Source organism: Phragmites australis, chromosome 18, assembly GCF_958298935.1.
Source record: "Phragmites australis chromosome 18, lpPhrAust1.1, whole genome shotgun sequence".
NCBI lineage: Eukaryota > Viridiplantae > Streptophyta > Magnoliopsida > Poales > Poaceae > Phragmites > Phragmites australis.
Genome location: NC_084938.1, coordinates 19,606,084 through 19,676,416, shown reverse-complemented (window position 1 = coordinate 19,676,416; position 70,333 = coordinate 19,606,084). Strand labels below are relative to the sequence as shown.

At 46.1% G+C, this 70,333-nt stretch overlaps 5 protein-coding genes and 2 pseudogenes across 8 annotated transcripts; 4 read left to right on the top strand and 3 right to left on the bottom strand.

The window, feature by feature from the left end:
* Nucleotides 1-13,061: 13,061 nt before the first annotated feature.
* Nucleotides 13,062-13,888, top strand: LOC133898808 (peroxisome biogenesis protein 7-like; annotated as a pseudogene).
* A 484-nt stretch (nt 13,889-14,372) lies between these two features.
* On the top strand, nt 14,373-18,729 carry LOC133898599 (lipid phosphate phosphatase delta-like; annotated as a pseudogene).
* A 13,444-nt stretch (nt 18,730-32,173) lies between these two features.
* Nucleotides 32,174-35,529, bottom strand: LOC133898852 (uncharacterized). Of its 2 annotated transcripts, none has more exons than XM_062339640.1 (5): nt 35,180-35,529; nt 34,773-35,061; nt 34,426-34,664; nt 33,889-34,037; nt 32,174-32,689 (listed from the first exon to the last, which is right to left on the bottom strand). In XM_062339640.1, exons 2-5 carry the CDS (start codon nt 34,958-34,960, stop codon nt 32,450-32,452), a joined length of 816 nt encoding a protein of 271 aa, XP_062195624.1. In that variant the 5' UTR covers nt 34,961-35,061; nt 35,180-35,529; the 3' UTR covers nt 32,174-32,449. The 2 variants fall into 2 exon arrangements, with proteins under 2 accessions (XP_062195624.1, XP_062195625.1); XM_062339641.1 differs by having other exon boundaries at nt 35,264-35,529.
* Nucleotides 35,530-36,971: 1,442 nt separating this feature from the next.
* LOC133898853 (chlorophyll a-b binding protein 4, chloroplastic-like) lies at nt 36,972-38,245 on the bottom strand. The gene is made up of 3 exons (XM_062339642.1): nt 37,979-38,245; nt 37,470-37,885; nt 36,972-37,362 (listed from the first exon to the last, which is right to left on the bottom strand). The coding sequence occupies exons 1-3, from the start codon at nt 38,164-38,166 to the stop codon at nt 37,229-37,231; spliced, it is 738 nt and encodes a 245-aa protein (XP_062195626.1). The 5' UTR covers nt 38,167-38,245; the 3' UTR covers nt 36,972-37,228.
* A 773-nt stretch (nt 38,246-39,018) lies between these two features.
* On the bottom strand, nt 39,019-44,944 carry LOC133898851 (polypyrimidine tract-binding protein homolog 1-like). 3 transcript variants are annotated; one of them, XM_062339638.1, is made up of 10 exons: nt 44,547-44,942; nt 43,006-43,215; nt 42,342-42,404; nt 42,191-42,264; nt 42,015-42,110; nt 41,604-41,661; nt 41,415-41,519; nt 41,242-41,323; nt 39,943-40,055; nt 39,019-39,726 (listed from the first exon to the last, which is right to left on the bottom strand). In XM_062339638.1, exons 1-10 carry the CDS (start codon nt 44,727-44,729, stop codon nt 39,328-39,330), a joined length of 1,383 nt encoding a protein of 460 aa, XP_062195622.1. In that variant the 5' UTR covers nt 44,730-44,942; the 3' UTR covers nt 39,019-39,327. The 3 variants fall into 3 exon arrangements, 2 of the variants coding, with proteins under 2 accessions (XP_062195622.1, XP_062195623.1); XM_062339639.1 differs by having other exon boundaries at nt 39,583-39,726; nt 39,990-40,055; nt 44,547-44,944; XR_009906275.1 differs by lacking the exon at nt 39,019-39,726 and adding an exon at nt 40,637-40,707 and having other exon boundaries at nt 44,547-44,944.
* Nucleotides 44,945-63,940: 18,996 nt separating this feature from the next.
* On the top strand, nt 63,941-65,126 carry LOC133899035 (2-hydroxy-palmitic acid dioxygenase MPO1-like). The gene is made up of 3 exons (XM_062339934.1): nt 63,941-64,514; nt 64,646-64,714; nt 64,838-65,126. The coding sequence occupies exons 1-3, from the start codon at nt 64,113-64,115 to the stop codon at nt 64,952-64,954; spliced, it is 588 nt and encodes a 195-aa protein (XP_062195918.1). The 5' UTR covers nt 63,941-64,112; the 3' UTR covers nt 64,955-65,126.
* A 905-nt stretch (nt 65,127-66,031) lies between these two features.
* Nucleotides 66,032-67,388, top strand: LOC133899127 (uncharacterized). The gene has a single exon (XM_062340074.1). The coding sequence runs from the start codon at nt 66,146-66,148 to the stop codon at nt 67,235-67,237; it is 1,092 nt and encodes a 363-aa protein (XP_062196058.1). The 5' UTR covers nt 66,032-66,145; the 3' UTR covers nt 67,238-67,388.
* The last annotated feature ends 2,945 nt before the right edge of the window (nt 67,389-70,333 follow it).

Genomic DNA, 70,333 nt, shown 5'->3' with positions numbered 1-70,333 from the left:
TAAAACTCTTGGCACTCTCCAATCTAGACTCTAGCTTCTTTATGCACTTGGCTTTCACATCAACATCCTTTGAGAGCAAAGGGAAATTCTTGCAAGCGCCTAAGAGAGTAGGTCTAGACTCCTCAAGGAGCTTATTCTCGGCAGTCTCAAACTGACTGGTGACTTGAGCATGCAAAGTGTGAAGCTCAGCAAGCTCACTTATGACCACAAGGTAACTATCACACTTCTCATCATTGGCCCTAGACTTAAGCAACTCAAGCTCAGATTATGAACACTCTAGCCTAGACTTGAGTTCCTTAACCTCATGAACCGATTTCTTAAGCAATTTATACTGGCTAATAAACGGATCATTCAAGGTATCAACCGGAAAAGAAAGCTAGTTATAGGGGGGATACCTTAGAAGAATCAAGCTCGGGGTTACTGTCATTGTTATCGGCCATGAAGCAAAGGCCGGTGAAATCCTTGGCCTTCCTCTTATTCTTCATGGGCTACTCCTCCTCCTCTGAGCTCTCCTCCTCGCTTGAGGAAGTGTCAACGTCATTGAGCGCCGAACCTTCCTTAGCTGGTTTCTTGGCCATCTTGTCACGGTTATTGAAGAAGGGCTTTTTTGACTTCTTCTGCTTGTCGTGGTCGTGGTTGCGGTCTTCCCTATTCTTGAGCTTAGGGCAGTTCCCCTTGAAGTGGGTGATGTCACCACACTCAAAGTAGGCCTGAGAACCACCCCTTCTCCTATGTTGAAAGTTGTTGTAAAAGCAGGTGAATTTCTTTGTAACATAGTAAGTAATGTTTTTTATATGTTGGAAATAATTCTGTTTGGATAGTACGTTAATATAATAAACTTAACATCATATTGATTAGACATAAAGTTCATAAATAGTTCATAACATAGTAAGTTAATATAAGACACTAACCATACATCCATCGAACTGAACTAATGAAAGAGAAAGGTAAACAAAATAAATAGTCATGCCTGGTATTTGCATAGTTCATAGTGCATAGATTTTGAATACCTACATCATCTCAAGATGGCAGAGGAAAGTGGCAACACAAATGAGAGGAAGAATGCCAGTTATGCCAGTCAATGCTATTAGGGTAAGATGGTTGTCATCTCCGAGGTGGTGATGGGAAGCTATAAGAATGGGTACCAGCAAATCCACCATCATTTTCAGGGTCATCAATATTCTCCGGAGATGGAGGCAACGGAGGGAGGGGTCATTGTGGCATGAAATTATCGTCGTCGTCATCATCTTGAGCTATCACAGTAGTACCACATCCTATTTCCTTGTCGGTTGTATGCCATCTCGATGTGGTGCGTGAACGTCCTCTTGCAGTGGTCCTTGAACCTTTTCCTGAGGCATTGGGGCCATGAAATCATCATCCTCATTATCCTCGTCAATTTCTGGATGAGTAGTAGAGGGTTTCCCTGCACCCCTTAAGTTCGATGACCGTCGTCATCTTCTACGCAAACTAGGCACCACACCTCCACCGAAGAGCATATACATCACCAAGAAGTTTGTGATCTCTCTATTGATCAACTGTGCGTCTTCCGAGAATGCCTAACGCAAAAGAGGAGTATTTGAATAAATGAAAAAAAGATAAATAGGGTGACCAAATAGAAAATGACGAACCAGAATATGGAATGCATACTAGTCAGGCAACATCACTATCGTGCTTTGCCTCCTAGAGAAACCAAACATAGAAGGATGGTCGGCTAGTTCGCACACCCTAAGATACATTTGATGCCGCTCGTGCAACAAGGCCCTAAGGTTATCAATGGTTACATGTTGGAGTGGAGCGGTTAACACAGAATGGAAGGGTCTTGCATGCAATTTGGCCATGGCTTCCATTAGGTTGTTCTCCTTAAAGGGATCATCCTTCCGTTCACTCACAACCTACAATAATGCATTAAGCGCTATATCGATCATCGTAGGTGTCTATGGAAAGCCTGTACTCGAAGATCCCGCCATAGATTTATTGATCTCTGACTGTAACGTTATGGCTTTGCAACAAAGCATGACTCCCTGAATATTTATGAAACAATAAACTAGTGGTAAATATCATAATTAATATGTAACAATGATTAATAAATAACTTAAAACAGAGTTATGTGCCATAATTATTTGACAAACATTAAAAAATTAAAAGTAATTAAATTAACAATACAGTGAATAGGACGATGCACAAAAAATTACATAAATGAAAAGTAATTACATAAATAACATTAACAACAAATGAAAAGTAATTACATTCAATAAATGAAAATTGATTACATTAACAAGTACAAGTGCACAAAAAAAATTGCACTCGCTACTCAACGACGACTACGCCACACGCAATCCCCAGGAATGTAGGCGTTTGGCGGGTGTGTGGCCCTCATCCCAGTAACCTGCGCTGGCCCCTGCCTCTTGTGCCCTTGCTACTGATCATCATCGTCCTACCCTGTGAACCCCCAGGTGCATCGGGATATTGGGGGTACTGTCCGCTGAGGAGATCGGTGAAGCTGGTGGCCTGCATTGCAGAAGCCCAGTCGAAAGCATGCATGCCGCTCTAGTCAGGTGTCTGCTGCGAGCAGTCAACGACATCCTCGTGATGAGTCGATGCTACAGGCAAAGGTGTCCTCATAGTCTAAGGAGGTTGTGTCCACTGCGAGGCCTGTGTACCCAGTGTAAAATGCTTGGGCGTAGGTGCCTACGTGCACTCCTCGGTCTCAGTACCGGAACGTGACACATGGTGCTTCGAAGCCAAAGATGTCATGAACGACTGTGCCCGAACAGGTTCCTCACGAGCACTGGACAAGCGCCAGCTGTGGGAGGCACAGGACGGGTCCATGGCCGGTTGGTCATACCCCTTCCATCATGAGGCACAACCATCTAGACCACGTATAACGGATAGGAAGCGGGACCCTCTCATCCTCATGTAGTCATGGAGAGGGTTCGATCCCTCCGCGTTGATGACCCACTTGCTTCCCCACAAGCTTGCTCTTCTTGCATATGTATTTTGTACGCCTCTTCGGTCTGTAGAAGATAAGGGTCATGTCAGTAATAGCAAGGTTTAACCAATGAAAATCATTATAAGGTGGGTACAATCCTCTGGGAAGGGTCTAGGGGCCGGCTCTACACGTTTGCTGAGTAAGGTGGCACGCGTGCACGGACAGTACCACGAAAGGTACTCCCGATAAGTGACGTCATTGTATTGTCTGGCAGGAATGACGACATCCACCACGACTAACTCTATCCAGCTCTGTAGGTGCTCGGCATTCACGGATGCCCAGTCCTGCATGCTTCCGCCCCCCTGTGCTCTCCTCCTGTACGGGACATAAACAGTTATCATTTGTTAACATGGATAGCCAAAAGATACTAATGCTACCTATAATAACACACTTACTCGTGCGCCCATCCGGTATCTCGTGGAGGAGGTACTGGCACCGCCTGTCGGTACCTGAACTACCTCTGTACACGCTCAAGTGAATATACTTCCACGTTGTTCATGTACAGCAGGAAGCATCTAGTCAACCATAAGTCTGTGTCACGCCAACAAAAGGATGCGATGAGCCCTCCATCCACAATTTCGACCACTTATGTCATACGTCATGGATCCCACTCCACGAGATCGGCGCTGAGGATGTCCAAATTACTAATCACCCAAGAGTAGTTACCATGGTCTTGCTACTGACTTCATCTCAGCCTAGCATGAATCCACCGATACCCCATCATAGGCTTCATTTCATCTGCAATACCATCGGATATGGGGACTGGATAGTAGCTCTTAAGCACCCAAGGTCGACAAACTGGGAGGTACTCCCAACTCCATAGTTGTAAGAGGTATCGGTGGCCTGTAATAGTTCCCTTCTTCTTTGATCACTGGGTTGCATCACATAATCCTCTGTAGGTTACAGCCAGCAGAGCAGATGCCCAACTGTAAGATGTCGGCTCATAAGGATGTGACGTGAGCTGACTCGCTAATCATATAATATGGGGGATGATATAATCCCCTATCGTGTTGCAGAACATGATGCCTCCAAGCAGGACGTACAAGTACACCTCATAGTACTGCATAAGTGTAGCCTCGTCCCCATCTGGTGGGTACACACCGAACTGTGACAACCCATGAATCCAAGACATGGAGAGGCCATCATCCTTCCTGTCATATTGCACCCCAAACCTACAAGATTCAGAGGTTCAATAGAGCTTGAATAGCACTACAATATTTGAAGTGCATTGCATAACAAATATTTACCTTCCCTGAACATAACCCTTCTACTGCTCCCTTGCTGGTCGCGAAACTACTAACAGGGTGCCCCTAATTGGCAGCCCGGTCAGCATGGCCACGTCCCTTAATGTTACGGCCATCTCGCCAAAAGGAAAGTGGAACATGTGCATCTCAGGACGCCACCGGTCGATGAGACCTGTGAGTAGTGCCTCCTCAATCGACAGGAGAGGTGTCCTGCCACCTCCCCCCATGGGAGATCCGACCATCATGAGAGCGAAAAGTAGTATTCCTACCCGTGCGAGTGGCTCGTGAAATCGAGGGTCTAACTCCTTAATCTTGTGGACACTCCGGGCTTGCAACGGACCCAACTACAAGAGGTATCCAATACATGAACTGAGTTAGTAGCAAATTATCGTGGCAATGAAATAGCACATATAAACATTGTACCTGCTGCCCTGTGAAAATCATCCTTCCCCTATGGTTCTCGTTGTATCACTGCTGAAGAAGCTCGGGAAGACCACAATGAGCCATGACAATGATTTTAGGCTTAATGGTTCAAGAAATAGGTGACCAACAAATTAGAATATATTACAAGCTTCATGGTTCAAATAAAAATACAACGTCTATGATGGTAGTACCATATGATATATTACAAAATAAGTAGTACAACTAACATGTGAATAACAATTTACAATACAAACCATGTCTGCGAATAGCTTTGAAGAACAAAATAAAATGCAACAACTCTAATACAGTACAGTTCGATAGTGGCCTGATAGTTTACTATCGGATCAGGCAAGTTCTCCTATCATGGCCAAGTTGTTTGCAAAGTTTGCACCTGCGTAGGCCATCAACAACATCTGCTTCATCCACATCACTTTGTAGCCTCGTAGCTCTAGGCCTTTCAAGATCCGCGCGTCGTGCTCGGGGATAAGGAACTCACTTAGGCCCCTCGATCACTTTGTATCTGCTTCCGATGTTGAAGGATCACATCTTTAGAAGTCATGTGCTCCTCAATGCATCGATCGTGAAGTACGGTGATACGTATTGTGATCTATCATTACCACCCATGTCCCTGCAAGCAGCTAAGACATGCGAGCACGGGATATGGTGTAATTTTGGCTTATTGCATGTGAACTTCACCTCGTCAGGCCCAAGTTGATATTGTTGTATGGTGTCCCCTGCGCTATACCCTAATGCATACCTACGGTGGCATATGACCTCAAAGTCATTGTTGGGTAGGTCGTAGATCCTCGTTCGATTAAAGTATGCCTTGCTCCTCCTTCTAGATACAATTTCCTCCACTTTAGGTGCGAACTGCATGCTGCACTTCATAGCATCATTACCACGGTCTCAAAAGTAGTCCACCGTTCTATAGAATATGAGCTCAAAGATGGCACACAATGAGAGGCCCCGTACTCCCTTTAGGATATTGTTGAACGCATCTGCTATGTTCGTTGTCATGATGGTATACCTAACAAGGGATAAAATAATTTTAGAAGACCTATTTGCATAAAAAAGGGTAAAATACGATCATTAAAATTCTATGTGCTAACCTGGCACTGTGAGTGTCATGCATTAGGGCCCAACTCTCCGCCGGCTTCCCCGTTATCCACTGGCTAAATGTAGCACGTGAACGGCTAACGATAGTTTGGTCCCCAACCATTTGCGTCTGCAGATTGTCCTCCTGTGATTGCTGCTCTGCCATCATCTTACGAGTGGTCTCATTTAACTCTTTCCAGATCCCATTAAACTTCGCCTGTTGGTTATGCAGACACAACCTTTTGAATCTCTTTACAAGAGACTTGTTGCGGTACCTTGTGTACAGGTTCGCTCCCAAGTATCGCATACACCATCTTCTCTCCACATATGGCCATGCAATGGAGTAGTTTGTGCTATCGTGCAGCACGTCCAACGCATGCAGAAGGCCCTTGTTGCGGTCTGGGATGATGCAAACTCGTTCCGTGTTACCCACGACATGTGTCCTCACCATGGTGAGGAACCACAAGCAGCTATCATTGTTCTCACTCTCAACCATTGCAAAGGCGTCAGGAATGATCTGATTATTTGCATCCGCTATCATCACTGTCATAAGGGTACCATGGTACTTACCACTTATAAATGTGCCATCCACACTTACAACCGGCTTGCAATGTCTAAAAGCTTTGATGCATTGTCCAAAGGACCAGAATAACCTAATGAGGTATCGGTCAGTGGTGTTATATAACCCATCCTCTAGCTTGATCAGCTAATCTGCCATGGCCCACTGAGTCCTTTAATTCATCATGGCAATCTTCTACAGTAGCCTCGGAGTATAGTTGTAAGACTCTTTGAAGCTTCCAAATAGCATCTTCAACACCTTCTGCTTCACTCGCCACGCGGTGTGGTAATTGATCAGCATACTCGTCTTAGTCTACACCCCCCCCCCCCATAATCGATTTTGAAGATAAACAAATGTTTGTGCTAACAAGGGTGATGAGGAGTTGGGCTATGAACCTCGCATCAACGGCGTGGCTCACATTCCTAATAGCCTCTTTGCTGCATGTATGTGGGGTGTATCTACTGATCACAAAATAGTTCTCATATTTTGGCTTATGTGCTCGTACGAAGTAAGGATAATTTGGGTGCTTGATACACCTAACCTCATACTCCATAGGGTTACACCGAGCGCACTTTTGGTCCCTTCTTGACATGACAAGATAGTTGCTAATAAAGTAGATGACCTCCCAATTTTACGAAATTGTTGCACAACCTAGATGTCGCTATTCTGGTATCCCTAGTTAGATAAGGATTTTACTCAACGACGGCACAATCCAGCAGCCCAGCACCACGAAAGTACTGGATCACCGGCACTGAGTCATTGTTGTCAGCAACTTCTTCACCCTCGCTACCACCGGCTCATCATCCATGCATCCTGCATCTACCTTTGAAGGGTCCACTCTAGCTCCCTCTCTACCGAAACTGTCCTCTCCGACATGCCCTCCATCCTCTTCATACATCACCTACTAGCATGATGCTTTCACGGTAGTCACTGCATCACCTTGCACAAGTCGTGGCACTATTTTTACGTACACCCCCATATCAAATTTCTCCTCTAATGTCTTGTGTGAGTACAAAGCCCATGTGTTGTTTCTACTCATCTCGAACAACGTATGGACAACGACAAAGTTGTTTGGAACAAGCCGTGGCCGCACACCCTCTAGGACAATAGTATGTGACTGCTGGTTCATACACAAAAAGCTCATAACATGTGATTTCATACCATCTAGGTCAATAGATATATCAACCGAACTCTTTATGTGTTGTCAGTTTTGAATTGTTATGAGCCTCCCATTCAAAATAGCGGGACGTTCTCCATAATAAATATATAAAGTCATATTGTATCTGCTAAACAAATGTACATGTAATAAAATAACTACTTAAATATATGTACGATACACAACTAATTACGTCATCGATAAATAATAAGTAACAGTACTCACCATATTTAAGTAATCCAATTAATATGTTACTCTATTTAATCTAAGTGATTAAGCTAATTAATCAAATAAATACAATTACACTAATTAATAAGACTAATCGAATAACTCTAATAATTCTGATTAAATTATGTAAAAAATCTAGTTATACTAGTTAATGACATGCATACAATCATACCATAGGAATAATCTAATTACACTGACCAATGAAATTCATATAAGCAAACTATTCAAATAATCTAAATACTCTATTTTATGAAATTAATATAATTTAACAAATATAATTTAATGGATTAAATAATCTACTTACTCTAATTACTATTACTAATTAAGTATTAATTACATACATAATTTAAGCACTTACTGTAACTAGAGGTAACGTTCTCAAACTGTTCAACAGCGTTGGAGCTCCTCTCCTCACACTGATGCTGCTCCTCTCCTCGCTCCTCGCCTCACACTGATGCTGCTCCTCTTGGTTCTAGCCTCGCGCTGCTGCTTCTCTCCTCGCCTTGCTCTGTTGCAGCTCTCCTCTCTTTGCGTTGTTGTGCTGCTCTCCTCGTTTTATAGTATGCATGGCCACCACGCGATGCACCGAAAGCAAAAAAAAAAAAACAGCAGCACGCGGACGCACAACACCAAAATTGGGCGACGCGATGTGACTCAGTGGTAACAAGACGGCAGTGGCTTTCGGCAGCGACACGGCGGCACACTGGCCTGGTGGCTTTCGGCAGCTGAGATGTCAAATACGGTACTGTTTACCGTATTCGGTAGCTCAGTTGCCAGATACACGAAGATTTCATCAACCGAGATGCCGAATACAGTGATCAGTGCCGTATTTGGCACCTCAGTTGCCGAAAAAGGTAGGGCTGGCCCGTTTTCGGTTTTTGAGATTCTGAAATCTGGTTTTTGATATTTGAGGTGCCGAATACAAGTGCTAGATTTGTAAATACGCCAGTATGTTATCTATTCTGGTAAATACGCCAATATATATTATCTATTTTTCCATTTTTGCCCAGACATGTCAGATTGGGAGAGAGAGAGATAAGACTTAGGTCTTAGTGTTTTATGCCATGCACTCGCGCCATTCCCCTGCCTAGGCCGGAAAGGCCGCTTGGGCCACAGCCTAACTTACTTTGGTCCTCCCATATTCACATTAGTGACTCATGTTTTTAGGGCCGTCTCTAATGATGGCATGATTGGCATGTGGTGTAAGATGGTCCTCATGTCTGGATTTCCAAACTACATGTTGTCTTGTGAACTTTGGTCTGTTTTGCACCTAATACTTCGTTTGAAACGTAGTTTGCACCTAGTACTGCTGCACAAGAGTGACATACCAGCTACCTATAACGGTACAAGATAACATTAGTGCATGGAACAAGCAGCACATGCCTACTCCAAGAATTCAGCGCGTAGGTGGGGGACAAATGGGAACGTAGAGTGCCATGTTCCATAGACCGCAGTGGACATGATCGACCATGCATGTACGTGGCGTATTTGTTCAGATCAGATCGACCTTGTCGTCCTGAACGATCATACAAAAAGAAAACACGTACCGTTGCACACGTTGAGCATTGTTAGAGGCACAGGCGCCAAGTGCGTCTAACATTGAAGCCGTAGCCGTTGAACGTACGTCGGCGTTGGAACAGCCAGAGGCCGAGGCCGTACGTACGTGTGTTGCATCGCGTGCGTCGGCTACGTCGGGGTACGTAGTAGTAGGCTTGTAGCACGTCGCCGTCGGACCGTATGTATCTGCCAGAGGGTGCTAGAAGATCCAGCACGCACACAGAGACGAGAGACGACCACGTACACGGCATGCATGCATGCGTCTGTTTCGCGCGGGTCGGCAAAACTTTCTCCCAGGCGCAGCGCATAGATAACGAATAGCCACGGGTAGCTAGCTCACAAGAGAGGCATGTGAATCTGGGCGGCAAGTGAGATCACAGTTTTGTTCCCTTGTGGGGCTAGCTGTGGCCTGTGGGCGACGGCCAACGCCATCATGGCGGTGCGCGCGACGCTACGGAGATATGGCAGCGCGCGAGAGGCAGCAGCGGCCGCGGCCGTGGTGCCGATTGCCGACGCAGGCAGACAGGTGGTGCAGTGGCGGTCGCGTGGTACGTGCTGTCCCACGATGAGCAGGCCGCGTACGTTTGCAGGTGGCGCCCGCGCGCAACGACATACGGCCTGATCGTCGCGGTCGTCGTCATTGGCGAACGTTGGCCCGCGGGCTCCCCGCCTCGGATTCAGAGCTTTCAAAAGAGGGGAATATCGATCTCTGACGCTGCAGGGGATTTAATCCTTGACGACACAAGAGAGGGCCAGGGCAAAGCAGGCTGCAAGACGCAGGTCGCAGGATATCAGCGGAGTAGCTTGCAGGGGCAGCCGAATTGACACGAGGCCAAGGCAGATGGATGTATGTCAGTGAGACAGTGCCTTTATTCTGGGGTTGCATGCATGAAGGAATGAATGAGGGTAGAAGGGGAAACAGGTGGAGAGTAAAGGTGTGTGTGAGAGGAATAAATTGTGTGGAATATTGTGTATATTGTATTGAGTCTCGAAGACGAAATATATAGAATACAGATGGTTTGTATATCAAGCAATCCTAGAGATAAGGATGGAAACTAATTCTATCTTATCATAACAATTGAATCATTGTGTATCCTATACCATATACTCTAACATCTCCTCACAGTCGCAGACGACGAGACTGGAGAGGAAGACGAATGACATCCCCCGCAGTCGAAACAGTGCGATGCAGATGCTGTGACTAGAGAAACCGACGAGTCACTCATATAGATGGTAGCCCTTTATGCCTGATATCGAGGTAACCGAGAGCGAGGCGAATAGCCGTGGTCGAGGATGCCATGCATGAGATAGTCGTGGTCAACGTAGCCGTAGTTGGAGTTGCCATGGTCGAGGGAGTCACACATGAAGCCATGGGTGCAAGGGGCACCATGGTGACAGGCGCAGGGAGGCCCAAGGGAAGAAGACAGTGATGCGGACGAGGCAATCATAGAAGAAGAGGTCGATGCCGAAGTCAACGCAGTCGAGGCCGTCAAGGACGAGGCGTGCACCAGGTTTGCCAGGCTCCGGAACGCGTCGGGAATGAAAGTATCCACCGGTGTTGCCAATACCGGGCGTGTGAAGGTAGGGAGCCCAACCATGCACTAGTGTCTGAGGGACCAGCAAAGAAGGCATCAACGGTCGCGGTGCGTAGAGCAGCAAGGAGGAGAAGGTGCCGATGCAACTTGCAGTTGCTGGAGTAGACGAAGAGGTCAAGGAGGAGACTGTGACGTTGGCGATGAGGTTATGCTGGACAAAGGCGGTAGAGGGAGGCAGAACCAGCGGCCTAGAACGGCGACGCCAGTGTCCGAGAGCATGGCAGTGGTGCTCGAAGAAGCCAGCAAAGAACACCTGAACATCGTGATGAAGGCCAAGGGCACCGACGACTGAGGCGATGATGTGCCGAGAGAGGCGACATCGGTCAGCTGAAGCATTGTGGTGCTTGGGACAGCGATGAAGGGCGACGATGGGATCCTCCATTTGGCCGAACCACGCCTGGGAGGGTACGGCGGTGTTGTGGAGGCTTGGACCACAAGCGGCAGCACTGGGGCCTGAAGGTGACACAACAGCAGCCCCAATTCTCGAGAGGGAAACGTGCATACTCGAGGAGGATGAGGGTCGTGCCTGATCGGCCGAGAGGTGCACGGTCGGATGATCAGACCGAGGGCGCATGAGGAAGTCGTGGCAAAGGCGATCCGAGTGGTGAAGGCGACAATGAAGCGACGTGGAGCGCCATGTGGACAAAATGACGAGCAGCAACGTGTGAAGGCGTCCCCTAGAGCGACGTGCCTAGCCATGCCGCACGGGTGGAGATGGGGACTGATGTGGTCGGTGTGGGCGCGACGGTCTTTTGGCATGCCACGGTCGAAGGCGGAGCAGCCAGTGGTGGAGTAGTGGCAATGACACATGGGTGGAACCAAGCCACCCGTGCATGTGGAGATGGCGATGGAGATAGGTAGAGCTGGATCCAGGCGCGTGGCAGCCCGTGCGCATTGAGAAGTGGATCGATGTGTGGATCAGGCGTGTGACGGCGGATGGAGATGGAGAGCCAGGCATGTAGACGGGCATCGGTGTAGATCCAGAACATGCATGATGGAGACGGGCGATAACAAATGGATTCGGGCTACCGCGGTGCATGGCGAATGGAGCCGGACGGAGTGGCGAGTGGACGAATGAACAGACCATGTGGTCAGGGTCAATGATGTCCAGCACGTGATTGAGATGGATGAAGGACAAGCATGTCGGTCCAACGTGTTTGGTCGACGTGTGCAGACATGGCGGCCAGTGGAGCAGCTAGCGAACCTGAGACATGTGGAGACGACGAGAGCAATGATGCGTGGAGTCAATCAACCAGAGGCAGCACCGATCAGATCAGGAGCGAGTGGTGTCAAAGCAGGAGACGGATCCAGGCATGACATGAAGTGTTAGAACAGAGTGTGGAGAAGGCGGCCGGTGACGAAGCCGAAGTCGGAGGAGATGCGCGTGAAGATGACGAACGGCGGCGGGAGATGCAAATCGATCTTGGATCGGAAAAATCAAGAAGAAACACCGATCAACAACCGGTGAGAGAGAAATTTCTGATCAATTGATGGGAAAAAGACTCTCTAGGGTGGCTGATCAACATGATCGGTGGCACGAACCCTAGGTACAGGCGGTACTGCCCCCGACGGAGATCATGGAGATCGATCTCCCCAGGGGCGCACAGTGTGGAAACTGGTGGTGGCTAGGGTTTCTAGCCCAGGATTAGAACCTATACTCGTGATACCATGTAAGAGGAGTAGATTGCATGGAATATTGTGTATATTGTATTGAGCCTCGAGGGTGAAATATATAGAGTACAGATGGCTTAGATATCAAGCAACCATAGAGATAAGGATGAAAACTAATTCTATACTACCACAACAACCGGATCCTTATGTATCCAATACCATATACTCTAACAGTGTGGAATGGGTAAAAAACGAAAATCTCTCTTACTAAAGAAGTCTCTAATGAGCCCCATGTCCCCTAAGTCCTTCATCCCCTGAATCCCACTCCCCCTCCCCGTTACCATTTCATACCATGCCTCTCGTTCCCTCACCTTTTCATCCTACGGCCCTCGTCATCCCTTCATGCATCTGCTTCATTCCCCCAACGTTGCCCTCACCCACGCACTGCCGCCCCCGGCACCACCACGCCCTCCTGCCCCGCCCACTCTCCTCGCCCTCATTCACCCTCCTGCCCCCGCCCGCTCTCCTCGCCGCCCACACCACTCCACGGAGCCTTACCCAAGTCCCCTTCCCCGATCCACCAGTCGATCCACTCGTCGTCACCATGCCGGTGTTCAAGGCACCCGTGCCTGGATTCACAGTTTGGTTCAACCCATTCCACGAGAATTGCCTTCTTGTCGCTACGTCCCAACACTTGAGTCCCTCTATGCCGTCGCCTCGGGAATAGCTCCATGTGCCTCTTTGACATCGCACTCCCACCTGTGCAAGACCTGTGCGCTTCCTCCACGAGCATGCGTGTGAGGTGCGTGGCCTCGACTGGAACCTCGTCCGCCGTGATGCCTTCATATCTACCTCCTGGGACGACATGCTCAAGCTTTGGTCCCCCGACATCTCACCTTCATCCGCACCTTCCGCGGCCATGAGTACTGCGTTAATGCTACCGCCTGGTCCACATGCCACCCGGATGTCTTTGCATCCACCTCCGGTGACCGCACAGCGCGTGTCTAGGACGTGCACAACCCAACGCCCACGCTTGTCATCCCCATCCATGACCACGAGGTGCTCTCACTCGACTGGGATAAGTACGACCCTTCCATCCTGGCCACCACCTCCGTCAGTAAGTTCATCCGCGTATGAGACATGCTCGCGCCGTGGGCGCCCCTCGCGTAGCTCGCTAGGCATAGCTATGCTATCAAGCGTGTCTGCTTCTCGCCGCACCACCAGGGCATGCTCATGTCCTACTCCTATGACATAATGGTGTGCATGTGGGATTACCACACCGAGGACGCGTTGCTCGCTAGGTACGCCCACCACATCGAGTTTGTCGCTAGCATCGACATGAGCGTGCTCGTCGATGGGCTGCTCGCTAGTGCTGGCTGGGATGAGATGATCTACGTCTGGCCATTTGGGACCGATCCAACAGCGATGTAGCAAGCAAATTCAATAGGCCAGGTGATTTGGACTATATATTTTTTCTCTCAACTTTGCATTGCTTGGTGGTCATACTAATTCATGCTACATGTGACCTGTGAGTTATCACCTCAAATGTCAACCATTGTTATCAAATTCACCTCTTTTCTTTCTCTCTTTGTTTGTGTGGAAATTAACCTGGCAGGAGCTCTGCCTTTTCTTCCTAGGAGGAAGGAAATACTCTAGTTTACAAGTCGATCAACACCTTCCCATAAACACACATCACCACAACTAGGCCATGTGGCCAAAACAACATAACAACTAGTGGTTACAAAACTAGAGAACTCACCAATAACAAGGTAGAACAAGGGGGAGCTAGGAAAACCAGTCAGCCAATACCATCCACTACCATTCCAACTTCCTGCATGACCAATCTTCCTTGACTTATGTTCTCTCTTATCAAGTAAGCAGTCCGGAGAGGGATGAGGTGGTCAAATTGAAAAATATGCCTGCGAAGTTTGTCCACCAAGTAAGATCATTGTTCCCTAGAAATCTTTTTGATCTCTTTTTTATTTAGTTTGGGGCCTCAGAGAATTAGTTATTAAGGGAGTCGTGATCAGATAGATCCACAAGGGCGGGGTGGGTGTGGGTGGCCTTGTTCTATGACCTCACGCAGTGGGTGTGCTCGCTTGCGCAGTCGTGGGTCACTCGCTGGGTGCTCGCAAAGTTGTCGGCCATCCTCAGGTTCCAAGTCCATCCGTTCTTGCGCCATCTCTCTCCCCTCCTGTTTGCTTCTGACTAATCACTGGCGAAGAAGGCCGGAGAATGAAAGGAATGAAAATTACCGCATTCATAGTTCTTGTTTTACGAATGGTGGAATTTGTACCTGTCATAATGCGCGATTGATGTTTCTCTCTCGGGCTTCGCAGCCTTGATGTTTGTAGGATCAGTAACTTTGTAGTGGGAAGGAGTGGTAGAGGGAGGGGAGGTGACTGAATTAACACAAGTAATTTTAGATGAACTTGGATTGAATTCTCCAAACTCTAACTGGGGTGGATAGGATATAAACAAAGATAAAAATTGTCTTACAAGATCATTGGTATCTTAGTTTTGTGAATTTGTTACTTACCTTCGATGTTTAAGTTGTTCCTTGTAAGATTCCGAAGTTAATTTCTCGTTGGTTGTTGAATTATTACAGAGGTTGCATCACAAGTTGCTGGACAATTTCTTCTTTGTGCTGTCGTGCGTTGTCTCTATGCCCTTCTGCACGGGATTCCTTCCTCTCCTTTTCTAGGTATGTCCTTTGTCTTATTGCGCGCTGATTGCCTTACCTTTTCCATTTTCTATAACTCCCTTTGATTCTGAATTGTTCTTGTTTTTTAAATATTGTAGAGTGGACATAGCAAGCTGGCTAGACAGATGACCCTCCTCCTTGCTTTCTATGATTACCTCGGCAACTCTGTCAAGGTTTATCATCTATTCATCATACAATGGAAGGGATAAGCATTGGTTTAGCTGTTGACAATCTGAATATTTGTGGGTTGTAGGATATAGTCTCTGCTCCTCGGTCAAGCTCTCCTCCTGTTAGAAGAGGGATAGGTACTTAAGATGAGAAGGAAAACGCCATGGAGTATGGGTTGCCTTCATTGCATGCCCTCAATACTGCTTGTTTGATGGGGTATACTCCTGTTCTTGTTTCAAGAAAAACAAATCGTCCTTGATGTAAAACGCCATGGAGTATGGGCTGCCTTCATTGCATGCCCTCAATTCTATTTGTTTGATGGGGTATACTCCTGCTCATATTTGTGGATGACAGAGGCTTGAAGGGAATTGTTGGCTAATTCTACCTCTGATGAATGCCGATATATGTTGCATTATGCCCTCAACTATGGAGCACATGGTAGTTTTATGATTGCTACTGGTTTATCTCTCGCTCGTTATGCTAATTGGCACTGGTGAGTCTGAGTTCTCTAGGCAACTGTTTTCTTGACTTAATAGAGTATGCTGACAATTTGTTTTTCTTGAAATTGACAATAAGGATATATTTGGGTATGCACAGCTTGACCGACGTTATTACTGGGACCAGTTTTGTCATTGCCATCCTCATATTCTGGTTGGTTGTGCATGGCCATGTTGATACCTTTGTTGTCTCTAGGCAAAACGGTATGTCTATATTGCACACGATGGATGGTCCAGTGATCAGAGGGCAATACACGCCGGATCATCCATGTTCACGATTTTTCTGTGGTGTGCTTTCAACGGAGGATTTTTATTTTGAATAATCTATAATGGAGTTAGAGATACGTGTTTGCTTGTCTTATGATGTGTAGATGATGGATGCAACTTGGCGGTTAACTGTGGGTTGATGAGGGCTAAGCGAGGTGCTTGGTGCCGAACGATCAAGGTGGCCGGGTGGAATCAAGGGTGATCCGAGCTGTACACGTGGAGAGCAAGCAAAGCATGAGAAGGCGGATGAAGACGGCGTGTTGATAAAGTCAAGCGAAAGAGATGCTAGTGTAAGTGATAAGATGGCCCGAGGGATTAGGAGCAGGAGAGACTTGCCGACGGTCAAAATCGCAAGACGGAGTACACGCATCGTCATCGGATTGCTTGCTTAAGGTGTAAGCAAGTGACAGTGAGTCATGCTTTGAGAAACGTGCAAGATGGTTTTGCAGTTTGGCCTTAAAAACGGTGAGTCACGCTAAGTCATGAAGGTTCCACGGCTGTCCGATGGAAGAGAAAAAGGTAGACGAAAATATCCTCAGTGGTAGATAGGAATGTATTGAACTAGAGGAAAATCTTGAGAACAATCTAGGAAACTTAGGGTCAAGTAACCTAGGCTATAAATAGAGGGGAGGGCTAGTTGAGACCTTTGAGTCATCCATTTGAGAGTTGTGTACTAGGGTTTTAGGATAGAGACATGAGTGCTTAGCCTATGTATTAGGTGAGATCTATTTGAGAATTGTGTGCTAGTGTTTTAGGAGAGAGACATGAGTTCTTAGTCTATGTATTAGGTGAGAGTTTTTTTGTATGCAAAATACTTTGTAATCTACCGTAAATAGGGATGTCCTTTGCGAGTATTGAAAGTCATGTTACCACTTATGCTTGTGTTTATCTCCTTCTAGTTTCCCTCTATTGGCTCCTTTATTTTGTTGCGAGTTTTTTATTTGTTAGTTGCGATTTTCGTTTTCGTTGGAGAGCTGAAATTTTTCACCATATTAAAGTGATTCTTCTAGTTGCTAGAGGCATAAAATTCATATTCATAATTGGTCTAGAATTCCCTTACCTCTAAATCATCAACACGAAGAGTTTTTTCACTCAGTTACTGTCTCCTTAGATTTAAGTGTTTCTTTAGAAAATTGCAAGCTCTTGTGTACGATGATGTATGGATTGATTTTCAATGGAACCTAGTATTCAATTCCATCCATGAGAAGTATATTTTCCTTGGAGATATTCAGTGTGACTTGTTTCTCTCATTTATGTTGCTTTCGCTCTTGGTTTTGATATGTGTTGGATGAGAAAATAGAAAAAGGCCATCCGTTTTGGAAGAAATTGGTTGAGGCGTCTATTCACCCCCTTCTAGTCGTTATTCTCGGTCCTACAATTGGTATTAGAGCTAGGTTTGATCACTTGTTAGCCTTAACCGGCTTTGTGATCCGTATGTGATAATAGAGAGGCATGGGAATATCTCTTTCTTTGAAGGTCATGATTTTTCGTACTAAAAAGTGCGCATGAAGGCTTATCTCTTAAGTCAAGGAAGTGTTATATGGGAGTTTGTAGACTCCAACTATGAGATTCCTATTGCTAGCACTTCTCATGCCTAGATTGAATAATATGAAACCAACAATAAGGGTAGAAATATATTGTTCACCGGCCTGAGTTATAATGAGTTTAATAGAGTTCAACATCTCTGTACTACTAGAGAGATCTGGTCTACTCTTAGTGTCTTTTATGAGGGCACCAACTAGATCAATGCTCCTCGCTAGAACACATGCAATCAGGAATATCAAATGTTCGTGCAGAGCCCCGAAGAGTCTTTGGATACTATGTTTGCAAGATTTGATGGAATTGTTATCAATGTTAGATCCACTAGGGTTTCGCCTTACTCTGATCATAAGAGGGCGATCAAGCTTCTATATGCTCTTGGCTGTAGCATTTGGGAAGTAAAGATCTCAAACATTGAGAAGCCATCCAGTTATGACATATTGATTTTTGATGAACACTTCAATAAGCTAAAATTCACAGAGATAGCCAAGGCGGCTAGGATAGGTCTAGGAAACCCCATGTCTTAGAACATGGCATTGATTTCAGGATCTACTGGTGGTAGTCAGGTTGGAGTTGGTTTTTCTTGTGCTGACCCTTCACCTAGCGAATTTTCTTTGTCTTCTTTGGTCTCTATCACTAAAGAGCAAATAGATGCACTTGATAATGAGGATCTTGCTTTGATTATGAAGAAGTTCACCCATTTCTACAACAACTGATAAGACCAGAGGAGAGGTGGATGTCGTGCTTGTTATGAGTGTGAATACACTACTCATTTTAATGCAGATTGCCCCAAGCTCAAGAAGAACAAAGACTGCAAACACAACCATGACAAGCATAAGAAGAACAAGAAGCCTGTCTTCAAGAACAACGACAAGATGGTCAATAAGGCGGCCAAGGTGGCTTCAAGAGCTTTTATGGTGGCACTCAGCAACATCGATACTTTCTCAAGCGAGGATGAAAGCTCGGATGAGGAGGAGGAGCCACTTGTGAAGAACAAGAAGAAGGATAAGGACTTCACCGATCTTTGTTTCATGGAGAACGATAATGACAGTGACCCTGAGCTTGATCCCTCTGAGGTATTGCCTTCCTACGAATAGCTTTCTGCTCAGATTGATACCTTGAATAATGCTCTTGTTAGCCAAGATATGTTACTTAAGAAAGCGGTTCATGATTTGAAGAAGCTTAAGCCTAGGTATGAGTCTATGTCAACTGAGGTTGCTTTTCTTAGGTCTAGGGCAAAATATGAGGAGTATGAGAGTTGTTTGGTTGTCGTGACTGAACTTACCGAGCTTTAGATTTTGCATGCTCAAGTTGCTAGTCATCTTTAGACAGCTGAGAAGAAGCTCCTTGAGGAGGAGTCTAGACCTACTCTTTTAGGTGCTTGCAAGAATTACCCTTTGCTCACAAAGAATGTTGAAGTGAATTCAAACACATTCAAGAGCTAGAGTCTAGATTTGAGAGTGTTGAGTGTTCTAAAGATGTGCAGCTGAACTGTTCCACCTGCATAGTCTTTAACGACAAACTTAGCTAGGTAAGATGGTAAGTTTAGAAGCTCATGATCCAGAATGAGTACCTCCTTTCTCTTATGAAGAAGTGCTAAGAAGGCAAGGGCAAAATAGATTTGATCTTGACCAAGACCAAGATGTGTGACGATAAGGCAGGTTTGGCTCTCGAATTGTGTTTTGAAAGGGTGTCTTACAATGGAGTTGGTAAGACTATTTTTGCCACACCTACTACCCTAAAAGCTGAAAAGTCCAAGATCAATGCCACACCAAACCCATCAAGAAGAAGCTCACACCACAACTCATCAAGAAGAAACTCACACCACAACTCAAGAGAGCTCAACAACCTAAGATGAGAGCTCCTATGAGAGTCTAGAGTGACCAGCAGTCAAGTTCCTGAGAGACTATACCATTGCACCTACTGCTAGAGAGAGGGTTATCTGGTTAGGTTTTGCTTTCATCGTAGGAGAGATGAGTGGCGTGAGTGGGAGTGGAGTACTCGGTACATGTACCACCCCTCTTTTGGTGTACATGATCCTTTTCCTCGCTCTTACTCATGAGTTTCTAACGCTCTTCAGTTTCCTCCTTGAGTTAGTGCCCGTCATGGATCTTACCATGATTCATATGGCTTTGGTTCACATGTTAGAGGCTTTGAGTCACCATGCTTTGGCAGATCACGTTTTCCTCATTGTGGTACTCGCTCTCAGCGTGCTAGTGTCAATTTGCATGCACCTACTTTTACTGTTTCAGAGCAGATGACCCAGTACTGAATTCCCAAGAGGTTTTTATCTAACCCCAGTAAGAAACCATCCACCTACTATTCTTGTCATATGTAGGTGGTAGGCAGAGGCCTGGAGAACAAGTGGCTCATCATGTCTGGTTGTTTGTGTCATATGACTAGAGATGCATCATGGTTCTCCAGCCTCCTCGCGATGAAGCGGCGCGACTACATCACATTCGGGGATGATATAAAGTGAAGAGTGAAGGCCAAAGGTATCGTAAAAGTGAATCAGAGTTTTACTCTCAAAGATGTTGCTTTGGTGGAGTATCTGGGTTACAATTTACTTTCTATATCTTAATTGTTGGATGATGACTTGGAAATGCACTTCAAGTGTGATGCTTCTCGAGTTCTTGATTCCTCAGGCACTTTGGTTTGTCAGATTTCTCGAGTTGGGAGAGTTTTTAGAGTCAATTTCTAAGTTTCATGGTTCTTCTCGATGTTTAATTGCATAACCTTCTTCTAAGCTTTGAATGTGACATAGGAGGCTAGGTCACATAAGCTTTGATTTGTTTTCTTGTTTGAGTGCTCTAGGCTTGATCTGAGAATTACCCAAGCTCAAGTTTGAGAAGAACCTTGTTTAGGCTCCTTGTCGGCATGACAAGATGGTTACCACCTCTCACCCACTAGTCAATTTGGTGATGACTGGATGACCGAGAGAACTTCTCCATATGGACACTATTGGTCCTTCCCAAGTTCGTTCGGCGGGTGGGATGTTATATGTACTTGTCATTAATGATAACTACTCTCGCTACTCTTGGGTCTTCTTTCTTGTGAGAAAGAATGAAGTATTCTCACACTTTTGGAGCTTAGCTTTGACAGTGTTCAAGGAACTGCCTAGTGTAATGAAAGCAATTCGCAGCGATAACGGCACCGAGTTCAAGAACTATATCTTTGATACTTTCTGTCTTGGACATGACATTAAGCATCAATTTTTTGTCCCACGCGTTCCTCAATGGAATGGCGTGATCGAAAGAAAGAATCAAACTTTGGTTGAAATGGCTAGGACGATGCTTGATGAGCATATGACTCCTAGAAAGTTTTGGACAGAGGCTATTAGCACATCTTGTTATATCTCAAATTGGATTTTCATACGCTTGATTTTGAATTCGACTTTGTATGAGTTGTGCTTTAGGAGGAAGCCGAAGGTTTCAAATCTGAGAGTCTTTGGTTGCCATTGCTTCATCCTAAAGTGTGGCAATCTTGATAAGTCCAAGTCATGTTCTTCCGATGGGATTTTCTTAAGTTGTTCTTTTCATGATCATTCTTACAAGGTTTATAATCTTGACACTAACACCATCATGGAGTTCTATGATGTGACCTTTGATGAATCAACCCCTTGTGCTAGCCCTGTTCTTGAGTATGCAGGTGATCAAGAGATGAACAAAAACATCTTTGTAGATGGCAACCTTCCAACTCTCGGTGATGATGATCAAGAGATAATAAACCATTAGGATTCTTCTTGCATTTGCGACATCCTAAGGTTTCAAGTTGTACCAAATGGATGTCAAGAGTGCTTTCCTAAATGGATTCATAGAGGAAGAGGTCAATGTCAAGCAACCCCTTGGTTTTGAGCACCTTAAATACCCACATTGAGTATACAAGCTTCAGAAGGCTTTGTGTGGGCTTAAGGAGGCGCCTAGGGCTTGGTATGATAGCCTTAAATCCTTCTTGTTATAGCATGGGTATGTGATGGGGTCGGTCGATAAACTTTGTTCACCTTTAGGCATGAAAATGATTTTCTACCTGTTCAAATATACAAGGATGATATCATTTTTTGTGGCACTTCTCGTGCACTCGTGGCTAAGTTCACAGAAACTATGAGCAGGAAATTCGAGATGTCGATGATCGGCGAACTCAACTTTTTTCTTATGCTTCAAATCCAGCAATGCAAATAAGAACACTCGTCCACCAGACAAAGTACACCAAGGACCTGCTAAAGAAGTTTGATATGAATCTCTTGGCAACACCGATGGCTACTTCGACCATACTTGATCGGGATGAAGATGGTGAGGCTGTAGACCAGCGAGAGTACAGGAGCATAATTGGCTCCCTCCTGTATCTGACAGTGACAAGATCAGAAATTCACTTCATTGTTTACTTGTGTGCTCGCTTCCAAACATCACCAAGGACCTCTCACCGCCAAGCGGTGAAGCACATCTTAAGGCATCTCAAACACACTCTTGAGTATGCTCTTTAGTTTTCTACATCTTCTTCGCTTTTCCTTCGAGGTTTTTTGGATGCTGACTTTGCTAGTTGTAGAATTGATACGAAGAGTACCTGATACTTGTTATTTCTTGGGTATCTCTCTTGTTTGTTGGTCTTCTCACAAGCAGTCTAGTGTTGCGTAGTTAACTGCTGAAGCTAAATATGTTGCTGTCGCTAGCTATTTTTCTTAGATTTTGTGGACGACTGCTACTTTGAGAGATTTTGGGTTAGACTTTAGGAGTGTGCCACTTTTGTGTGATAACACCAGTGCCATAAGTTTAGCAAATAACCCAATCCAACACTCTAGAACCAAACTAATAGATGTGGAATTCCACTTTTTATGAGACCACAATGAGAAGGGAGACATTGACTTGAGATACATAAATACCTAACACCAGCTTGCCGACATCTTCACCAAACCTCTAGATGCATCTAGGTCTGCATTTCTTAGAGGAGAGCTTGGAGTGTGTTATCTCTATGGCATTGTGTGAGGGAGAGTTATAGTTGTATATACTCTATCTTACTGTTGTTGCATTTGCATTGTATCTCATCTTGTAAGATAATCATAGTAGTTGGTTGACCTTTGACTTGTATGTCTTTAGCATTTTCTACAGCTAGTCATGAATTTGGACTAAGTTGAGTAGTTATACGGAGCAATCTTTTAATCTTAGGCTTCTCTTGATGCTTTGACAATGGATGGTTTCGTAGGTGCGAAGGGTGCCATGAAAGGATCTGATGATATCGGAGATAGAGCTTTTAACAGAGGGTTCGGAGATCAAGGCTCTATAGGGACCTGGATGGTGATCTTCAACCGTTATCCTCAGGCTAGTTTATTTTCCCCCCAACAGTACCCCCTCATTCTTGGGCCCCAATGTTTCAGAGGGGGGAGAGGATGCAGAGGAAAAATCAACTCTAGCCTGGTATCATATCAAGGATGCCTGATGGCGTTTCTCTGTCCTTCGGAGTCGCCAGAGTAGAGGTTTCATGTGGGTTTGGAGAATCCCACACGCTCGCTTGGTAGGACAAGACGTGCCACTGCTGCGTTCTGACTAGATAATGCGAGGGGTCGCCAGGGTCTTGTGCCTGCGATCCTGTCACGCGCCGAAAGGGGTTTGTGTCATTAATGTGATGGAACGTCCGCGCGAGAAAACGAGGCATTTCATCGTGGAGTGCTGCCACATATTTGAGGGAAACCGGATAGGACCACGGCCCTCTCCCCTAGGAGTTCTAATGGGAGGACACGGCGACGTTCGTCCAGCTTCATCTTCCGGACCTACGTGGCTACGTGGCTCTGGTATAAAGTTGGGGTTACCCGGGTGGAGTCTCCATAGCCCATGAGCAAGCAGTTAACCTTGACTTGAGTATGGCATCGTCTTCCTCCTCATCCTCCTCGGGAGCTGGGCTATTTTGATCGTTGGTAGAGGCGTCAGAGGCGAAACTGCCTCACCTTTGCAGGGGAGGTGGTTGTCCACCGCTCCGGTCCGACCTTTGGCCGGGGAGGGCATGCCTGTCGAGATCATCGATATCTCCGATGACGATGAGGAGATCGACTAGGATCTCCTGCTAAGAGTAGCTGGCGTCAATGGGCCCGGCGGCGAAGCAGGAAGAGATTGGGAAGGGGAGGGAGAGGCCCTCGCCGGTGACCTCCTTGGATTCCTCAGCATCCTCCGGCAGCTCGGGAGCCAGCTACTGTATCGACTTCCGTAACAGCAGGCCGCAGATGAGGCGCATATGCCGTCTCATGCGTGGCCCCTGCCGGGACCCGTAGGAGGTGAAGGCGGTCACCGGGATGGCATACTTGGTGACTCCGTGATATACCCATGTCACGGCGGGACTTAGTCACCTTGTACTCTTTCTCGCCTTGTTTTGCTCCGTAGAAATCCATCTTCTTTGTGGCAATTTCTGTACGGTTGTTTTAGTTTGTATCCCCCGGATGTACTGGTTGTTTAATAATATAACGTGGATCTTCGGGAATGGTCGTGACTCCTTCCGTATCGCAATGCGATAGGACCTTTCGATTGGGTGACTGTGTGCGTGCGTGCTTTTGTGCCTCCAAACTGTACTTCTTTGTCCCTTTCGAAGGCGATGGCTAGTTTTTCTAACGACCGGTGGATACTTAGGGTAACTGAGGAGAACTGGGTGGAGTAGTGGCGATCTCATCGTCTCTGGTTACTGCATACTCTTTCCTAATTTGTTCCAGATTTCTAACTCAACGAAGTCCCTCTGGAACCTTTGGAGATGAGCTCCGGATGTGGTACTTGACCCTTCGGGTTCCTTAGAAACTACCCGGGTTGAAGGCGATGATGTGTCAAAGGCGCAGCCGAAGGCTTAGGCAAGAGAGGCGGTCCGTGACCCCCTCATCCCTTAGCCACTGACTGGCCCCAAAGGTATTTCGTCCGGAGCCTGGCGACGGCGCGTCGGAGGAGAAATCGAAGGACGGGCGAAAGAGAGGGTCCGCAACCCCCTCAGCCCTTGGCTGCTGCCCAGCTCCGGAGGTATTCCGTTCGGAGCCTCGCAACGGCACGTCGGAGGCAAAGCCGAAGGCCAGGAGGAAAAGAGGGCCATGACCCCCTCGGCCCTTAGCCGCTGCCTAGCTCTGGAGGTATTCCGTCCGGAGCCTGGCAACGGCGCGTCGGAGACGAAGCCGAAGGCCAGGTGGAAGAGAGGGTCTGTGACCCCCTCGGCCCTTAGCCGCTGCCTGGCTTCGGAGGTATTCCGTCCGGACCCTGGCGACAGCACGTCGGAGGCAAAGCCGAAGGCCGGGTGGAAGAGAGGGTCAACGACCCCCTCGGCCCTTAGCCGCTACCTGCTCCGGAGGTATTCTGTTCGGAGTCTGGCGACGGCGCATCGGAGGCGAAGCCGAAGGCCAGGCGGAAGAGAGGGTCCGCGACCCCCTCGGCCCTTAGCCGCTGCTTGGCTCCGGAGGTATTCCGTCCAGAGCTGTGACCCCCTTGGCCCTTAGCCGCTACCTAGCTCCGAAGGTATTCCGTCCGGAGCCTGGCGACGGTGCATCAGAGGCGAAGCCGAAGGCCAGGCGGAAGAGAGGGTCCGCGACCCCCTGGGCCCTTAGCCGTTGTCCGGCCTTGTTGTCTCTGCAATGGATAGTCGGGGGTTCCACTTTGTTTCCCGTGCCACGCAGCGTGGGCTTTTATTAAATGTTAGTATAATGAAAATGATGTATGAAATGTGTCTTTAAAAGGAGATGGTAGGGTAATGATTTTACCTTTTACCATGCGTGTTTGGAGTCACGCGGGTCATACCTTTCCCTATAGGGAGGGGGATCTTGGTACCTTTTTGATCTGTGTGCGGTGTTCTTTGGAAACCAGTGGGTTTCGTACCCTTACGGCACGGAGGCATTAGCCTTCAAGATGCCGGGGTACTTTTCCCGTTAGGCCTTTTCAGAACCTTTTCGCCCGGCGGAGTTCCCAAAAAACATCCCATTCGCGGGAGTTTTTGGAAGTCTTTCCGTTTTGGCGGAGGTTTCGTAAAAAATCTTTGTGGTGTGGAGGTTTTGGGGAGGCTCTCCATTTTTGCTGGAGGTTTGGAAAAGGCTCTCTGTTTTTGCCGGAGGTTGGTAAAAAACTCTCTGTTGTGTGGAGGTTTGGAAAGGCTCCCCGTTTTTGCCGGAGATTTGTAAAACTCTCCGTTGAGCGGAGGTTTGGAAAAGGCTCTCCGTTTTGCGGAGGTTTGTGAAAGGCTCTCCGTTTTTGCCGGAGGTTTGTGAAAGGCTCTCCGTTTTTGCCGGAGGTTTGTAAAACTCTCCGTTTTTGCCAGAGGTTTGTAAAACTCTCTGTTGTGCGGAGATTTGTAAAAGGCTCTCCGTTTTTACCGGAGGTTTTGGTAAGGTTTTCCGTTCTCACAGGAAGTTTTGTAAAGCTCTCCATTTTTACCGGAGGTTTTGATGAAGCTCTCCATTTTTACTGGAGGTTTTGGTAAGGTTCCTTGGCATGTATTAATGCCAAAAGCCCTACACACTATCGGAGCTACGCAATACCTTCCAGGAAACCTAGGCAGTCTTGCCTTCCAGGTGACCTAGGCATGCTACGTCCGCAGTGTATAGGTTTGACGTGCCCCCAAGGAAATGCCCAGGGTGCACCGCAACACTGTCCACCAAGGATGTGCCCTGGCGTGTGGCATTTATATGACCGAAGCTGTGCAATGCCTTTCAGGGCACCCTGGACATAATCTGCCTTTCAGGTGACCTAGGCATAAGCGGCGCCCACAGTATATAAGCATGTCTTGCAGAGAGGATTCCTTGAGACAGCGTTCCTCAGAGCACCGCATCCTCACATCAGGGCAGTCCCCTAATATGCAGCGTCCACACACTATCGAGGCTACACAATACCTTCCAGAAAACCTAGGCAGTCTTGCCCCCCAGGTAACCTAGGCATGCTACGCCCGCGGTGTGTGGGCTCCACATCCGACCAGGGCAAAGCCTACCCTCTGGGAAACCTTTTCAGGTGACCTTGGGTTCAGGCAAGCGATGCTTACTGGTGTGTGGGCTTGTCACGCCTCCAGAGAAATCCCCCGAGGGCGCCGCAACTACATTACCAAGGAAGTCCCTTGATAACCGGCATCTACACACTATCGAGGCTACACAATACCTTCCAGGAAATCTGGGTAGTCTTGCTCCCCAGGTGACCTAGGCATGCTACGCTCGCGATGTGTGGGCTCCACTTCCGACCAGGGCAAAGCCTACCCTCCGGGAAACCTTTTCAGGTGACCTTGGGTTTAGGCAAGCAATGCTTACTGGTGCGTGGGCTTGTCGCGCCTCCGGAGAAATCCTCCGAGGGCGCCACAACTACATTACCAAGGAAGTCCCTTGATAACCGGCATCTACACACTATCGAGGCTACACAATATCTTCCAGAAAACCTGGGAAGTCTTGCTCCCCAGGTGACCTAGGCATTCTACGCCCGCGGTGTGTGGGCTCCACTTCCGACCAGGGCAAATCCTACCCTCCGGGAAACCTTTTTAGGTGACCTTGGGTTTAGGCAAGCGATGCTTACTGGTGCATAGGCTTGTCACGCCTCCAAAGAAATCCCCCAAGGGCGCCGTAACTACATTACCAAAGAAGTCCCTTGATAATTGGCATCTACACACTATCAAGGCTACACAATACATTCCAGGAAACCAAGGCAGTCTTGCTCCCCAGGTGACCTAGGCATGCTACGCCCACGGTGTGTGGGCTCCACTTTCGACCAAGGCAAAGCCTACCCTCTGAGAAACCTTTTCAGGTGACCTTGGGTTTAGGCAAGCGATGCTTACTGGTGCGTGGGCTTGTCACGCCACCCGAAGATATTCTACGGGTGGTGCCGCAACACGGTCTATCAAGAAAATCCCTTGATACTTGGCAACTACACTTTTGAGGCCACACAATGCCTTCCAGGAAACCTAGGTAGACCCGCCCCCCAAGCAACCTAGGCACGATGCGTCTACGGGAGTGTAGGGATGTTGCATGGTTTATATTAGCTAAGTTTTGCAGTCTACTGTTGGCAATAAGAAGTGAGTTGTAGCATAAAACATAGCTAGGTTAAACAACTGCTCATGCTAAATGAGAATGTAACTTAAGCTCTACTGCATCTACTTAGTAGCTATCTATTGCAAAAGACTTCTAACAATATGGTTGGAAGCCTCCAACAGACTCTAACCTTGTTGCATGAAAGACGGATCACTAGGTAAACTACTGGGTAGTTAATAGTGGGTGTACCTTGGTAGGAATAAGGCCTCCTCTATTGTGAGGCTTGGCGGCTTCGAAGCCTGTGGCTAGGATGGGAGAGGCGGTGCTTGAACCCCTCAGTCTTTAGCCATTGCCCGGGTCCGAAGGTAATCCGTCCAGAGCCTGGCGGCAGCACGTAGGAGGTGTGGTCGAAGGCTGATCGGGAGAGGCAATCCTCGACCACCTCGGCCCCTAGCCGTTGCCCGACTCTAGAGGTACTTCATCTGGAGCCTGGCGACGGTGTGTCCCCGACTCAGTTCTCGTTGCTGGGTATGGTACCGTTTGTAGTAGGGTTGGTTGTGATGGTGCAAGGTTGAGGGGCTGCGAATTCGCTCGGGAGTTTGCCCCAAGCCTCTGAACTCTGCGTCGTCCTTCGTCGGATCCTTCTGCGGCTAGGTATTCTTCTTGCCTTCCGAGGTATTCCTCCTAGAAGGTAATGAGGGTGCGACAGTCGTTGGTATTATGGCAGCACCCTGGTCTGTGCAGGACGCACCCGTATGCCTCGGGGGCACCGGAGCTTGGAGTTGTCGTTGGGGTCGCTGCCGAAGGTGGTGTGCCCCGGAGCCTGTGGTTTCCCCAGGGTTTCCTTCCCCCTTGGGAGACCATCGAGGTCACCCGGTGAACCGGTTTTTGGAGCTGAAGTGGTTCTGACTATGCCTCCCCGGACGAGGCGGGCTTGGAGTTCCCTGTGTGCGGTTGGCATTGCAAGGGAGGCGTCGGAGGCGCTGGCAGGGTCCGCGCCCCCCTGGAGCCCTCCGTCTCCTTGGAACACTTTCTTGCCTGAGGGGCCTAAGGAGGGTACTGGGTGGACAGACTTTCCGAAGATGTTGGCTCGCTCGAGGTATCCCAGGTGTGGTCGAAGGGGATATCTGGGGACCAAGCCCAGTTGGGAGCATTCCTGGGTTGGACATCCCAGAACCATTGGAAGGCGGCTTGCTTGGTTGTGGCTTCGGTCGCGTCCTCTCCTGAGGCGGTGAGGTCTTCGTTGTGCAGGGGCTGGAAGGCCTCTGCGCCATCTGGTGTTCCTGTACCGACCCAAGGTTCTGGGTTGGCCAAGGTCGGAGGAACGCCATCCCACACAGCAGCGGGGCTGGAGCATGCATACAGTGCGTATGGCTGAGACAGCCATGCATATGGTTGCATGCTTGCAACGGTGAGTATGGCGGCTTTAGCCGATCCTCTGGTGTTTTTCCTAGTGGATTCTTACCTCTCTTAGCACTTCTGTGTTCGAATCCCCATAGACGGCGCCACTATTGGGAGCAAGAGTTTGTCTTGCTCTAGCAAGTACGGCGAGAGTTTTTCTAAGGAGGAGACTCAAGCTTGGAGACGAAGTTTAAAAGGAAGAAACACCACGAATGTATTGATGGTAGGAAAAATGGATCGATCTGGGGGGAGTATCACAGGTTCGCTGTGATGCATCTTTTGTGTCCGTCTAGCCCTCTCCTTACCCAGAGGACCATGGCCTCCTATTTATAGGGCCATGTGTAGCTTGGCATACAAGTTATCATAATGTACAAATATCCGGGATCCGGCCAAATTACTGAGCCATATCCCGAATGACTACCTTCTATCCTCTCAGGAGATAAATATCCACCGTGGTAATTATCGTGGTGCCTATCCCCTGAAGGGGGCGAGCCGGATGCCAATTGTGGCCCAGCGCCGCACTGTCAGGGGTGATAGGATCGCCCTCATCACGCCGAGGTGTCAGAGTGGCGTCTATTCAGCCTAGGCCTTTAATGCTAGTCACTTCTTTGCAGGCAAAGCACGACAGGCGCTCCCCTCTCGGCAGATCTTCCTAGGGCCTGCTGACTCACCTCGCTGCCTTCAGGAAGGTGGCCTGATCATCCCGAGGCGAGAGCCTCGGGAGGCATAGAACAGGGAGGTGAAGACGTTAGGAAGTGGGACCTTGGAGGGCCGGGACTTAGGGAGTCCAAAGCTTCAGAGGACCGAGGCTTCGAGAGGCCGTGTTTTGGAAGGCTTCGAGAGGTCGAACCGGCGAAGCCAAGGTAGGGCTTCGTAGGTGCTAAGGGTGCCGTGAAAGGATCTGATGATATCAGAGATAGAGCTTTTAACAGAGGGTTCAGAGATTAAGGCTTTGGAGGGACCTGGATGGTAATATTCGACCGTTATCCTCAAGCTGGTTTATTTTCCTCCAAAAAATATTTTTCTCTCTAAGTCTAGAAAAATTTGCCTCACGATGATCTAGCATCTAGTGAAATGAACACGTCAGATGGTCCTACGCTCAAGAAGATTTCACGCTATAGGGTTTTGACTCGGTAAAGAAAATTTATTGAAACACTAGATGGTCCATTGATGGAGGATGTGCATGTTGGACTAGTTTTTCCAGAGAGTATGCAAAGCTTGTTTGGTGTGGATGTACACACTGAATGGTCCGGTGATTGAAGGTGTGCACACCGGAGGGTTTTCCAGGATTGTGTCAGTGAAGGAAGTATTGCACATGCCTGACTGTCCGATGATCAGAGGGCAATACACATCGGATCATCCGAGATTCATGATTTTTCTGTGGTGTACTTTCAACTGAGGATTTTGATTTTTACTAATCTATAATGGAGTTGGAGATACATTTTTGATTGTCTTATGATATTTAGAGATTTTTTAGTGTGACTTGTTTCTCTTCTTTATGTTACTTTCGCTCTTGATTTTGAGATGTGTTGGGTGAGAAAATAAGAAAATATCATCCATTTCAGAATAAATTAGTTGACACCTATTCAACGCCCTCTAGTCGTTATTCTTGGTCCGGCAGCTTCTCTTCTAGTTAATTTTAGTCACGACTACTTTCTCGATCAGCTAAAAACTATCAAAAACCAGAGCCAAAAGTTAGCCCTTTATATAGCTTAGGGCTTTTTTAAATAAAAAACAGATTAAAAACTATCTAAAGGGCCCTAAGTAGTGCTCCGGCACTCCGTTTGTGACCAATTTCATAGAACGAGCGTACCATGGACCGTGTCAGCAGCGCAGCAAGAGCAGCAGAGCAGAGGGGCCTGCAGCTGCAGTGGTGCTCCTGCTTGGTGTTTGCCGAGGAGGACGTGACGAGCGCCGGTCGGGTTCCTTGCCTCGGCTGCGGCGGCCGTCGAGGGGCGCCGTGTCCAACCCACTTCTATCGTTCTCCGCTCTTGGTTCGGGAAGGGCTGCCGTCCCTGGGCCCTGACCGGTGCGGTGGAGGAGCAGGGGTGATGTCATTGGCCATTGCCACCACGCACGGTGCTGCCTGCGTCGCCTGGCCGTACCAGTGTCGCCACCATCTGCTCGCCGGACGATTCGCCGTACGCGCGCTCTCGTCCGTGCGACGCCGCTGTAGCTGCGTTCGTGCATGACGCAACGGCTGGCCGGTGTTCCTAGCCCACCCGCGACGGTTACACCGGGAAGGCGATCAAATGCCTCCCCGTGGGGGAAGTATTTTCTTGAGAAACGTCATCCGGAGACCAGAGCAGGTGAATCGATCTGATGGCAGGTTACAGCAGCGCCGCGGTTAAAAGCAGCGGCGTGGATTACGCACCGGTGAATAGTCAAAAGTTACCAGCAGCCGCGTGGAACGTACCACAGATTAGTGGAATGAGCACATGAATGGGTGATGGAAGCCGGGTGCATATCTGGTGCAAATGCACCAAATATTGCAAATTGTGCAAATCCATCGGGAAACAAACTTACAAGTTTTCAAAAAAAAACTGAAAAATTGCAGACCCATAGATGATGTTATGCTCTACATCTGTGTAAAATTTGAAGTTCGAATTCGATCTGATTTAAGAGATGCAAAATTGACAAATTTCAGGAGCATTTGCACTACGGGACAAGCATTTGTGCTCTAGTGCCAGTGCACCTGATATTTGTCATTTATGTATCTCTCGAACATAATTGAAATTTTGTGTGAATGTAGATTATAGCCTCACTATATCTGCAAAAAAAAAAATTACAACTTCTGGATTTTCACAGGTTTGCAGTTACCATGGGTTTGCAGTTGCACCATTTTCAATATTTGGTGCATTTGCACCAGATAAGCACTCGATCGGAGCCACAGGGTCAGACTCATTTCACAGCTTGGAACGGGGTTCAGCCTGGCGTTTTCCAACGCATAATGCGTGAGTTTATGGATTTTCAAGTGATTTCCGGGAGTTGTAGTCACCAATTCAACTAAAATTTACCACCTTCAAATAACAAAAGAAATCCTGAAATCTACAATCCAGAGTTCACATGACTAATTCCAGCCGGTAGCCATCCATTCTCTATTCAGCATCGCACATTCAGGCGTTTTCCATCGGCAATAAAATATGATATTTCAATATACATTAGTTTTGTCAATGAAACATTAAAACGAATTAAGCTACAATCATTGGATATTTTAGACGGGACATGCGTTTTCCCGATTTCTTATTACAATCTCGTCTCCAATACTAGTCAATAAATCATAACAATTGGTTGAATGCTACCTCCTAGTTCAGCGCAAAAGCAAAGCTTTGCTTGTGTCTGGATGTAACAATCAGTGATTCAGTGAGAATAATGTTGAACTTGAATGAATCCACAGCTTGACAAAAATAAATAAAATAAAATAATAGATTTTACAACAGAAATAAGAGTTCTCATCGAAACCATGGTCACGCTTGAACTTTCTGTGCTCTAAAAGATTCTTTGGAGGAAACAATTTCCTCTAGGTCTTTTTGTGATAACAGCTTTGTCGAAGGCACAAATTCTTCATCATCAGAAGGCCCTGTTTCTAAATCTGTGGATTCGACTGAGAAGTGTTCTCTCAGGGCCGTGATGATCCCATCAGTGAAAACTGATCTTGAAGGCATATACTCCTTCATGCGGCACAAGAAATCTGTGTGGTTTCTTGCCTAAAAAAAGATGAAACCTACATTACTGGCGATCATATAAATCTGGTAATCGGCATTTGTAAACCTCAACTGTAAAATATGAGTGATACTATCTCTGAAATAGGCTCACAGTTCTACTGAAAATACACGAGCAGGGCACAAGTCTGTTGCCGAAATAGATTCAGTTAAACTGTAAAATTCATAAAGTTGTAACGCATTTAGGGTATATCAAGAAACAATAAACGACTATCCAGTTCTAATTATCATTACATATAAAAATTCATGCATCAAGTTCTCTGGAAAAAAGAGAGGACATGCTTCTTCTACTGTGGGGTTGTTGGGGAACTTGGGGGACAAACATAGAGTTCCGCAAAAATAAATAAATAAATAACAGCTCATTCACAGCCACGGTCCATGGACTTCACACCATTTAGACATGCAAATGCTGGATCAACAGCTGGCAGTTAGAATATGCACTACTCTGGTTTGTTTGGCAACTATCATTCACATGTACCAAGAAGTTGCTTATAGTGAATGAAATCTCTTTACATGTTTCAGTATTAATGAAAGGTTTGGTCTGGACCCAAGTGCAAATGTACAATGGTTCGCCCTAAAACTTTTCTAATCTGCCTTCATATGGAGTCATCACCAATTTTGCAAACTACAAATGATTGATCATTTACAGCCCGTTCCACCAGAAATCAATAAATTCCTGGTCAAGTTGCTGTCTGCAACTCCTGCATGTCATTGCACTGTTTTGTTGCTGGATACTTACAGTCAATAATTTGTGTAAAACCAGTGTGTTTTACTTCTACCCATTGCTTTGCTTGTCAACTTACAGTGAAATTCATCAAAGAATCATATAACTCTCTGGATTTCTATACTGGTGCTGCTCAAACCTCTGGTCTGGCAGCTAGTGCAACAAGTCAGTCTTCAAACTTTTCTTACATGGCCATTCTTCTTTCAAGCTGAGTCATCAGTTCATCACTAATTTTGGTAAAATAACTCATGATTGATCAGTTACCACGAGTTCTTGGGCAAACCTCTACTGTTTAGACAACATCGAACAGAATGAGTAGTTTCCCTATGTTTGTGCAAACATATCGAGACAAATAATGCTCAAATTTGATAATCTAACTGCAGACGCTCATAGCAATGCCTTCTTCTCAATGTCTATCTATAAAGAATCCTGGAAATCAAATCAACAGATAGAACAGTACCAGTCGATATTCGGGTGCACGCTTTGGGATTTTGAGATAATCCATATTCTTCACATCATAATCCCACAAGAAAGATGTGTGATGAACCCAACGATTTTTCGTTATTGACTGAGCATTGCCACCAAACTTGCGATGATTAAATGCATAGTCTGCAAAAAAAAGAAAAGAAAGGGAAAGTAAAGTAGATGAATAAGTTAAGCTCTTTGAAAAAAGATGCAGATCATGGACATTGCTAATAATCAGCATCCCTATATACTCAGGATAAATGCTGGTGCTGAGCTAATATTCTAACAAGCTAAATCGAATTTCAAAACAGATAGATCAAATCAAGGATAGCAACACCTGTCTACTTTAGCGTATCCAATAAAAAACTGCATTTCTCTATTCTACAAGTAACAATCGCAATAATTTAGGGAGTCCTTAAAAGACGTATTGGAGCACACTGCATTTATGCTACACGTGATACTTGATATTCATACTTGTGAACTATAAACATTAAGCCGGTAAACGATGAAATTTGGTGATGCTTTGGCATACCATTCTCGCGTAGATGAAATTCGCCAAATCCATTGAACACTTTGCTATACAACTGGCTGGTCCATGACATGATGTCCCGTGGAAAAGGCTGCAGTCCAGCAACGGCAGTCTTGTTGCAAATGAAGGTGACAAACACCGTCCCCTGATCAATAATGACTGTGCCACCTCCACTGAACCTCCTGACGACCGGCACCTGGTCCCGGAGGACAGGCTCTATCTCCACAAGCTCTGAGACTCTCCTGTTGTCAAGATTCCCAAACCGAATTAGCAACTGAACTCAACCAACAAGGGCTAAGGTTACACAATCCATCCTTTCTGACGACTGACAATGCAAATAGGAGTTTTACCCGGACACGCCCATGACGATGGTGGGGGGCGCCGTGCCGTGGTTGATGACGCACCAGTTGTCCCCCGTGCGGCGCAGGAGCCGCTCCTCCAGGTGCAGCTGCCGCAGGATCGGCGCGCCGGTCATGGTGACCAGCCTCATGAGAGGGCGTGCCGCGCCGTGCACCCCGGCCGACCCGGCAGCAGCCATCCTAGAACCTTGACAGCGACCGGCGGGCCTCACAGGCGCATTCCGTCGAACACGTCGCGTGCGGCGGGGCGCCCTCCTCCCGAATGCCGAATGCGCCGTGCCTGGGAGCTTAACGAGTTAACAGAGAGAGAGAGGAAGAGGGACATACGAGACGGCTAAGGCCGCCTCGGCGTCGTCAAGCCGCTCGTTGCGCTTCGGGTGGTCGTGGATTCTTGTTACCTTATGGAAGGAGGCGAGGCCAGCGCGCTTGCTGGTATTACGGGAGAGGAGGCGGGGAACGGAGCTAGGGAAGTGGCTACTAACCGTCCGGGGACGGCGTGCGGGCGGCGGGCTGCGATTCTCCGGCGTCTGGGGAGGAGGAGGACGACGACTTCTCTTCTTAGGTTGACCGAGTAGACTTCTTTTGACCTTCTCTCTCAGAGAGTGTGTGTCCGCCGGCGCCGGCCCACTTTTGAACGAGGAAGGCAGCGCGCTCCGAGAAATCGCCGGACTGCGCTTGTTTCCAATGGGCCCCATCGCTGTAGCCCGCATTGCCAGGCCGAGCCCAATGAGCACACCTTCCTCTAAAAAATTAACAAAGCATATATATTTTTTATTACAAGAGTGATGCATGGGTACACACCACCACGCACATATACCACTCATACACTCTGATACCACTCATGTTTTTTTATGAAACATCTATAAACAAACATTGAAAGCATTCACATGTGTAAATCGTAGGTACTAGAATCTTAACTTTAGCGGATGAAGTCAAACCATTACGCTTTCACTATCACACTGTGGTTTCTAACAAAACATATATGAGAGTATATGTTTCTTAAGCCTTCCTTTCTTTTTTTCTTTTGAGGATATGCAGAAGAACTACGCGATAGCTCAATAAGATAGCATTGCTTCTCAAGATCTTTTTCCGATAGAACTTTTCAGGTATCCAACTACCAAGTGCAGCTTTCGTCAGCGATTTCTCGCAACTTAGGTGCACACTTCATGAATCCTATTTAATATCCGTTTCGTTCCAGTGAGAACTTTTGTTGTGACTGTTGGTTAATTGTTGATGGTTTATATGTAGGCTAGTTTCCCCAGCTAGCTAACATTAGGTGATTTCACCAATTAGTATGGATCGAGGTTTATAGTCTAGGTGCTTAATGGTACTTAAGTTTGGTGAACTTTAGCTACTTGTTAGCTTTCCCTTCAACAGCGTATGGCTGATAATTCATAATAAGTGGCGGTTGTGTGCATCAACGGATGCAAAGGGTGGGATATTTTTAGTACTAGGTGGATTGGCGCGTCACACCTGTTTTTTTCACAGAATATGACAAAAGAAGACTAAAAAAATTATGTTCACCAATTTTGGACATCTTAATTTTTATTTATGAATTTATTAGTATTTAACACATTCATTTAATTATGGGAAAAACAATATTATTTTTATGCATGCACATAATTCTAATATGTAGACGACAGTAATACGAACCTAACAAAATTTGTTTCATATTTTTTTGAGATTTAGATATTTTTCTGTGCATTTTAGATTATTTCAACCGATTTATCGATATAACTATTATACTTTTCTATTTTTCTGAAATTTCCCAGAAAAATATATTATCCATGTAAATATACTGATACGTATATATATACATGTATATGTACACATATACATATACGTATACGTATACATATACATCTCCATCTCCATATCCATATATATACATGTAGCTACCACATAAACAGTAGCTACAGTACCTTAGACCATAGAATCACTCCTCTTGGAGCTTTAATATATAGTATTGATTACATATATCTAAAAACTATTTTGTTTAAACCACAGTACCTTTTTTGACGGGAATAAACCACATTACTAGCTTCAAATTAAGCTGTCTTGTCCTGTTGTGTAAAATACTCTAGGGTTTAATTTTATCTTTCGATGTGTTTACTCTCATGATAGATTTTAGGACCCGTGCTTATAATGCTATTCTGTGTTTCAACTCACACTGGAGCACTGACAAGCAAGTAAGCACAGAACGAACCCCATCGAGATAGACACTCAAGCAATCTCTATCCTTAACCTCCCCTGTGATTAATGTACATACCACTCACTCCTCAGTCCCCACTCTCTTCACCATGCGTTACAACACGGTCTGAATCTCCTCTCCAGAATCCAGATTAACAACACGGCACGAATACAGATCCAGAAAGGAATTCACATCGATCGTCTCAATGTATGTCTTCTCCCTCCATCGGGTCACCAATTGACCACACTCGATGAACTCAACTGGAGAGCGTTTGGATGATGGTGTTGTGCCAGGGGTCGGACAGGTGCTGCAGCAGGTTGTCGAAGGGCCCCTTGCCGGTGACGTTGTGCTGGATCAGGAACCCCAGGAACGCCAGCATCGCCAGCCTCCCTGCAATGCATGGGCGACCGGATGCATACATGATCAGTAACGTTATTTCAGAGAAGGAAGTGGTCGGCCGGCCGGCGGCCGTGTGATCAATCTGTGCAGGTACTCACCGTTGGCGAGCTCCTTCTCCTTGGCCTCGAGCGTGGGCGCGAAGTTGAGCGGGTTGAAGACGCTGCCGGGGTAGCCGCACTCGTGCGGCGGCAGGCTGTAGCTCTTGAAGATGGGGTCCTGGTTGACGCAGCCGGGGTTCTTGATGTCCTGCCACCGCCGGATCTCCACGTAGTGGAACAGGATGAACTCGATCACGAACAGGGTCGATGACGACGCGAAGTACTCCGACTTGCCGGCGTCGTACCACTGCGGCGCGTTGATCAGGCCGATCTTCGTCAGCACCTCCGGGATCAGCATCCCCGCCACGCCCAGCATCGCCCACCGCCCGTTCACCAGCTCAGCCTGCACGAACCACCGCAGGTTCTCCGGGTCCTCCGCCAGCCCCAATGGGTCGAAACCATTGTCGCCTGGAAGGCTGCACGCGCATATATGCATGTCAGCGTCAACTGTTCGTTGTTGGACGGAGTTTAAAAAGTTCGGCTGCATGCCGGCCGAACCGAACACTAACCTGCCGTCGAGGTAGGCAGGGGAGGGGAGGCCGGGGAGCCACTCGCCCTTGGCCTCCGCCCTGAGGCTGCTGCGCCTTGTCGACGACGAGGTGCGGCCGAGGCGGGTAGAGGGCCCGAGGAAGGTGGACTTGAGCGATGCCGACGGGCGCAGGGCCGCGACCGGGGCGCGGGCGGTGACGGAAGCCATGCTTCGGTTCCCGGGGAGTGAGGAGATGGAGTGGCGGAGGGAGAGCACGTTCGTTTTAGCCGGCAGGAGCAGACTGGTTTGTATTAAACTGCCGGGGAGCGGCGGGTGTGGCCAGGAAGCTCCGGCAGGGACAGACGGTGGAGATCGGCCGCACGGTTGGATCGGACAGCTAGAATGCCGTACGGGACGGTGTGGCCAATCGGAAGCGGCGTCTCTTATCCTGCGTTATCCAGATGCTGGGATACGGGGGGAATCAAAGGGAGCGCTGCCATTGGACGGCGGTGTGAGCCGTGGCTAGCGCCGGCTGCCACGTCGGACGGGGCTGCTGCGTGGACTGGCTGCCACAGATCGCCTGGTGCCTCGATTTTATGTTGCAACTCGTGACTACCCTGTTTGGATAGACTATTTTTTAGCTTTTCACTAAAAAAGTCAAAAGTTATCCAAATGACCGGATTCTGACTTCGATTTTTACTGATTTTTGACTGACTAAGAAAACAGCTATAGTATTAAAAAAAAGTTTTGATCAATCGTTGGCTTGGAAGCAGGCAGGTACCGGTTTACACCCGGTACAAAATTTTAAAGCTTCCAAGTCCCATTTAAATTTCTTGTTACCAACTGCTCGCCAGTCAAAATTCATGTTTTTAAGCGCAGTTCAGTTCCACAAGTATTTTGTAATTTGAGAAATTTATCCATCCCAAATGATTATGTAGTGTTTATTAGTTCCCAGATGAAGAGACGAAAACAACCAGGAACCACTTACCATATTGTTCTGAGGTCTAGGATCGGTCGGTATAATATTGGGCGGGCTAACATAGCAAACACTTGCAAAGAGAATGGACTGAGAGCTACATATCCCACAGCTTGAAATGAGTACTCATAAAAGAAACACAGTAGACACCACATGCACCATTCAAAAGAACTCGGGTTTTTTAGCTCAACACCAAGAATACACCATGCGGGCTAATAGATTAACATTTCTATTTTTGGTGGGCAGTTTACAGATAACTGACGCAGAGGTATGCTTGCGAAGGGTGCTCGCAAGTTACAAGAGCTACATCGAAGAGTTACAATGCACTTCCAAAATTTCAACAGGGCATATGAGACCACAACGGTTGCAGGTAACAGGCACGATTGCTCTCCGTTATACCAAACGAAACCATCTTATTTCGGGAAGTACATTGGTTGGCCAGCTGGTGGTGCATGAGGCGGAGCACCAGGGGGGATGCCATATTGTGGCATCTGCTGTGAGGCCTGAAATGATACTGGTGGGCCACCGGAACTGGATCCAACAGCAGGATAGTGACGAATGGAGTTTGCCATCAATGGTTGGCTTGGGTATGTGGTTGATGAAGATGCAAAAGCCCCTGCCTGCATGTTAGGATTCCAAGCCGGCACTTGTCCAACAGGAGTTGGTCCTGCTGTGCTTGCATAAAACGAAGCAGCCGGTGCAGTGTTCTGCCATGCCACTCCAGGAGTGCTTAGAGCTGGCGCTTGAGCAGCAGCTTGCAGTTGCGCATGAGGGTCTGAGATGGTGTAGTCTTTGCTTCTCTCATCATGAGCCTGAATGCAATCAAATAGGTCTCGATTAGAACAAGGCCAAAGCAGGCAATAGGAAGAAAAAGGAAAAAGATGTTGAGAAAGCGTACTTTGCCAAATTGAATGAACATCAATAGGTATTCTTTTTTACTAATTGAGCCAAATTAATTATTCATTAGTCGACAATGATAGGTACTTCATTATTTGCTAATTTACACAGCCTGAAACTACTATTTATACCTTTACATTGAGATCAGTATGACGAGAGTATGACAGATGAAGCTTACAGTAACCACCATCATATATGCAGTGTCCCTCCAAAGCTTGCTTAGCAACTGCTGCAGTTGAAATATCTACAAATATAGCTTTTTGTCAGTCATATGAATATATGTACTCTCTATTAAATGCTAATGCTATAACAACATGGCAAGAGGCTAAACAGAATTAGCAGTTCCACTCGCAAATAAAGAAAGAAACAGTGTGCCATATCCAGGAGTCATAATGTCAAAGTTGTGAACGAAAGGGTATTTAAATCTTCTTTTTGTTTCGTCAAAGAAATTTAATTACAACTGCACCAATGACTACTGGAGGAAATAGTATTGAGCATCATAGACCTGATAAGATGAATGCCATTAGGGTTGTCACGCGTTTCGAAGATGTGTCAGTGTCACGATAAATTAGAGAAACTGACTACATATCAGACAGAAAGATTATATTTTCAACAGCAGAAGTGCCGATAAGACACGTTGATAATAGAGGCAGTGATTGGTACTCTAATCCCCAACACGCTAAACTGGTAAACTTGCCCTAAAGCAGGACTGGGCACACAACAGGAGGAAAGATCAACGATAACAGAAAGAAAGCTATAAAGCAAGCCTCTAATAAGAAAGAGAATATGCTTACAACAAAAGGTAAAAAATGATCAAGAAATTACTAAAGGCAACTTTATAGCTGCGGAAAGTTGCAGATGTCCATTTTAAAGCCTTCACGAACTCCGACACCTCTCTGCTGAAGTTTCCAAACTTAGAAACTTATGATGCAATAAGGGAGAGGATAACAGTGTGACTGCTTACTCATATATGTTTAAAAAAAAAAAGAGGGAAGAAGATAGAAAAATTTTCATTGAAGTCGCATACACATCGAAATTACTAAAGGCAACTTTATAGCTGCGGAAAGTTGCAGAAAAAATGTCCATTTTACAGCCTTCACAAACTCCGACACCTCTCTGCTGAAGTTTCCAAACTTAGAAACTTATGATGCAATAAGGGAGAGGATAACAGTGTGACTGGTTACTCATATATGTTAAAAAAAGACAGAAAATTTTCATTAAATTCGCATACATCGTATATTTCGATTCAAGATTGAAAAACCTCCACGCCTTATGTTTTGAAACGGAGTATGACATATGGAGTGTGCTTAACTGTGTGTAAGCAATTTAAAACTATGTGCCAATGCAATAAATTACAGCCAAGGTGCACCAAGGTCAGAACAGATGCAATAGATCAAGGTCATGTTTGGTGCATAAGAGCTAGCACATACCTGGATATTGAATTAGAGCCTGCATTCCACCATTCTTCTCAAACATTGCAATTTTTTGAACAGTGCCAAAAGCAGAGAACACCTAAAATTATCCCATTAATGTGATTATACAACTTTGCCTTACAGACCATTTCTTTATTTTAATTAAATACAAGGTACTGGATTATCCTTACAGTGTGTAGAACATCCACTGTCACAGCATACTGCATGTTTTCAATTGAGGCTAAAAGGACATTGCTCTCAGGCTCCTTTATCTTCCCATCAGGGCCTACTGTGGGCTGCAAATTTTCCTTTGTGTAAGCAATAATATAAAATGTGAAAAAGAAGCAAAGCAGCATGAGGTATCAATATATAAAGCATACCTGCATAATCCCCTCAATTGCGGTTTGGTTCACAGGAAGATAAGGATTGGTGTAATCCCTGCTCAACCAACAAATAGTGTTACAAGGGGGTAGAGGGTTAATAGATAGCATAGCACTAAAGATGGTGATACTAATTTTTAAGCAGTATCAACAGAAGAAGGCAAGACGTGAAGCTTTTGTGGCCATCTACTTATTCAGGCATGGGGGCTAAGGACCACTATTGATAATGCCATAAGAATAGGAACAGCAAAAGAGAGAGAGGAAGAAAAAGGAGCACTAGACTTGCATGCATGCCTTATATTTTGGAACAAGATTGCCAAAACTATATTCTTAAACTTTGAAATGGAGGGAGTACAAGATATGCAAAAGAGAATCTAGATCAAATTCAAAGCTTATGCCACATTCTTGTACCTGCTGCGATGTGACTGAAATTTGATATTCAAATCCTTATGCGCAGAAAAGGTTATGCGCATGTGGCAGGCAATGATATGTTCTGGAAGTAAATATCTGAAAGACAAAAGTCGCATAAGTAACTTTGTATTAAGGGTCTGGTAATCTACAATAGTAAATTTGTCAAAATGCACTACTTTGGGATGCTTCTTCCATCCAATGAGTTTTTCGCTTCAAGAGCAGTTGGAGCATCAGTATACTGGATAAGCGCCTGTAAAAATTCCGACTGTTAAACTCAATGTACAGCAAGAGTTATGTTTATGCAACTCGACAGAAGAACTATGTTACCTGGAAACCAGCTGCTTTCTCGAAAGTAGCGATCTTGTGAACAAACCCAAATGCCGAAAATACCTAAAATAAATTAGGCCCAAACAATTGTTAGACAGGTTGAGGATACACGCCTACTGTCAACATATTGACTGAACAGCAAGCGCAAGGTTGAGGAGAGAATAAATGGAGCACATCAGTGAATTGTGCTGGAGGCATGAAATTCTTAACCTAGGTGCTATACATCACAGAATATGTAATATGCAGGAGTAAAATACTGGAGGAAGCTGAACTCAACAAAAGACAAGAGCAGTTTTCTGGTCTTCCTTTCAATCTGGTGTTCTCAGTGAAGCACTTGCCTGGTGCACATTGTACTACTATTCTTGGAAGAAGCAATGCCTGCCTTTTCTGACTTCCTAATCTTATATTTCTTTCCAGGAACAAGGATATTATGTCCTAAAGTTTATAAACTAACATAATATAGTCAACAGTAATGATGTACATTTAGGGCAAAATTCAGTGAGCTTATTAACTGCCAAGAAGATATGGGAGTATGTAGACTGTAATATCATTACCACACAGGTTCATTGTGAAACTATAGTAAATAAATGGATTGTTCACGCCATGTGATGCAGTTAGTTGCTCTAGTATCCAAATAAATACATCTCACATGTATAACACTTACCAAATGAATGACTTCAATGGTAACATCATTAGGTTGAACACCTTCAAAAGTGACAAGCAGGACATTGCCAGAAGAATCACCAGTGCCCTTATTATTGGTAATTTCTTGCCTGTTTGAATACTGGATATATACAGTTTTACCACGAACTTGAGCAGGCTCTGAAGATGAAGCATAATATGAAACCATTGAAATTGCCTGGTTTTGATCCGCCTGAAAATGAGCATGCTTAAGGGTAAACAGAAAGGAACTCATCGACTAGGCTAGAAATTCCAATTATAAACAACTATAAGCTCTTCGCACTTTCACAGTCCAGCCTACAGTCCACCCTTAACTTCAGACCTTCCAATAAACATATAACCAATTTCTGCAACTAAAAATGTATTTTCGTAGTGTTCTCTTTTGTGCATAGAATCAAATACCTTCATATAAGCTGCATTTCCTGAGGTCCCTTGTGAATTTCAACAAATCATACAACAAGCTATCTAACACTTGACCCTCCCAAAACAGAGTATACATTGCTAGTAGTTACCATAACAGTAGATGCTGCAAGACATATAGCAACTAGACAGGAATTTCATCCCTAATTCCATTCAGTCATCATACTACAAGATGAACAACACAAATTTCTTAGCAATCGACAATCCAGCCCATAAAATAATGGTGTGGTACAATTAGCCATTACAGATTAAAAAAGAGCGAAGAGGCCATAATCCTCTAAGTTCCATCTGCTTTCACTTCACCTCACTCCAGCATTCTGTGCAAATGATGTAACTGTGCAAAACTTGCCCACACGCAGCAAAAAATGTTATAACTCCAATCATTTTCTCGATGTGTACGCAATCGATTAAGTTAGCAAACAAAATCAGTTTTTCCCCCACATATCAGCATATCACGTGTTCCATGAGACAGAGAAAAAGTGAATGACAAGGGATGCCGCAACTTCTAAGAAGTACAAACTCACCAAAAGTCTAGCTCACATTCGATTGGACACAGCCACAAATCACTGAAAAAACCCATGCAATACTATCATACTAAACCACACCAAAAGAAAACAATGTGTGTGAACATATTACAATCTCTAGTGAGAACAGCATATTCTAACACATGCATCAGGTCGATGCACCTCATTCGAAAGTGGCACGCTATTGAAGCACCTAAGTTATAACGGATTGCAACCAGCAATTCACCCCCTAAGTACTATAAAATAATCCCCCGCAACAGCAAAGTTCAATCAAATAACAGTACACCATTCGCAACTCCCTCGCAGCACAGCACAAATCACCGGACAATATAGGTGTTACTTATCCCTTAAATCATGATCTAGCACATGCTCCCACAGAAAATCTAGTAACCGACAGGATGAGCGCCAAGCAACAGTAGCATCACTAGAAGCAATCGCATAACCCCTAAATTGCATCCATGCCCGCTAATTCCTCTTAATCCCAACCATCCCCCCCGAAGCCACGGGGCAAAAACCCGCGCGAATCGCGATAGAGATTGGAATCGGCACGAGAGAGTGGAGAGCAGGGCAAGGGGCTTACGAACTCGACGAAGGCCTGGTTGCGGTTTGCGCCGACGTTGCACATAGTGTTGACGACCCTGCCGAAGGGCTTGCAGAGCTCGACTAGCTCCTCCTCGGTGCACTCCCACGGCATGTTCCGCAGGTGCAGCACCTTGGACGGCGTCTGCGTGTACCGGAACTGCGTCGCCGACCCCGACGGCATCCTCACTACCTCTCTCCGGCGGGTGGTGGCGCCGCTAGGGTTAGGGTTTGGTGAGTTTTCTTATCGCGGCGCGGCGGGTGGAGCCGAGTCGAGGAGAGAGATTGATGAGGAGAGATTGGGATTGGGTTGGGGTGGTTCGAGAAGGAGACGATGCTGAGACGCGATCGATCCCGGCGAGCGGGGTGTGGGCGCTCGTGTGGCCCCCCGTGCACGGCACAAAGCGGCGTTTCTAGGCTTAAGGCGGCGAATGGACTTTTTTTTCGTTTGGACGGTAGCGAACATGACTGTCTTATATGATTGGGGTGATTGATGATAATATTCTCAATAAAACTAATATGTTTATTAAATATATGTATTAAAATATCTTATTGATATAATATACAAAGAATATTTTATTGATATAACATACGAAGAAACTATCAAAGCCTGAGACAAAGATTGATATTTAAAAAGTCCTAGTAAAAATAACTACGTCGAATGGTTCGGCGAGTTTGCATACGCTGGAGTGATTCAGTTTATGCTAACTGTATACACCGGAAGGTTCGGCGTATGAAGTTGACAACACCGGAGTATTCTAACAGAAGAAAGAGACAAAAATGATACACATCGGATGGTATAGCGTTCTGAGTTGCACCCATCGGATGATGTACCGGAGTATTTCTTGTACAGAATATTACAGATGTTGAAGAATAAAGATCAACACACCGGATGTTACGACGTCCTGATAATGAACATGTCAGAGTATTTTGTGCAAAGAAGAAGTTACTCGGTCTGGCTCAAGTGTACATGACGGAAGGTCGGCGATAGAGTTAAAGAGTATACCAAAATATCCGGTGTTCACAAAGAATTTGAGTGGGGTTCTAACAGATAGTTTTTTGATGATGTACACGTCAGATGGTCCAGTGAGTACAATGTTATTTACACCGGATCATCCAGTGTAAACAGTAAAGTTAAGCTGTTGGGGCAATAACTAATCCATGGGTTGAGACTATAAATACCCCTTCACTCGTTTATTTGAAGGTGTGGCTATCCAGGGAAGCTCATATACACTAGAGAAGACATACAAGCCATCAAAGTACTTAAATTGATCATATAAGGTAATTAGCACATAGATTAAGAAGTGATTAGTGCTATTAGACCTAGAGAAAAGTGTTACTATCTAGAAAGTGGATTAAGAAGTGATCCTATCTTGTATCAAGTGGTACGCTGGTACCTTAAAATTATGGTGACTCATTGGCACATTGGGATGTGGTGGCTTAAGCTTGTTGACTCTCCGATTTGATGTTGAGCGGCGGCAAGAAGATTGTACAGGAACACATAGACCCTTGTTGTGGTGGCTAAAACTCCGAAGTGAAGATGACGGTAAGTGATCGGAAGATAGGCTAATTGAGAAACCTTAGCTTGGTGGCTCATCATGCTTGAGGCCTTTCTTTGGTGGCTTGGTGGCTCAAGAGCGGTGGTCAGAAGAGTCTTGGTGACCGAGAGTATTTCCTTAGTGGAGTTCCAATATGGATTAGAGGTAGCGTTTATGCCATCGATACTGCGAAATAAAAATCTCTTATGCCGAGTTTGCTCTCTCTATCCTATTTACATTTCTGCATTTACTTACTTGCAATTTACCTTCATAAATAGATTATAATATCTTTTGAATGGTAAAGTAGACACACTAAATAGATCTAAAACACATTTATAAAAATTAATATAGATTCATGTTGTATAGTTTTTGAAGTTGGTTATGTTTTTAAGTGTTCTAATTCACCTTCCTCTTAGAACGTCACTGATCCCTACAATTGGTATTAGAGCTGAGGCTCACATCGGCTCTACAATTTGTATTAGATCATTATACATTTTTTTCCATAAGGTTTAGTCAATTCAAGTGGCATTTGAGTCGTAGTCTCTCTTTGATCAGTTAGGTTTCACCACCTAGTGAGTTGTGATGTCCAGGGTTGTAATAGATACCTATAATGCTCCACACTTTGACGGTACAAAATTCCCCTATTAGAAAATTCTGATGACTTGTTTTCTTCAAGCTAAGGATTTAGATGTTTGTAGAGTTACCGAGTAAGGGATGAGACTACATCTCACAAACAAGAATAGGCAATCCGATGTTATGGCGAAGAATATTCTTTTATCATCTCTATGCATTGATGCTTTTAATCATGTTTATTCTCTCACCAATGCACATGTATTTGGACTAGTCTCATTAAAATACATGAAGGCATAAATAATATGCGCAATAAGAAATATCATGTGCTAGTCTCTAAACTTAATAGCATTAAACAATTTGCCCATGAAAGTGCTAATGACATATACTCATATTTGAATATTCTTGTTAATGAGAATATGAGATTAATGGGCTAGGTTTGACACCAATTGAAGACGATCAAGTGGTGAGAAGAATATTTCAATCTCTTCTTCCAAAGTACAAGTTGATAGTCTCCATCATCTACAACAATAACGACATCAAGAAGATGAATCCAAGTCAAGTGCTCGGCAAGATCACCGCTCATGAGATGACCATGAAAATAAGGGTGAAAGCTTCTTCCTTATCCGACGCCAAGAACTTGGCCCTCACAAGCAAGCAAGGTTATTGCCCGCACATGAAGGTGAAGATAAGGAGGCAAGAGCAAAAGTCAATCTCAAGAGAAGATGATGGAGATGAAGATGAAGATGAAGAGAGCTATGAAAATTATTAGCAAAACAACTCAAGTGATGAAGAGATTGATCTGAAGGTTGCCAAGCTCATATCACAAGTTGTAGGATCGATTACACTCTAATAAGACAATCGGAAGGGGATGAATGATTGCGGAAACCAAATTCAAAAACTAACTCACCCAAATCGAAAAACGATTTAAACTCGGTATTCCACTCGAAACAGATTGTACATGATTTAGTAAAAATAATGTAGAGAAAGATCTGCTACTCTGATTGCCCTCAAATTTGTACATATATGAAGCTAACCCAATAAGAATCGAGTCAATCGGATATGTGGATCAAGAATTATGCCTAGTCAAAGAAAACTATGTTAATTAGAATCGAGTAGATCGAAACCTAGTCGAGTTGATCGAAAAACTACTCGAGATTAAACCAAATCCACTCTAAATTCTTACATATCAAACACTAAATATTCTAGTAAGGTTTTGAATGAATTGAACCAAGATGAAACTCGATAAAAACACGAAATTAATCAAAAACCAAAATAAAGTACGCAAAATATAGAATAGAGAGAAAATTTTAAATCAGCAATTCATCAACTTATGAAACTCGATTTCCATTACATAGATGAGTTTACAAGATGCCTCTTCAAAGTATCCAATAAGGATTTCCACGAAATCTCAAAACCCTAGACATATCTACTCTCTAGATCAAAAGTCTAGATCTGATCTCGTTCTTGGCACTGGCACACTTCGCCCTGATCGAGACCCTCTCAATATATAGCCTCCCAAACCGACCTTGTTTGGAAACAACTTGGTCGTATCCTACCTGGACACGAACCATACAAAAACACGTCCACCCATAACCAAATTCAATCCATGCTCGAGTCCAACTCAAACTAGCATTCGATTCCTTATGGGACTGGACTCTTCGACCAATCAAACCACAACTTGACCTTGCCATGTACTCAAACAACTCCATCATCCGAACACACAATCTGGTTGCCCACAAACTCGCGTACGTATGCCCTTCTCCGCAACGCACCTAGTCGCACACATGCAATCTTGTCTTCACATACACTGTTCTCTAGCCCAAACGTCCCGCATGACATCCTTGATCACTACGACCTCGGTTCCTGCTGAACCTAGTCGTTGAATCTCAGTTCCTCCCTGAACTTAGTTTGTCAATTCATCATCGATCACGTTCACCTTCAAGCAACTCCTGCATATGAATGAAACAACAAACGAGTACGAGCAAAAGTATTTCCCAACCTTACTCAAGATCAGTTCACGTAACACTACGCAAACTCCTAGCAAAACCATCACACTAACATGAGCATACCCAACTTCTGATAGCGCATCAATCCATCTATGCTATCCAAGCATATCCAAGTAATATCTTAGCAACTCATGAAAATTATCCTAATGTCATTATGCTAAATCACTTTGTTCTACCAATTTCATTATTCAAACCATTTTTTCATCACATGATCTCACAATGTGAATATTGGCAACCTTAAAACATTGGCAATCATCATGTGAATATTGGTAACCTCTTAACATACATGGTTTGATTTTAAAATCCAACGCAAAGTAAAACAAAAAATATTTCAAACACAGAAAATATCTCCCCCTTTGAGAAAAACCAAAAATCTTTCTCGGCATGAGAAACTCTCTCTCTCCCACTTTAGCAATGATTTCATCAAAAATTCAAAAGAGAGAATTAAATCTTTTTGTTGTTTTTTTATCATAATGAGCAACATAAAACAACCACATATATAATATATACTCGATCAAGCCACACTATCAAGAATATCTGCATCAATCTATATATGTAAAAAATATAGTGTGAGCGCAACTTATGAAGTATAATTAATGATTTATTTGTAAGGCATGAGCTCGTAATCTCAACCACTTGAATCCTCATTTGTATGCTATCAAAAATACGGATACTAAAAGTATGTCATTGTTTTGATTAAAATCACATGTAACAAGATACCAATTGTGTTGTCAAGAACATCTCATATTATTTTGCAAGGAATTATATGCACCATCGGCCTTATTATATCCAACCATGCCAAGACTATGTCAAAGATAATAAGAAGCTTAAGACAATGGTTACGGTCATACACAACTTCTTCCAAGTTCATATCAAAGTGTAATAATAAGCAGTCTCATACAGAAGAAGTGTGGTAGTACATACTTCCTTGATCTTTTTCCTATTAACTATTATTCAACACCTTTTCATTTTTTTGAGTCTTTTACATATAACATTTTTATCAAAGATTAAAGCAATCAAGAGAGTTTAGCCATGACAAGATTTAATTCAAGTTGCCATTCGATTTAGAAAGTCATGCAAAAACTACATCCTACATATATAGATATGAAGGTGTAAAAACTCCCATGTAGCATAAACATTGACTTCAAAAGTCAAATATATAGATATGGAAGCATGAATTACACTGATCAGGACCCATGGATGTGATTGGTTGTTTCGGACTTATCTATATGACCGTATATGCAGATGGAGAGTAAGCAAATTGTGTAGAGTTATATTTCTTAAAAAATATGTTTAATTATATGTATTTGTCTAGATAGGTTGATCTAAGGTTCTGTTTAATTTGGTATTGTATGAGCAGATGTAAATGTTGAGATTACGATTAGTTACTCATATAAAGATGATTTTATGATATTGACAAGTGAGTCTGTCAGTGTATTAAGTAAAGGGGTACCCTGGCCAACGGGCTCCGCAGGGGACCTAACAACTAGAGCAGCACACTCCCCGAAGTCTGGTCGATCGTACGACCACAGCGAGCAGTCTAATGTCCGCCTGACCAATCTCCCTATATCATCGCTTACACCCGCGACTAGCCCCACTGGTCGCGGGGCCAGATTTGACGCAACCTTGCCCTGGCGATAAGTCGCGAGGTGGGGAGTCCCCAGCGTTTAGGCGGTACGATGGCCTAGGTGATGACACCATCATGGACTGTGCTCTGTGTATGGTCTCGTACTGCCTAAACGTCGGGGGGCTCCCCACCTCGTGACTTATCACCAGGGCCTCTCAATTACGAGACCATGACGTCGGCGCAGAACTTGCAGACCTTGCGGATCCTCCAAAGCCACCCACCGGTACCTGTACCGGATGGCTCGCCTGTGGCACCATGGCTGTGTGATCTTGCCCTCTTGGTCGAGACCGCCCGACGCCAGACCACATCAACATGCACCATGCCTATCGCAAGGGACGGTGAGGATCTCGATCGCAGGGGTCACAACAGGGCCCACGACAGAATAGGTCCCATGCTCCCCCAACCACGGGGAGTACTCGCGGATCACCTCCACATTAGGACAGCCAACCCTCCGACCTGCATAACTCTCTACGCTAACGTGATCTCCAGGGCGTGATCCAAGGCCAGGTGGCCACTAGAGAGCAGAAGGACAGGGCTCAGCACGAGCAGGAAAAGGGCAAGCAGCCCTGCCACACGCCTTTCCCCTGCAGGGAGGCATCGGACAACTCCACCCCTTCGCGGGGACCCTGAGATCGTTGTCTCTCTCCCTAGGCGCGCGCCAACGCCCAACAACGAGTGGCTCCCCGTTACGAGACAGGCTGTAATGCCCTGTCCGTCAGGTTACGTGAAGTGCACTGGCCGGACAAGTTTCGGCCAGTCCTAACTGAGAAATATGACAGCTCGACCAACCCGGAAGAATTCTAGCAGATCTACACCACAATGGTGCAAAGCTGTGGGAGGCCATAGGAAGGTCATGACCAACTATTTCCCTACCACCTTGACCGGTTCCGCCCGGTCTTGGCTGATAAACCTCCCCGCGGTTCGATTCACTTCTGGGAGGATCTATACGACCGGTTCGTTATTAACTTCTAGGGGACCTACACCCGACCATGGGGCGAGGACGACCTATATCAAATTCGACAGCAACAAGGAGAGTTATTGCTAGACTTCATCCAGCGTTTCACTGAACGTCGGAATACCATTCCAAGGATCACGGGAGAATCCGTGATCATAGCGTTTAAACAGGGGCTCAAAGACCAGAAAATGATAGAGAAGCTGGCCACCTGGGTAATCCGAAGCACAACCAAGATCTTCGAGCTTGTGGATAAGTGCGCACAAGCTGCCGAGGCAGGGAGCGATAGATCAACACTAGGCCACGACATGCGTCCGAACAGCCCGCCCCTGCCAAAGGGGTCAACCGGAAGGACAAGAAGAGCAAGCGCAAGGCTGGACCTCTTGAAGTCTTGGCAGTCGAGCAAGCCGGCCTAACACGCCAGTGCTTCGGAAAGAAAGACGGGAAAAGGGTCGGGGCTACTGCCTGATCCACCGTACGGACGCCCACGACTTGACCAAATGCAAGGTCGTGTGAGGCATCATCGACCAGGAGCTCGGAGAGCGCAAGTACAAGCACGGCGATGACGATAAGGACGAGGCCGCCCCTGACCAGTTGGCACTGGGGTACCAGCAGGCCGATCATATGGTCCATCACACCTTCAGAGGTACCGCGACATATTCATCTAATAGGGAATACAAGTCAGTGCTTTGGAAGGTGTGGGCAACCACATTAGACCCAAGCCCGCGCCTGAAGTGGTCAGAGGTCCCGCTCACTTTCAACCAGGCCAACCACCTCGCGTGCGTCCGATGCCCTGGTCGCTACCCCATCGTGGTTGAACCCACGGTGCAGAACATCTGCCTGGGCCGCATGCTCATCGACGGTGGAAGCTTGATCAACCTCCTCTTCACCGATGCACTGGATGCCCTACAGATTTCAAGAAGCTCGTTGAGGCCGTCCCCACCTTTGTTCAAGATCACTCCAGGCTCCTCAGCCAAGCCACTGGGCAAATCGAGTTGCCCGTCACCTTCGACTTATCGAACAACTTCAAGACCGAAAGAGTCCTTTTCGATGTGGTAGACTTCAGGATTGCGTATAACGTGATCCTAGGTTGACTAACGATGGCCCAGATTATGGCCATTACCCACTACGCGTACCAAGCGATCAAAAACCTTGGGCTAACAAGGGCCATCACCATTGTTGACAGTGCCAAGACAATCCCGCACTGCGACAAGAGGAGCCTCGATATGGTCAAACTGACTCTCGGGTCGTATCCCTTGACCACAGAACCCAGCGGGCAGCCAGAAAAAGTCCATATCGTCGCCAGCCCCGACGATCGGCTCAAAGCAGTGAGTCTGGATGACACCAACCTGACCGGTCGGTCTAGATAAAGGCCACCCTGGACCCCAAATAGGAACTCATGCTCATCACCTTCCTCCAGGCGAACGCAAACATCTTTTAATGGAGTCCATCTGATATGCCCGGAGTCCCCAGGGGTGTGATCCAACACAAGCTATCTATGCGACTAGACGCACGACCAGTAATGCAGAAAGCGCTTCGGTTCGCAATCGACCGAAAGGAAGCACTTCGTCAAGAGATCGATAAGCTCCTCGAAGCAGATTTCATATGGAAGGTGCAGTACCCAGAAAGGCTAGCTAACCCAGTCATAGTCCGGTAGCACAATGGTGGGTGGAGAATGTGCATCGACTTCATCGACCTCAACAAGGCATGCCCGAAGGATCTTTTCCCACTTTCCCGAATCGATCAGCTGGTTAACTCAACTACCGGCAGTGATCTATTATGTTTCTTAGATGCATGATCAAGGTACCATCAAATTAGTATGTATAGGGAAGATGAAGAAAAAATAGCTTTTGTTACGCCCTTTGGGGTCTTCTACTATGTAAAAATGCCTTTCGGCTTAAAAAGTGCTGGTGCCACTTACCAGCGGTGTATTCAACTCGTTCTCCGACTCCAGCTCAGAAGAAACGTCGAGACATACATAGATGATATGGTCATCAAAAGCAAAACCAAGACATACCTAATCGCAGATCTCCAAGAAATATTTGACAATCTCCGAAAGTACCGCATAAAGCTGAACTCGAAGAAGTGAATGTTCGAAGTTCTGTCAAGGAAGTTGCTCGGATTCCTCATATCCCAGCAAGGGATATAAGCAAACTCTAACAACATCAGGGCAATCGACCAGATGTGATCCCCAACCAGGTTAAAAGAGGTTCAAAAACTAACATGATGCATTGCTGCTCTGAGTAGGTTCATTTCAAGGCTAGGAAAAAGGCCACTGCCACTCTTCAAACTCTTGAAGAAAAATGACCTCTTCCAGTGGACGTCAGAGGCAAAAACAGCATTCTAAGAACTCAAAAGGTACCTCTCCTCCCCTCCCATACTAACCACGCCTCGGCCCAACGAGGAGCTTTTGCTCTATATTTCCTCAACACCACAGTCACAAACGCGGTCCTAGTCGTCGAGCAAGACGGCCTCCAACGACCAGTATATTATGTCAGCGAGGTCCTGCACGACGCGAAGGCTCGATACCGACAGGCTCAGAAACTGCTGGCCTATTTTGTAGTCGAGTGGTCATCCGTCGCGTCCGAGTAGGTACCATGACTAGAGGCAGACGAGCACTGGACCATACACTTTTATAGGTTGTTCACACTGAAGGGAGCCAGGGCAGAGTGGTTCTAACCTCACCCACTGGTGACATCTTTAGGTACATAGTTCAATTATATTTTCCAGCAACTAATAACACTACTGAATATGAGGGTCTCTTGCCCAGAATGCGAGCAGCCTCCACACTTGGGATTAAATGACTGTTGGCGATAAGGGACTCGCTTCTAGTCGTGAACCAGGTGCAAAAGGAGTTTCAGTGCTCTGACCTGACGATGGCAGCATACCTCGTCGAAGTGAGAAGACTAGAGCGATGCTTCATCGGCTTTGAGGTCAAGCATGTCCCTCGCAAGGACAACTTCCTAGTCGATGAGCTGGCCCATCTAGCTTCTTCTCGTCAACCTGTTCCGGTCAGAGTCTTTGAAGGATGACTCTCACGACCATCCACCGCGATCTCAAGCCAAGGTGAAGGGGATGCTCTGCTCGAAAACGGAGCACTCGAGGCAACAACTTTAGAGGCAACACCTCCCTTGGTGCCATCGGCCTCGGGTGGCCATCATGTGGTCGCCTTACCCGATTCAGGTACGATTTGGATGGGTCAGATCTCGAACTACTTTCATAATCGAGCAGCTTCTGACGATGATGCGTCAGCAGAAAAGGTCACATCAGCAGAAAAGGTCTTGTGGCAAGCCTGCATATACTCCCTGGTAGAGGGACGCCTCTATCGCCAAGGGAGCAACGGCCTTTTACTTAAATGTATCACTTAGGAGGAGGGGAGCGTAGTACTCTCTGATATCCACAGAGGCATATGTGGTAGCCACGCTTTGAACCGCACCCTGGTTGGAAAAGCGTTCTGGCAATGATTTTATTGGAACACTGCCCTCCAGGATACCTGTGAGCTGGTGAAACGGTGCGAGTCATGTCAGTACCATGGTCAAAATACCAACCTACTAGCCCAGGCACTGCAAGCCATACCACTCTCTTGGCTTTCGCTGTCTGGGGGCTCGATATCATAGGACCATTCCCCAAAGCCCTAAGCAGTTTTGAATTCCTATCGTGGCCATTGACAAATTCACTAAGTGGATCGAGGCCGAACCCGTCAGGAAGATCAACACCAAAGGAGCAATTAAGTTTATACGAGGACTGGTAGTGCAGTTTGGCAATCCAAACCGCATAATCACGAACAACAGAAATCAATTCACCAGTAGTGCTTTCCAAGACTACTACGATGAAATCGGGACCAAGGTTTGCTATGCGTCTGTGGCACACCCCCAAAGCAACGGACAGGTCGAAAGGGCGAACGAGATGGTACTACAAGGGATCAAAACACAGGTCTTTGACCGTTTTAAAAGCTATTCAAGGTGTTGGGCTGACGAACTCCCCACAGTACTATGGTCACTGCGGACAACCCCCAGCTGGGCTACGGCTGAGACCCCTTTCTTCTTGGTCTTTGGCGCGGAGGCTTTGCTCACCTCAGAAATTGCCCTCCACTCACCTCGAGTAGCAATTACACAGACGACGACCAGGTGGCGCGACGAGAGGATGACATAAACCTGATCGAAGAGTTCTGTGATCGTGCTCTAATTCGAGCCGTCTGATATCAATAGAGCCTCAGATGCTACCACGACCGGAAGGTACGAGAACAAACACTAGTTGTAGGTGACCTCGTCCTTAGGAAAATTCAGAAGGTAGGTCAGAACAAGCTCTCCCCCAAGTGGGAAGGGCCCTTTAAGGTGGTCGGTGTCACCTGGCCAGGTGCGGTCAGGTTGGCCATGGAGGATGGTCGAAAATTACACAACTCCTGAAACATCGCCCTATTGCACAAGTTCTATGTGTAGGGTTGCTCGAAAATGGGCCTAATTCTCTATTTTTGCAGGGCCTTCCGAACGAGCTTGGAATACGACCTGTAAGTTCTAAAATTCAAAAAACCAGGCTCCCTATTTTGCAGGACTCCCCGAACAGCAACGGGCTCCCGACAGGTTAATTCTCCGACTACAACATGCGACCACACTTAACGGCCATTACGGGATCCGCCAAACAAACAAGGCCACACACCCTCACTCGGGCCGAGCGCTGGTCGCCACCGACGGGTTTGTCGAGCTATGCTTTGTTCTACGCCCTAAGAACTTGACTAGCAAGTGGGAGGGGACAAAGACGGGCGTCATGAAACCTCAACATTTTCCATTCATAAAAGGGAAGGATTACAAACTGACTAGTTACATCCAATTGGACCAACTATCCTAGCACATGCCTGCCCTATCCTCACTGGCTCAAGTAACTAACGTGAAGTTAATAGAAAGAGTCCGCCAGACTCTCATCTCTACCTACCTCTGAACGAGTTAAGAAACCTCGTATACTCCTCCCTGGGGCGGCAGCTCACAGCTCCAGGGATCAGGCGATGACTTGCATAAGGGCCAGGGAGGGAGGCTATCGGTGACATGGGAACTAGGGGTCCCTGAGTCCCGAGGCCAGGATAGCAGATGCCACGTGGCTCCTTCCCTCGGGGACCATCTCCCCGAGGCCCGAGAAGACCCAGTTCCGGGAGGGGTGCTCGGGGCCATGAACAGTGGTCCCCGAGTACTCGCAGTTCCCCGAGGACCCGAGAAGACCCAGTTCCGGGAGGGGTGCTCGGGGCCATGAACAGTGGTCCCCAAGTACCCGGAGTTCCCCGAGGACCGAGAAGAGACACATCCGGGAGAGGGCGCTCGGGGCTATGAACAGTAGTCCCCGAGCACCTAGAGTTCTCCGAGGACCTGAGAAGCCCCTTGTCGGTAGACTCCACAAGGGCTCAGCGGTGAGATGTCAATTGGTGAGAGGCCCGATGTTGCATTTAAGAGGGAGCATATCTTGTCACTTCCAACCACTCCCCCCACGCCTGTCGTACTGAGTACGTCAGTCCCTGCCACCGCCTGGCAGGAAGGCGTGGGGGCATTTAATGTGACGCGTCCCATCGCACGTCACCCTACGGGGCCCATAAAGGAAACGGCTTGGGATATCATCACTGGGCTCGAGGCGTATCGCCTACCCCCTGCTGTGTCAGACCTGCTCCGACCAAGCGGGCATGTGGGGGTCGTTCGACGGCTACCCGGTGGGCCCTCCCACTGCACCTGTTGAAGTTGGCGTAATGGGCGACAAAACCGGTCGTTGGCGCATTTTCAACCCCCTGTAACGTCAAACGACAGCCCCATGATGGTTGCTTTCCATTTATGACTCATGGGAACTCGTGCCCTCCTTTCTGGGAACGCCAAGCCTCCCCCGACAGGATAAAAGGGGGGCGCACTCCGGAGAAGAAAAAGTCTTAACACGCCTGAACAAGCCGAAGCATACGACACACAAGTCCAGGAAGCTGAGCAGAGGTTCACCAAGCTCGAAGCAAGACCGAAGCTCTAGACTTAGACAAAAAAAAAACCTTGTAACAGAAGAGATCCAGAGGGAGGCATTCCAAGAGCATTAATAGCATACACACAGGAGTAGGGTATTACGCTCTGTGCGGCCCGAACTTGTCTAAAATCCCTCGAGCATTTACTCCCACTAGCAGATGATCATTCGTCCCGCCTACATCTCACATACTCGCATCAAATCCACGTACGAGGTAGATTCAGAATCATTCCTGGCCAAATCTCAAAGGGGGTCCCTCAGGATCCCCGCTTGAGGAGTTCATCCTCCGACAGAGGCCGAGGCAAAGGCCCTGTTGGAGCTGATGACAGACCCTAGCATGCCCTGAAGGCATCTCTTCCTCTTCATCTCCAACTCTTCCTCTTCATCGATCTCCTTCTCTAGAAGGTCTCAATAGATCCACTCCTCGTCACCAAAAATATCGATGACCTCGACTGAGGGATCCACCCGGGCAGGAGAACAAGAAGGACCAATAGAAGGCGGCTTTCTTTGGAAGAGCGGAAGCATGATGGTCGCTGTCTCTAGTCTCGCAAGCGCTAGCCCCAACCTCGCAGGCGCATCCGCAATGAAAGTCGCCTCCAGAAATGCCTCGGCAGGCGGATTCGGAGGCGCAGGCAGCTCCACCTTCACCAAGCCATCCAAGATCATCGCCCCTTCGGCGATGAAGGAAGGGAGTATGCCATGGCCCGAGGGTTTGCCTACACTATGAGTGGAGCGCAAGACAGGATAGAAATGGATGGGCTCTATGCACTAGAAGACCTGAAGGGAGGAGGTGAGGCAAGGGGGTAGATCGGAAGGCCATCAAACACTCGTCTTTAAAAACCCAGAGTGGCACCCACACCGACGCGACATTCAAAATGCTCGAAACTCGAAGGGGCGCGCTGATGGAGCCAAGGGTCCTTCAGGTCTAGTGACAATCAATGTCTCTCCTCTCACCCCCTTGTTTTTTTTCTCTTAGTATACTTAAGCCTCCCCACATGATACGAAATTCGGAGTCAAGCTTTAAGAGCTGACGACATCGAACGGCCACTCCCTTGGCAGACTACGTCTACCCGGGACCCAAGTGGCACAACCAGGTCGAACCACGATCAGAGGGAGGCTTAGGGGCTACTGTTAGTGTATTAAGTAAAGGGGTACCCTAGCCAATGGGCTCCACAGGGGACCTAACAAATAGAGCAGCATACTCCCTGAAGTTTGGTCGATCGTGCGACCACAGTGACCAGTCTAACGCTCCCCCGACCAGTCTCTCTATATCATCGCTTACACCCACGAGCAGCCCCACTAGTCGTGGGGCCAGATTTGACATAACCTATCCAGAGTGCAATTGCTAATATCCACTCAAGTGTTTTCTCTCCTCAAGTGTCAGCACCAGAGGACGAAGTCATGGATGACGCAGTTAGCCATTGTCCCATCCCGTAGCATTAAATGCAGCGGGATAGAACTTTGCAAGCCAACGCGGTAGCGCACGGCGGATGAGACGTTATCAGCAACCCGACCAGGCAAGTGGATGGAGTCAGCACAAGAGGACCTTGTCCCGTCCCGTGGCATTAAACACACGGCAACTAGACACATGGTGCCCTCAGAGCAAGTGGGTACGCCTGGTCCTCCGTAGTGATGGTTTGTATTAGATATTAGGATGAGCAGATGTCTTTCTGTTTAGACCTACATGTAAGTGCTCCTCCTCACTACTATATAAAGGGACGAGGACATCGTTCCTAAAGGGGATTTGACGAGAAAAAAATATCATATGTAATCAACTCAGATCTTTCATAACACACATATGATGTAGGGTTATTATACTCCGGGAGGTCCGAACCTATATAACTCCTTGTGTCCCTTAGTCCACCGGACATACACACTCGTTTCCTGAAACACTTTCCACGCGCCTACTATCCAACATATTCCAGAATCACTGTCTTTGATTTACCCTCGACAGAGTCCGTCTGCATGAACGGAAGCAAGAGCCTGCATCCGCTGAGTCAGACTACGAGCGTATTTTTTCATCAATCAAACCAAGCTAGAACAATACATACGAACAACAAAACACGATTCTCCTGATATTATACGCATTCGTTCAATCAGATTCCTTCTATGTAGGCAACAAATCACCTATGAATCATGTTCCACGCGTGACCGCTGGCGCCCAAGTCATGAACGACTTTAGCGTGGGCCCATGCAAAATTTTCCTAAAAACTTTTTCTCAAAACTTTTAAGGAAAACTTTTCTCGTTAATTTTTTCTCAAAACTTTTGAGCAAAACTTTTCTTATAGAGTAAATTTTAAAAACCTACAACTATTTTAACATATATTAAAAAAAACTACAACTTTTAATACTCATTTAAAAAATCTACAATTAGTATGAAAATATTAAAAAAAAACTATAACCTTCTTAACCGATGGTAACACGTAACTAATGCCGTTCCAACCAACAGCTCTTGCTAAGGTTCACACGCACGATCACGAAAGGAGGGTCGTTACAATGGCATGGTATGCACGATCGCGTTTCGTTAATGCGATGCAACGCATCATCTTCTCTACTCTCTACTCTCGAGCTGTTTTAAGTGAAAGGAGTAAAGATCCGCTCACCCGCTCCTGTGTTCACACTCACACGTAGGGACGGCTCACACGAAACCGGTCACCCACGGTGCCTATTCTTTTCACGGTTTCAACTACCCTGGAGATTAATGGTTTTTTTTTTACCACGGAAGAAAGAAGAGAGAATATTAATTACTCTATTTTAAATCCGAATTACTTACTTTTTTTCAACGAAAGAGATACTTTCATTCTGCTTAGCGCCCTCAGACAACAGGAAATAGCTTCTATCTAACAAAGACTAGGAACAATAAGCTTGTTACTTCCACTTTCGATTTACTTTTTCTTAGTTTAGTAGCATCTCCTCAACCTATAATATCGGTTCATACCGCTCGCCTACTTATGCTTCCGCTCTATCCAAGTAAAAAAGCTATATTTTATTAGAGTTAAATCGAGTATCCAGTAAATCATTCCATCAAGCCAGTAAGCTAACCTTTTATGACCCACCGCAGCAATCCTACACTTCCTTCTGCATACAAGAAGAAAGAAGAAGCTAGGACATAAGTCAATAGCTGAGTTTCATAAGTACTAGTGGCTTGCGCGCGTGTGGGCGAAAATATTTTAGTTGGTAATATTTTGGTTTGGTGTTTAGTATGTATTTTGTTTGTGAAACGGTGCTTGGCAATACGTGAAGGCTTGTAGTGTGAAGCGGAAATAATATTCGAAGATAACAATAGTACTTGGTTAAATAAAATGTGGTGTGAGGGCATCGTGTTTGATTGGATTGGAGAAAAGAAGTAGGATCTCTGCATGCGGGGAGTAGGAGCTTTGAAGCAATTTTCTGTTTCTTTAAGTTGTGTCCCGTTTATCTTTTTTTTCTCTCCCCCGCCTGGCGATCCAGGCAGAATTCAGTGGAAACAGGCTATGAGCCGAGAGGAAAGATGTTGTGGGTCCCACTGATAGGGCTTGTTTATAGCAAGATATTTAATTTTCAATATAAATCACATAATGGCATGTTAAGAGAGAGTGGCAGTAGCACAGGAAGAAGCACCAGCAAGTGTTAGCTAACTAATTAAAATGTCACAAATATAGATACCTTTACCTATATATTTCTTCTCTATAAAATATTTATGAAACACTATGTTGTGTAGCAATATTACGAAGAACACTGGCACAACATGGCAAGCGTACATACCTTTTAGGGCATTGATGTAATCTTGGCTGAAGTGATTCCATTTTCAATGATATTCTATTGTCATTTAGCGGTCCTAAGAACAACACAACATTAGAATATTAGAACTTATGAAGAAAGGTCCTTATGCATACAACTATAGAAAACAGGATGTACAATCATCTTGGACCATTAGGTCATTTCCAAACTAACAACCATAAAGAGTAATACATTGTGGGCTTGGTCTCCCTCTCTCCTGATCTATTAAGTATTGCTAGACCAGCACTAAATGAAAATTATCAGCACGAAAAGTCAGCCATAGGTAAACATTACAAAAGGCTATGATAAGAGCATTGTTAAGCCAAAAATAAATAATCAATAAATATAAAGTATAAATTCTAAGCTGCATCTAAGGTGATGCTTCTCGACAATGTCATTGGAAATGAATTATCATTACAAACCTAAGGAGAACCTTGCAATATAATTTGCCAAGTTGAACATCCATGTTTTGAAACAATTAACTGAAATGTTTTAATGCTGATATGAACAATTGGCTAATAGGACCACTGGACCAATATTACTTAGTTTCCTGTAGGGAAATAGGAAAATGAATAGCTATTTTTTGTTGTGAAGTATGGAGACATATGTTATCCAAATTTGCTTCACTTATAATGCCTTACCTGAGATATGACCCTATGAAGTTGAACCATTTCTTTTGTCCTAGAAAAGACTATCGAACTTCATGTCTAAAGATCAAGTACAAAAGGAAACATCCACCCCACTATGTAAGCTGAAAACAAATATGTAAGGCACAACCTTCAACCTGCAATGACATTTAAAATTGAACTAGAAATAAGGGAACAAAATTTTGCTTGGTTCAAACAATGAATGCAAAAGAAAGTATTCCAGGCAGCAATTTTTTTTAAAGCTCATATTTTGTATGTATGTGGAACCATCCATATTGAGAATACCAATATCTGTCATTTTAGCTAAATGATACTCTGCTTCCACATTTATGTTTTGCTTCATTTTCAACAAGCAGATATGCCGACGTAAAAAAAAAAACAATCGAATATGCCAACATTTCTTTAGAAAAAAAGCCGTAGAATAAAAAAAATTAGTACCTGATGGGACCCAGTGCACAATGATTCCAATTTCGCTAGCAACAGTGAGACTTCCCATGTGGAGAAGAAATAGTTCCACTTCAACTTCGACCATATCATTCTCCAAATATAATGCCGACATGAGGGATGGACTAATAGGAGCACAGAACCAACATTAAAATTTGACATCGGAGAATGATCTGTTATCAATGAGAACCTAGATCACCAAAAAAGAAAAAAGAAAAGGAAAAAGAAATCATTAGACTTGCAGGCTGTCAACATATTAATGTATCTCTTTCTGCGTCAATATGCTTAATTGCATGTAACATGTGATCTTTCAGACAACCACTAGAAGATCTAATATACTTTAAATAAATTAGCATGTACAAATAATGTATGACATGTAAAAACATGTAAAGGCTATTGAGCTGAAAGCTATTAAATGGGTTCGTTGCTAATTGCTCTTCAAGCACCAAAATTGGCATGGATTTTTGGAGCTAGAAGTTCACCTTTTGAATTTATGAAAGTAGGGAGAAGGAGTGATGTTTTGAAATAAACTCACCGAATCGCTAGACAGCACAAACATGTTCCTGGAGCCTAGACACAATTCGATCGAAGGCTCTCTGTTATCTCTTTTCTCTCATATCCCCTCCCGGCCTTCTTACTCTGCATTGTGCTCACTCACTTGTTTCTCGCCAAGCACAACAGTAGCCGCTGCTCTCCTCCTCCCAGACCCAAACCTAGCGTAGATCTATCCGAGATCGTAGCAAGCTCCTCCACTTGCCGAGCCCGCTCACCGTTCCTCCTGCCAAACCAACCTCCCCGAGCTTGTTTCTCACCGTCGGTCGCGCGAGTAGGCACATGGCCATGGTGAGAGGAGAGCGGCACCACGTCGAAGTGACAAATTCGAGGGACGAGAGGAGAGGCAGAGGTGGCGGACTTGTGTGGGAAGATGAAGATGGCGGCTGCCACGCCTGCCCACGCGACACCAAGAAGGGTAGCGCAGATCGGGGATAGCGGCCGCCACAGGGTGGGAGGCAGTGGAGCCACGACGGAGAGAAGCCGAGGAGTCGGTGGCCGGTTGCAGCGGGAAGGAGAAAAGAAAGGCAAGTGAATGGGGGCGAGACAAGACAACGACGGCAAGACGGGTTCCAAGGTTTTCGAGCCTTCGAGACACAATTATTTTGGAATATTCCGAGAATTGCTCCTAGGGGTAGTAGGGCCACACGATCTTGGATCGGATGGAGCGAAACGATTCAGCTAACGTGGACGCCCTGGCTGGGCAGATACCCGCGCTGCTTTAATATATACTAATATGTTCAAATTGGTATATCAATCATGGTTTATAGGCAAATAGTTTGAATAGAAAAGCTCTGTTAGTTATGATAAATTATCTTGAGGGGTTTGGAATAATAGGCTTCTTAAATTTTAGAATTTAGGAGTAACGATAAAACGATGATGATCAATGAGATTTATGGTTCGGAGAGACATTTTTAGGATTGCCGGGTTTCCGTGGAAAATTCTAACTTTCTTTTTGGTGTGTTTCTCAGACTTAAAGAAGGATGCTAAGGGAAACGACCAGTTAGACGGAGGAGGTAGCACATGGGCAAGGACGGTTGGTGGGCTAGAGCCGATAGCGGGAAGGCAAGGATATGGTCCGACGGAGCCAGATTAGCGTAGCGTAGCGGGGAGTGATAGGCACATATCAAATAACAAGAGAGCTAACAGAGATAACCGGATACGGGTGAGGAGCGTTGCGTTAGCAATTACGTAAGCTGAAGGAAGAACATAGACTGGCGTCGTAGCAACCGCCTTAGAATAACTAAGGTTTAATTAGAACGCGAAATTTTTTTGGTGCACCTATAGTTTACATCTCACGTGGTGCCGTTGCCCATCAGAGTTCCAGGATATATGGGCAGCCAACAACTCACTCCAGAACTTGGTTTTATTATACTCGATTAAGGAGACACTAGCAGCCTCTGTTCGAAAAAAAAAAGAGACACTTTCAGCCTCGCCGGAAACAACTGCCCCCTGACCCAAGATTTCTCGGAGTTAGAGCTGAGGCGTCCATGGGGGCCAAGGAGCTTCAGCACGGGCAGCGCCCGCGGCGCGGGGTGCTGGACCTGGAGGCGCAGTTCGCCTTCTTCCGGTCGCAGCACCGGCACCCGGTGAACGCCGCGGCGCACGCGCTGCTCGCCTGGCCCATCCTCTTCACCAACCTCCTCATCCTCCACTTCCTTCCCCTGCCCTCGCCGCTCGACCCCGCGCTCGCCCTCGCCCTCGCCTACGCCGCCGCCTACCTCGCCGTCGACCGCCGCGCCGGCGCGCTCGCGGGGTTCCTCTTCCTCGCCGCATGGGCCACCAGCCGCGCCCTCGCCGAGCGCCTCGGCTTCGCGACCTCCTGGAGGCTCGTCCTCGCCACGCAGCTCTTCTGCTGGACGTGGCAGTTCCTCGGCCACGGCCTTTTCGAGGCAAGAACAGACTCGATTGATCCCTTCGCCTTGCTCCCCATTCGTTCCCACCATCAAGCTCTCGGCTATCTAATCTACGCCTCTATTCCTGATTTGATCTCCTGCTTAATCTCTCTTGTTCAATTTTGCAGAAGAAGGGGCCGACTGTGAGTGATCTGCCCGAGGTGTTCTTGATGGAGCCATTCCTCATCTTTCTGCAGGTAAGCATAATCCCAATTCACAAACATGCACCCCTAATTCTTCAGTCATCTGTACACATGTGCACGGAGCTGGGGATTGTCATGGAGTAGTCACTCAGTTCCTGCTGGTTCTTGTGTGCACAGATACTGAACAAGCTGTTTGGCTATGAGCCCTACCCTGGATTCTGCAAGAATGTAGACAAGGAGATGGAGGCTGATCTCAAGGAGAGGAGAGAGCTCGCGCAGAGGAAGATCACCTGACTGATCGGATTGGTATCCATCGACCGGGTGGCTGCGCGAAATTGTATCATCTATACATGTACCATGTTGCCTAGCATTTGTGTCGTTTTATAGTCATCATATCATTGTAGTCTTGTAGAGTGAAGTAAACAGTTGGATGGTACCAAGCAAAGAAACTCTTTCGTCTGCTGTATCGACCTGAGTGATACGCATGCACATCTGCCTGAACTTTGAACAGGAGATGTTTCGTTTCAGGTTTCAGTTCTGTGAGTGATACGATGTGCAATTGATCGTCTTTTGTGTGTGCACTGCAGGCCTGTGTATGCAGTTATGCATTGATCGTCTCTGTGATATGATTCTTACTGAGTTTTCTCTCTGTTTTGAAGAGCCGAGATTGTGAATAAAAACCTTGCTTGGCAGGGCTCTGTCTCCCAATTTCAATTTCATTTCAGATCTGATGTTTATAAGTTAATATAAATTAGTTTAAGTATGTATTTTCGATCTAAAATGTAAATAAGATAACTCACTTAAATATCCCTAGTGTTCTTTCAGCTTAAGCTTTATAAATTTTAGTGTACCTTCAACTTAAGCTTTATAAATTTTTAAAGCTAAAAATATCTTGCTTCATAACTCTTAGAGCCGAATCTTTACTAAATATACCCTAACTACGTGCTCCAAGGAAACCATTCCCTCAGTTGACTATTATAATCACTATTCACTAGTCTCGGTCTCAAACTAGCTCAACAGATCTTGGGCTTGCAATAGGCTGAATCAAGATCTTGGGCTTCGGCCTATTGCAGGCCATTAATCGCCGGAGACCGAGGGGAAGGGGAACTCTCTTTCATTATGGCACACATCGGTCCTACATTTCTACTCCTGTTGTGCAAAATTTGATTCATGGTGTTACTTGTACTAGCTACTTACCATGTTTTCCTAGAGTTTATGGATAAAACTAGTTGACAATGCTATTGGCGAGGTGTCACAGTGATTTGTTTTAGCATGGTAGGATTGACAAGTGCCAGCCAGAACGAAGAACGTCACCTCGTAAGCTCCAGAGTGGCTATATTGGCGTATTACGTGGAGTCCGCCATTAGCCGCCAACGGCGTCTTTTTGAAACTCCGCATCCAAATGCGCACCATGCCCAAACGCACAGCTCCGCCACGCGTCCTAATCTGTCACAACCGCCGCGCGTCTAGGCCCGCCCCGCCCTCATGGTCCCCGCCGCTCTCCTCCTCTCGCCGCCGGGCCGCCTCCTCGCCTCCGGCCCTCCCCGCTGCCACGTCCCGACCCAGCAACCCTCCACCGCCACCCGCGGCCTCGTCCTCCGCGGCGCGGGCTCCCCCGTCGTCAAGCGCGTCCCCGGCGGCGGCGGCGGCTGGCTCCTCTGGCACCAGTCCAACGCGCGCGTCGCGCTCGCCACCTCCCCGGACGGTCTCCGCTGGAGCGCCCCCGTGTCTCCCGACCCCCTGCTGCCCTCTGTCGACTGGTGGGCGTTCGACACCGCCGCCGTCCGCCCTTCGGACGTCCTCCTCATCTCCAACCCGACCGCATCCTCCCGCCGCTTCCCGTCCTCCGCCGTGTACTGGCTCTACTACACCGGGTCTAATGACGAGCGCTTTGGCTTCCCGTTCCCCGCCGCAGACGTCCCCGCGCTGCCCGGCCTCGCCATTAGCCAGGACGGTCGCCACTGGGCGCGCATCGAAGGGGACCACCACAGCGGCGCGCTGCTTGGCGTTGGGGAGGAGGAGGAACTCCGAGGGTGGGAGGCGCGCTGCGTGGCCTCGCCCAAGGTGGTGATGCACGCCGACGGGGACCTGCGGATGTACTACCACTCGTTTGACGAAATGTCGCAGATGCATGCGATCGGTTTGGCGAGGTCCAGGGACGGCATCCGGTGGACGAAGGCGGGGAAGGTGCTTGAGGGGGGACGGCCTGGATCGTTCGACGAACGCGGGGTACGGCATGGGCATGTCGTCCGCGACCGTGCCGCCGCGCGGTATGTCATGGTGTACGAGGGTGTTGATGCCGATGGGAGGGTGAGCATCGGGATGGCCGTGTCAGAGGACGGCCTGAAGGGGTGGAGGCGGTGCAGCGAGATGCCAGTGCTGTGCTCGTCTGAGGAGGATGAAGGGTGGGATGACGCCGGGGTCGGCTCACCGTGCTTAGTGCAAATGGATGGGGCCTATGATTGGAGATTGTATTACATGGGTGTTGGGAGGGATGGCGAAGCTTCGATTGGATTGGCATATTCAGAGGGTCAGGCTCTTCAGAAATTCCAGAAGTGTGATGCTGTTCTCATGTAAGGTGAGGTTTAGTTTTGTGGAATGTAAATGTGGAGGAGTTCTGGCTCTTCTGGGGGTGTTCAGTACACTTGAGACAAAATTTGTTAGATGAAAACTACCATCTCGGCTGATTCTGCTTTGCATTATTAATGTACTGCTATTGACTTTTTAATGTCCCTAACTTCACTATATCTGTCATCACTCCCAAAGAAGTACCCCTATCGAGGTCCATTAGAGTAGAAATGGTGGTTGCACTAACAAATTCTTCTGATGGGCAAGGCTAATGGCATGAATAGGTCTTAACTGTAAGTCTGTATGGGAGAACAAATTAAACCTGTTTGACTATTGATTGTAGATTCTGACTCATAAATTTTTACTATGACATTTGCTATCATGACAGCAATCACAGGTGGATCTAGAATTAATAGTCTGTGGGGGTGGATCCGCCACTTATGATAGAGTCTGTCTTTCAAGAATAGTCATGCAAAAAGCACACCATGCTACATGTGCAGCAAAGATAATTGACCAAGAGTTCTAGTATGTTCAAACATCACATGCCCAAAATCAAATAAATGAATTACTTTTCTGCCTTTGTAGATGAGAATATCCTAAAAAATTAACCTCAATTGTTACTTTATAGTGCATAATGAGTCCATGAAGTAATCAGAAATTAACATGAATTAGATGCAGAGATTGGAATTTGCAGTATGCCATTGTTTTCCATATGAGCATATCTGTCTCTATGGCTGTAAGTTATAGGTCTATGGCCAGAAATGGGCACTGAAAAGATCTGGATCCTTTATCCACAAATATGGATGTAGTGTTTGATTGAGGGGTAAAATCCACATGTATGCTTGATTAGTTCAATATCTGCATTTGTGTAAAAGAGTTGCTTATTCACAAACTATATGATTTGATTTATCTGCATTTTTACTTATTTAGCTAAGATTTGTATTTGCTATGTTGTCTATCTGAAATTCTGAACTCTATTCCACACCCTTCTATGCTACATGCTATGGATTTGGTTTGGCAACTTTAGCTCCATTATATGTGCCTCACTATTATTGTTGTTTTTTATCTCGAGTATGAATGTTGAAATTAACTGGTTCACTGTTCATCAGAATCTAAAACTATTGGACATGTACTTTTAATTTAGTGCAAATTACCACTTATACTTTTAACACTATTGCTAGTTAATGTGCGTGCCTCTGTAAAATTGCTGACATGCACAAAGCAATAGACTTGTAGAGTCTCTGATTGATCATAGAAGAGCTGCACTGCTCTTAATTTATTACGTTTTGTATATTTGCGATTTCATCGTGATTAGACTAGTATTTTGCACTGACTTCAAATTACAGAAGCACTTCTGTATCATGCTATTATTCGGGGCACTTGTTTTGTGGTTAAAAATACCTGTTCTCTTGTTCAGTTGTCCGGAATGATAGTACACATCTGATATTCTTGTGTTATATACATGCCATCAACTTGTGTAAATCATTTTAGCTTTCTTATTTTTTCCATCATAACATGCACTATAAGAGTTTTGTCTTGCAAAAACCTGCAATAAACCTACTCACTCTTTTTTTGAGACCAACTCATTCCTATAAGTTGTTCTGAACCTTCACTATCCTATCAGTTCCAGAGTCATGTTTCTACAACTTGAATAGTTGGCACGACATCTTCATGTTGCAACTGAAAATCATTAAAATATATGGATATTTTAAAAATATTTTTAGAAGATAGATCTAACTTCACCCCCTAACTGGCTAACTGCCCTTCTCAGTTATTGAGAGGCTTTTGGCACTGACATCCTGAATAATGTTTACCTTTGTGTTTTTATTTCATCTATTAGGTAATGGTTTCCATCAACTAAAATTTTTAGTCAATTGACAGCCCTACCGGGGCCTTCTCGACGGTTCGCGTGAACAGTTGAGAGAGGCATTTTCTTTTCTCCTCAAGCCTGGACTCTTCCTCTCCGGTTGATTCCTGGGCTTGGAGGGTCAAATCTGTTTCGATTCTGCTAGTTCTGAGTTTCACCATCGTTGATTCAGCCTCTGGTAGCGGAGAATTCGCTGTTCTGTCAGGATGGAAGGAAGTCAGAAGGTCTTTGTTTGGGCGGCTGAAGATGCAGAAGAACAAATCGAATATGTATTGGATAGAAATGCTGTTTTACAATCAGATTTTGATGAAGATGTCATTGGGCTAGATCTTGAGGAAGCTGAGAAAGGGGTACAGTCGATTTGGACTGCTTTTGCGCGTTTTCACTCGAATTGGCGTTACAATGTTCGTGCGCTTTTTGACGATATGGCTTCAGCTTGGGGTTTAAGGCAGATGGTGCAATATAAAGTCCTTGACGATATGGCTTCAGCTTGGGGTTTAAGGCAGATGGTGCAATATAAAGTCCTTGATGATATGTCTTCATTTTGGGGTTTAAGGCAGATGGTGCAATATAAAGTTCTAAAGGACAGACTTTTTCTGATTGAATTTAAGAGTGAAGACCATTTCAAGTTCGTGATGAGGGGTGGTCCTTGGTTACGCAAGGGTGATGCACGCCCCTTATGACGGAAAGTCTAGGCCATCAGAGGTTAAACTTGACTCTATTCCTCTTTGGGTACAAATATGTGACCTCCCAACGATCATGATGACAAGAGATATGGGCCCTGTCCTTGGGGATCGTTTGGGAAAAATGCTTGAGGTTGATGTGGAAGCCAATGGGAGAACTAATGGTGAATTTTTTAGAATCAGAGTGGAATGGCCTTTGGATAAACCTTTATTTCCAAAGCTGTCCATTAAACCAAAAAATAAAATGGATGTGTCTCGTTTTGATCTAAAATATGAGCGTGTTCCTCTCTTCTGTTTCTTCTGTGGAAGGATATGCCATTCAGAGAAAGAATGCACTCAGTCTCACAGCAGTGGAGCTGGCCTTCGATTCGGCACTTATTTAAGGGCTCAACCTTTTAAGAAGTATGAGCACAGGAAATGGACAGTAGGCCCTTGTGAGCAGAAGCAGACTGCAAGTTCTCAGAGCCCTGTCAGTACACATTCCAACTCCCCTGCTTCAGCTGCACGTGAGAATCCAATGGATCTTAGGCATAAGACTATGAGCCAGACTTCTTT

Bases quoted from the DNA above. Each gene is read 5' to 3' on its own strand.
- LOC133898852 (XM_062339640.1), bottom strand. From the start codon at position 34,960: ATGGCTGCTGCCGGGTCGGCCGGGGTGCACGGCGCGGCACGCCCTCTC. The intron at 34,665-34,772 runs GTAAAACTCCTA...TCTTGACAACAG, and splicing joins ATCGTCATGGGCGTGTCCGG to GAGAGTCTCAGAGCTTGTGG. The intron at 32,690-33,888 runs GTACTGTTCTAT...ATCTTTTTTTAG, and splicing joins GTGCACCCGAATATCGACTG to GCAAGAAACCACACAGATTT.
- LOC133898853 (XM_062339642.1), bottom strand. From the start codon at position 38,166: ATGGCTTCCGTCACCGCCCGCGCCCCGGTCGCGGCCCTGCGCCCGTCG. The intron at 37,886-37,978 runs GTTAGTGTTCGG...ATGCGCGTGCAG, and splicing joins CCTGCCTACCTCGACGGCAG to CCTTCCAGGCGACAATGGTT. The intron at 37,363-37,469 runs GTGAGTACCTGC...CATGCATTGCAG, and splicing joins GGAGAAGGAGCTCGCCAACG to GGAGGCTGGCGATGCTGGCG.
- LOC133898851 (XM_062339638.1), bottom strand. From the start codon at position 44,729: ATGCCGTCGGGGTCGGCGACGCAGTTCCGGTACACGCAGACGCCGTCC. The intron at 42,111-42,190 runs GTAGTGCATTTT...TTTGTCTTTCAG, and splicing joins GATGGAAGAAGCATCCCAAA to ATATTTACTTCCAGAACATA. The intron at 41,324-41,414 runs GTAAGGATAATC...GGATAATTTTAG, and splicing joins CAGTGGATGTTCTACACACT to GTGTTCTCTGCTTTTGGCAC.
- LOC133899035 (XM_062339934.1), top strand. From the start codon at position 64,113: ATGGGGGCCAAGGAGCTTCAGCACGGGCAGCGCCCGCGGCGCGGGGTG. The intron at 64,515-64,645 runs GCAAGAACAGAC...TCAATTTTGCAG, and splicing joins TCGGCCACGGCCTTTTCGAG to AAGAAGGGGCCGACTGTGAG. The intron at 64,715-64,837 runs GTAAGCATAATC...TTGTGTGCACAG, and splicing joins CATTCCTCATCTTTCTGCAG to ATACTGAACAAGCTGTTTGG.
- LOC133899127 (XM_062340074.1), top strand. From the start codon at position 66,146: ATGGTCCCCGCCGCTCTCCTCCTCTCGCCGCCGGGCCGCCTCCTCGCC.